The sequence below is a fragment of the Triticum aestivum genome, chromosome 5B (genome assembly GCF_018294505.1).
Source record: "Triticum aestivum cultivar Chinese Spring chromosome 5B, IWGSC CS RefSeq v2.1, whole genome shotgun sequence".
NCBI lineage: Eukaryota > Viridiplantae > Streptophyta > Magnoliopsida > Poales > Poaceae > Triticum > Triticum aestivum.
Genome location: NC_057807.1, coordinates 354,933,628 through 355,005,716, shown reverse-complemented (window position 1 = coordinate 355,005,716; position 72,089 = coordinate 354,933,628).

The following is a 72,089-nucleotide window of genomic DNA, read 5'->3' as shown; positions in this document are numbered from 1 at the left end:
ACGGCCTGGGAGGAGGGTGTCGCGACCGGTTTTCCGGGTATTAATTCCCAGAAAATGGCCCTTGTGCTCATCAGCCCCAGGATTACTGTTAGCTGACAAGGCACCAACTTGATACAGACATTCCAAGCAAAACACAAAATATGTAGTACAAGACCATTCTGGTCTGTGAGTACAACAAATGGTTTCTAGTGGTTGATGGCGGAAGCAGGTTGTGAATCATCAGTGTCTATGGGACTCCATTTCCCACGGGAACAGCTGACCAGGTTAACTCCTATCTTCGCGAAGCTGCTATCACCATTGCGTGGGTTCCGGGGCTGTCATCAAGGTTGCTCCTCTCCGTGCAAGAAATCTGGCCAAGACAATAGCCAGGGACAAGCCAGTGAGTACTTTGAATGTACTCGCAAACATTGTGAACACAGGTATAATGTAACAATGATGTGCCAAAAATATTTTATGCTCATGACGTCAGTCACGAAAGGTAATAAAAAACTCCGATGCAGGCGAGCATGTTATTTATAAATGTGCAATAACATAGTAGTATTAAAATTATGAAATAAATAACAAGCAAGCCACAGTCGGGCGTCTTAGTGACACCACATAAAGGGCTTTAAAAGAAATGCCACAGTCGGGCATCTTAGCGACACCACATAAAGGGCTTTAAAATAAATGCCACAGTCGGGCATCTTAGCGACACCACATAAAGGGCTTTAAACTAAAAGCCACAGTCAGGCGTCTTAGCGACACCACATAAAGGGCTTATAAAAGAAATGCCACAGTCGGGCGTCTCAGCGACACCATATAAAGGGCTTATGAAAGAAATAACAAGCATACCACAGTCGGGCGTCTGAGCGACACCACATAAAGGGCTTATAAATAATCACAGTGAATAACCAGGAGGTAAAACCATCCCAGGGATACTCGGTATTTCAATTAATATAAAGGTGTTAGTCCATAATAAAAATAATAATCATCATAAGTCTCAAGTCACGATCCATGTTCTGGTTTAACAGTTTTTCTCCTCCGAAGACCGACACTAAGACCGACACTTGACCCATCCCAGACTGTAATCCTTAACCATGGACACGGCTATTTGAATAGGTTTAATCTCTGTAGAGGGTGTACTCTTTACCCACGAGTAATGGATTCCTTTAGTCCATCAGGACTAATTCCGTCTACGGCCTTTTTGTTGAAAACACACCTAACTTGCACACACCAGCTTAACTCACACGTGTTTGGAATCACCCACGACACCTATCAAGCAAATTCTAAGTGGGGAGGCTACAACCTCGCGTAGCATGGGATCAAATTTATATTGCACGCTCTAAGGGGTGGCCTCCCCTCTCGATCTCAACCAGAAACACCCATGCCCCCGGACCAGGTGGCCTGCCTACCAGCTACAACCGGTATCTTCCACCATGGCCTCTCTGTATGGTGTTTGCTAGAAAGAGATTGACAACTTACTGAACCATACTCTACTTGTTGTAGAGACGAGTGGTAGTACGAAACAAGTATGGGGGTTACTGGATCAAGACTCGATCTAGGGTCGACTCAGGAGGTTTAAATATTCCCTGCATGATTAGCATAACGAATATATTTCATCCAACAGACAGAGTCACCACTCATCATACCCCTCATGCCATGCCGGACACACACGTCTCGACGAGGAACTAGGGACAAGCTCGGGTCTACCCAAGACAGAGACTTTCCCGTTTTCCTTCCGGTAGGCACGAAAGGCATACGAGGATGATCACTATCACAAGCATGTCCATTTCCAACAACAAGGAAATTTTCAATAAGCATTCATGCAAATGATCACATCACCACATAAAATAACGAGTCCTATGTATTGAGGTGGTGTCATGATCGTGTCAAACAATGCATGCAAAATATTATGCCAGGGTTCAGAATGCTTGCCTTCAATGTGTGGAAAGGCAGGGTGCACTCCAAAACATTTGAAAGCTTTCTCCTCTCTCCAAAATCCTATTTAAAAATATTTTTGAATCAATATATAGTTTTCCAAAACAGTACCAAAAAGTTGTCTGTAATTTTTTGAAATAAATCTTAAAATAAACTAGACAATATTTGAGAGAGGTAGGAAAAAGAATCAACTCATTTGGAGTTGTAATTAAAAAGTTATAGCCAGTCAAAGTCCTGGTCAAAATCTGTTTATTAAATAAAACAGAAAAAGAAAAGAAAACGTTTCAAAAAAATGTACACGTCGAAGGCGCATTCTGGAAATGCGCTTCCACTTACTCCTGTGTGGACCGGCGCTGGGTCACTGACGGTGGGCCCGCCTGGCCTACTGGTCAGGTTTGACTAGTCCACGCGCGCGCCGTCCCCCTCCGACCGAACAGAGGCGGAGCTCCAGCGAGGATTGCCGGCAAAAGGAGGCGTCCCTTGGTGATCTGAAAACATGGGGGTGCTTAGGAGGTCGAGACGAACCCGTGGGTACCCGCCATGGTCGCTGATGTGGACGGAGTCGCCGGCGACGAGCTTCGCGGCAGAGAAGGCATTCGGGTGGATTTGGGGTCCTGGGCAATGGTGGCTCTCGGTCGGGGCTAAGGCGATGGGTGGCTCCGCACGATCACGTGGAGTTGGGTGGTGGCGCTAGATTGCCGGGAGGTGCCTTGGTTGCGATGGAATCGGCCGGGACTTGGCGGCGACCGAACCGACCGGACTCGGGGAAGATGGCCTTCCCCTCCTCGACTGCTAGCCATGGTAGCTCTAGGGGGATCATTTGAGGTTGCTTGAGTACTCGATTGAGCTCCGGGGCCCTTATATAGGCGGTGGAGGTCGGTCCCGAGGCGGCCGGCGATAAGGACGACGGTGAACCGCCATTCTGTGCGGTAGGGCGACGTGGAGGTGACGAGAGCTAGCCGACGAGCGAGGGGATAAGCTTGCGTGGCTCCCAGGGGCAGGTGGCGAGCCGGGGTGGCTCGGGCGGCGCCGACCATGGCAGAGGCGCACCGCGGACGTCGGCGTGCCGCCAACAGTGCCCTGACGGTGGCGCTGTAGGGTGCTAGGGCTGCTTGGAGGTTTCTGGTGAGAAGGGGAGTGCGTGGCGCAGCTTTGCAGTGTGGGGCCAAACCAGGGGCGCGACGCGGCGGCTCGGGTGCGCGGCTGCAGTTGGCGCGCTCTGGGCGCGCCCAGTGCACGCCCACCATCTGCTCGACGAAATGCCATGCCCTGCTAGGTGGCTTGGTTGGAGCTGGGGATTAGCAGGTCTAGTCTAGGGGTAGCTGGGATGCTAGTGGACATGCCTGTTGGGTCTGAGGATCAGGTCCACAATGCAAAACAAAACTCATGCCAAAACTGTCCATGCACTCCAGGTGTTTGACAAAATGCCACATGCACCTAGGCTTTTCTTGGAGTCGCCAAATCCTCCAGATCCTAGTCTCTTTAGATGCACAAGAGGGTGGTGAGGTTAGTTTGTACAAAGCACAAACTTGTTAGTGCAAGTTTTGCAGAACTTCAAATCTGGACAGGAGGTAAATGGCATCATCTCATGAACCAAAAGTATTCCAATGGTTGCATGCTCCTGGACTTAGGGGTTTTGTAGGTTGGTCTACAAGCTGGGGAAAGAATCAAGGGCCAAAAAGCAAGCAAGAATTTGGATGTTGTTCAAACCGTCATGTTGGACCAGAATGAAGATGAGGTTGATTCACTCAAAATTTTCAAAGAACATCACTAGGTTTTTGCATAAAGTGGAATCATATGCTGCTACTAACATCCCATAATTTTGGTGGAAGCTAGAAAGAAATATTTAAATGAGTTGTAGTGCAAAATTGCCCACTGGACCAGAGAAGAGAATTGGGTGTAGATCTCAAAATATTTCATGAATAAAAGTTATTTTTGCAAAAAAGTGATTTAAAAACATCACCTGACATCTCCGAATTTTGGTTGGAATTTTAAGTGAATTTATCAAATGGTTGTAGTTCAAATATGGCCATATAACCTTGGAAAACCATTTTTCAAGAAAATAAAGATCAAGCAAATTAATTATGTAATTAGTTCTACTAATAAAAGAAAAGTTTTTCTTGAGAGGTTAAACAAGTCCAATAACATATTTGAAAGGTTTTCTTATGGGGAAAACTCCATAATAACAAGAGAGAAAAATGGTCCAGAAAAACAAAAGGGAGCCCAGAAAATAAATTTTGTAATTTCTTGGCAAAATTTTAATTAACAAAACAAGGTCGAAATTTTGGGGTGTCACAACACTACCCCCCTTAAGAAAAATCTCTTCCTCGTGATTTGCTAAGAGCAGTTTTGACAAACAAATACCCCACGGTTACGTGTCTTTGCAAGCATGGTACGTGTTCGAGCGGAGGTGAGTCTGCTGCCATGGTGCTGTGTGAAATGAAATAATCCATGTCGTGAGAGAATATACGATGTAGCGACTCAGGGAAAAGAAATCTCACTCCATGATTCTTCGCGAGAGAAACAATAATTGTCAAATCGCAACAGAACTACTCATATTAATAGAAACTAAATAATTTACTCGCCGCACAAACTCGGGGTACCACGCATAAGTTACAACACATAAGTAAAAGTTTCAAGAATAAACATAGCAGCGACGTCTATAATGCAAATGGTAACTGGACGGGGTCCCGAGAAAATATCTCTGGAACTAGAACGCACTCCTCTTCTATCGGGGAAAGCGGATTGATCAGACGATGAATGTGTCTCTCTTGGTCTGGCCTCAGTGGTCTGCCGATGGCGATCTAAGGATTTAAGTCCGCGAGACTCTGGAGGTAACCCATTACTCGTTGGGTCAAACGTTCTTGAGCGATGACGTATTGGACCAGCTTGGCCAGTACTGGGTCTCTCTCAATCCGTCTACTGGGAAAAGATGTTACTTCTCCGGGTGCTGCACGGCTCGGAAAGTAACAATACCCTTGTTCACTGGCATAAGGTACCGTGAATCGAAGGCGAGCGAGTGCTTCGCAAGCAGCAGCTTCAATGGCCATATGTGGGGTTGGCATTGATTTCCCCATGAAGGAGACTTCCATTGGGTCTTGGTTGGAGTCTACGGGAGGGATGTGTACTGCTGCCCAATATTTTGAGGTGGAAGGTGTGATTCTCGATTTGAACAGCTCGTACTGGGGTGGCTGGTCACTAGCGCATGATTGACAGGCTAGGTTGATAGGTTGGGTACCGACTGCCAAAAGTGTCAGGGTCACTGTGTGGCTATCTTGCACGAGAAGCTTGGCTGGGGTTTGGTTAAGGTCTGGTGGGTTGGTTTGCCTAAGTTTTTCGACCTGGCTAAGATAGGATTAGCCAATGGTCAGCCTAGCTCCGATACCAAGTTTGTCGCGACCGGTTTTCCGGGTATTAATTCCCAGAAAATGGCCCTTGTGCTCATCATCCCCAGGATTACTGTTAGCTGATGAGGCACCAACTTGATACAAAAATTCCAAGCAAAACACAAAATATGTAGTACAAGACCATTCTGGTCTTTGAGTACAACAAATGGTTTCTAGTGGTTGATGGCGGAAGCGGGTTGTGAATCATCAGTGTCTATGGGACTCCATTTCCCACGGGAACAGCTGACCAGGTTAACTCCTATCTTCTTGAGGCTGCTATCACCATTGCGTGGGTTCTGGGGTTGTCATCAAGGTCGCTCCTCTCCGTGCAAGAAATCTGGCCAAGACAATAGCCAGGGACAAGCCAGTGAGTACTCTGAATGTACTCGCAAACATTGTGAACCCAGGTATAATGTAACAATGATGTGCCAAAAATATTTTATGCTCATGACGTCAGTCACGAAAGGTAATAAAAAACTTCGATGCATGCGAGCATGTTATTTATAAATGTGCAATAACATAGTAGTATTAAAATTATGAAATAAATAACAAGCATGCCACAGTCGGGCGTCTTAGCGACACCACATAAAGGGCTTAAAAAGAAATGCCACAGTCGGGCGTCTTAGCAACACCACATACAGGGCTTTAAAATAAATGCCACAGTCGAGCATCTTAGCGACACCACATAAAGGTCTTTAAAATAAAAGCCACAGTCGGGCATCTTAGCGACACCACATAAAGGGCTTATAAAAGAAATGCCACAGTCGGGCGTCTCAGCGACACCACATAAAGGGCTTATGAAAGAAATAACAAGCATACCACAGTCGAGCGTCTGAGAGACACCACATAAAGGGCTTATAAATAATCACAGTGAATACCCAGGAGGTAAAACCATCCCAGGGATACTCGGTACTTCAATTAATATAAAGGTGTTAGTCCATAATAAAAATAATAATCATCATAAGTCTCAAGTCACGATCCATGTTCTGGTTTAATAGTTTTTCTCCTCCGAAGACCGACACTAAGACCGACACTTGACCCATCCCAGACTGTAATCCTTAACCATGGACACGGCTATTCGAATAGGTTTAATCTCTGTAGAGGGTGTACTCTTTACCCACGAGTAACGGATTCCTTTAGTCCATCAGGACTAATTCCGTCTACGGCCTTTTTGTTGAAAACACACCTAACTTGCACACACCAGCTTAACTCACACGTGTCTGGAATCACCCACGACACCTGTCAAGCAAACTCTAAGTGAGGAGGCTACAAGCTCGCGTAGCATGGGATCAAATTTATATTGCGCGCTCTAAGGGGTGGCCTCCCCTCTCGGTCTCAACCGGAAACACCCATGCCACCGGACCAGGTGGCCTGCCTACCAGCTACAACCGGTATCTTCCACCATGGCCTCTCTGTACGGTGTGTGCTAGAAAGAGGTTGACAACTTACTGAACCGTACTCTACTTGTTGTAGAGACGAGTGGTAGTACGAAACAAGTATGGGGGTTACTGGAACAAGACTCGATCTAGGGTCAACTCAGGAGGTTTAAGTATTCCCTGCATGATTAGCATAACGAATATATTTCATCCAACAGACAGAGTCACCACTCATCATACCCCTCATGCCATGCCGGACACACTTGTCTCGACGAGGAACTAGGGACAAGCTCGGGTCTACCCAAGACAGAGACTTTCTGTCACATCCCTAGCTTCTGGTAATGCACTAGGCTAGACCTCTTGCTGCATCATGTTTAAATTCAAATGAAATTTGAATTGAGGAATTTTCAAAGCCTCAGAAACCTCTAAAAATAACCAACATTTAAATTCTCTCAAATGAGTCCAAGAAAATGTTCCTGTTATTCTATAGAAATATTGGTAAGAGGTAAAAATTCAACCAATATTTCTTGGAGTCACAGAAATATTTATTTTGCCCATTTGAATTAATTTAATAACTATTTGCATTGGATATATATATTATATATAATTAATATATATCCAATAATTCTGGAACATTTTATGTGGCTTGGTATATCTTAGTTCTAGCCACATAATTATTTTCAGGATTTTATAAAATGGTTTAGTATTTTACTAAACCAAAACAAAACAGAACAAAATAGAAAACAGAAATAATTAGAAAAGACAGAGAGAGAAGGGAATTACCTGGCGCCACTTACCTAGCCCAGCTGGCCAGCCCATCTGGCCGGCCCAGCCCACCTCCTCCTCCCCCTTGTCCTCTTCCTCCTCTGCCAGGAGGACGGACACCGCACGCACGCGCGCACGCGGAGGCCTCCACCTCCTGCTTCGCCGTGGCAGCCTCCCCGACTCCCTCGCGACGCCACGGAGACGCCCTCGCCCCCTGCACCTCCCCTCTCTCCCCCTGGACCCCATTCCCTCCTCTGTTTCCCTCTCGCGCACACCACCGAGCGGAGCTCGCCGCCATCGTCGCCGTACCCATGGCCACCGGCCACCCCTAGCCTCACCGACGCCCCAGGAAGCTCCGCCGGTCCTCCCTCGACCTCCTCGTCGTGTCACGCGACCAGAAGAGCCCCGGAACGCCACCCCCGACGTTTTCCCCTCGCCGGCCGCCGAGGATCTTCTCCGTCGATTCGGCCACTCCGGCGCGCCCCCGAGCCGGCTAACCATCCCTACGGCACCGCTGTGAGCTCCTACGCCTCCCCTCCCTCTTTCCCCCTTCGATTGCGCCCTGTAGCCGCCGCCCCACGAGCACCCGAAGCCGCCGTCCGCCATGGCCGGTGAGCTCCGTGCTCCCGAGCTTCTCCGCCTGCGCTCATTGCCTCCGGGTGTTCCTGGTGACCCCAGCATCCCGTAGAGCCCATCGGCCGCGCCCGCCGTGCCGTGTAACACCGAAACCGAGCACGCCCGAGCTCCGGCCGCCGCTGCCGAGCTCGAGGCCATCGTCTCCGGCCGCCCTAGCTGCTGCTGCTTGCTGAAATGGGCGCGGGTGAGCTCCAGCTCCCCGTAGCCGCTCTCCTCCGTCCATTTGGACGCCGGAGGAGCGAGCCCGCGCCCTCCGCCACGCCTGTTGCCACCGGCGACGAGCCGCCGGCGGGTTAGGCCCTGCTGACCAGGGGTTTGACCCCCCTGGGTCGATGATAGGTGGGGCCAGCCCCCCTGTTAATTAGTTAGTTTATTTTAATTTAATTACCCCCCCTGCTGACACTGACATGTGGGCCCTAGTGCCCTAATCCTTAATTAAACTAAAATAAACCCCCCCTGTTTAACCTGTGACGCTGACATATGGGTCCCACAGGTCAGTTTGACCTGGACGGCGCCCGTTGACCTGCTGACGTCACTATGAGGTCATGCTGACGCATTAATTCAATTACTGGATTTATTAATAATCAGGAAATTTCAGAAAATAGCTAAAACTTCTAAAATTCATAGAAATTCAACCGTAGCTCCAAATTAAATAATTATATATGAAAAATTATCAGAAAAATTCAAGGAATCCATCTGTACCATTTTCATGCATGTTAGAACAACTTATAGCTGCTGTTTAGCACAAATCAATTAAAGGGCATTTGAATAATCACATATGGAGTTTGAATTTGAATCTTGTATTCAAACCAACTTCATTTAATCTGTTGCTAGTTGCATTAGCCCAAAACACATTCATTTTGCCATGTCATGATCATGCATCATATTGTGCATTGCATTGATTGTGTTCCCTTCTGTGTTGCCGGTATTTGTCCCCTCTCGATAGACGTGATACCGATGATGTGATCGTTGACACTGATGAAGACTCAATGTTATCTTCAGAAGTGCCAGGCAAGCAAAACCCCCTTGTTCATTCCGATAAAATCCCACTCTCTCGCTCCTGCTCTCTTTTACTGCATTAGGACAACAACGACATATTTGATACTTGCTGCGGTAGCTGAACCCTTTATCCTTTGCATGACCTGTCATTGCCACAGTAAATAGATGAAACCCACTAGCATGAGTAGGAGTTGTTTGAGCCCTGTTGTGCCTACTCATTCATGCTTGTTTGTCATGCCTGCTACTGCTTAGAGTTGAGTCAGGTCTGATTCATCGGGGATGAATCAGAGGCGTGTGAACATGTCCTACTGTGTGTGAGCTAAGTGTGTGAACACGATTTGGTAAAGGTAGCGGTGAGAGGCCATGTAGGAGTACATGGTGGGTTGTCTCATTGCAGCCGTCCTCAGGAACTGAGTTCTGTGTTTGTGATCCATGACCAGTTACTACCACACATTGGGTCCGGTGCTCAAGCCCCTCTCGACTTATTAATCAACATGATCTCTGTCCAGGAGTTGCAACTAGTTTCTGGTGTTTGTAGGTAGTGTTAGTAGTCTACCAAGTGGCACCCGGTACAGGTGGGCTTGGGACAGACTAGGCACAGTGGCCCGGTGTACCAAGTGGCACCCGGTTGGTGGGCTTGGGAACCCTGCACACATCGTTTGGGGCCGTAAGCGACACCCCGGCCGGATCTCCTTGCGGATGGAACCCGAATAGGCGATAAACCTGGACTAGAGACTTGTTCGGTTAGTCAGGTCGTGGCCGACTCCCTCGCCCGGCTTCCGCTTGAAGGTTGCCGAGGTACATGACGTGTACAGGGCGATAAGTGGCGAGAGCGTGTGTGAAGAAGTACACCCCTGCAGGGTTAACATCATCTATTCGAATAGCCGGATTCCTCGGATATGGAAACGTGGACCCCTTGTATCAGTTCATAGACAAGTGAAAGTGGATACTCTAAAATACGCAAGATAAGCGTGAGTGCTATGGATGGCGTTCTCGTAGGGAGACGGGAGCGGATCCATAGTGGTGTATTGATATGGTGAATATGTGGACTCGTGTGCGCCACCTCAAAAGAGTTACTTGCAGTCGTAGTTCAGGATAGCCACCGAGTCAAAGCTGGCTTGCTGCAGTTAAACCCCACCACCCCTTTGTTGATAATGATGCATATGTAGTTAGTTCTGATGTAAGTCTTGCTGGGTACATTTGTACTCACGTTTGCCTATTTTATGTTTTTGCAGAGAGACTTCAGTCTCACTAGTAGTTCCGCTTGGACTTCGACGTTTAGCTTGATACCTCAGCTACGATCTTGTGCCCTCGGCAGGATCTGATAGATAGTCAGGCTTCTCAGCCTTTTTCATTTATAGATGTCTGTACTCAGACATGATAGCTTCCGCTTGTGCTTTGACTTGTATGCTCTGATTGTTGGGTCATGAGACCCATGTTTGTAATGTCTCGCTCCTCGGAGCCTATTGAATAAACTACTTGAGTCGTAGAGTCATGTTGTGATGCCATGTTGTATTGCACATATCGAGCATATTGTGTGTATGTTATTGAAATGCTTGGTATGTGTGGGATCTGACTATCTAGTTGTTTATCTTTAGTAGCCTCTCTTACCGGGAAATGTCTCCTAGTGTTACCGCTGAGCCATGGTAGCTTGCTACTGCTCTGGAACACTTAGGCTGGCCGGCATGTGTCCTTCTTCGTTCCTGTGTCTGTCCCTTCGGGGAAATGTCACGCTTGAGTACCGGAGTCCTGTTAGCCCGCTACAGCCCGGTTTACCGGAGTCCTGCTAGCCCAGTGCTACAGCCCGGACCCACTTGCTGATGACCGACACGTTCGAAGCTGGGTCATGGATGCCTGTCCCTGTAAGTCTGTGCCACTTTGGGTTTACGACTAGTCATGTCAGCCCGGGCTCCTTATCATATGGATGCTAGCGACACTATCATATACGTGAGCCAAAAGGCACAAACGGTCCCGGGCAAAGGTAAGGCGACACCCGTGGGGATACCGTGCGTGAGGCCGCAAAGTGATATGAGGTGTTACCGGCTAGATCGATGTGACATCGAGTCGGGGTCCTGACAGCGTTGGTATCAGAGCTTGACTGCCTGTAGGATTACCAAGCCAAACTGGTCGAAGTTGAGTCTAGAAATTCTTTAGTTATATAAGGGAATTGATTGTGGGATGGAACGTAAGGCTCTTTTTACTCCTTATACCTCATAGCCTTCTGATCTGAGTCATCATCTTCTCTTCTACGGGGATTAAGGACTAGGCTTTCTCTTCTTTCTATCAGGATCACGTGTTACTAATCCGTAGACTTATAGATTGTTGGATTAAGCCTTAGTTCAGTTTCTACCTCTGTATGTTAATTGTTGATCTCCAAACCTTGATATTGTGCTTCTGAGTGGTTATGCCACCATTTTTGTGAATGTCTCAAATCTTTTTGAGCATTTACAGCCGTTACGCTATCCGAGTCATCTCAGGTCTCTAAACAGTCTGATGCACTTGCAAATTCCTTCCCCCCGTTTCAATGTTCCTTTGGGCCAGATTAACCACACTAATCAGTAAGTTGAGGTACTCTGTTACCTTGACATATATGTTGGAGATATTATTATGACCCTAGGTGTCTTAGGGGATCACCTAGTAATTTAGCCATGATTGGTGTCCCAGTGTGATGATTCTGGCCATCATTCTCGAAAGCATCCCGTGATGTTATTAGTTAGTAGGTATTCCATTCCTGGGTTCTTGAACCCGAGATTCACTCTACTTACTTCATGTTGATAGTGTTTGCTAGTCCCTTTAGGATAGTAGTAACCTTTGCGATAGTCCTCGAGGTTCGTGGTACATCCTTCTTCCAATTACCATGAACCATTCTTGGCAGGAGTTCTTCTGAACCAAAAGATGACACCAAGAGTGCTGTCGATGAGTTCTCCATGCTATATTGTGACTCTGCCAGTTCTACTTTTCTGCATGGGTTATCCGGAAGAAATATGTTGAACTTGGTTCGACATACTAATTTATGCATCCACAACTCAGAAAATTATATGTTCCTTTGAGTTGTTCTCTTTAGTTGCATTCTGACCCTCGTCTATCAATCGATAGTCAAGAGTATGCGTGCGTTCGTTTATCGATGCCTATTACTCTTGTGGTCCGTCAAGCCATTCTATCGCAGAATGACTAGGAGAAACAAACTCCAGTACCTCTTCCATATCCAGGATTGGGTCAAAGAAGTTGTGCTCCGCAGATCAAATTGCTAATCCAGCTTTTGTTCTGTTCTACCTTGGAGTATTACCATCTTTATATCGGGATTGTTATAGGAATTGCACACCATCCTATGAACTCTTGGTACAGTGATACTTCTTGCCATCATTAGTCATTCCTCGGTCTTCGTGTTGATGCAACCAGAATACCGACAAATGAATTGTGATGTGTGAAATCAATACGCCTAGCAACCTCGTTGCTGGGTAGTTAAAGGACAATAATTTCATTCTGAGTGTGTTGGTTACTGAATCATCATTCTAAGATTGATCGTGCTACTTAGTCCATTCTCCTGGTTCACTCCTCGATCGATGAGTTAGGATTATTTCAAATCCTTGCTCTATTGATCATATCGTCTTGCCCTGAAAAGCAAGATTGTTCTCGAGCTTAGTAACATACCGGTGGTTCGTGATTTTCTGAATATCTTCTCAGAAGTATTACCAGGTTGTCACCTGACCGCTATGTTGAGTTCGTGATCAAGTTGGTTTATTCCTGTAAACCACCCCTTCTCCAAGAATCCGTGTTGGATACCCTGAGCTAGTTGGATAAGCTAAACAACAACTTGGAGAGTTGGAAGATAAAAGCTTGTCTGACTTGGTTCATGTTAAGGGATATCTTTTTGTGTGTGTGTGTGTGTTGAAGAAAGATGATATCTTCATCAATTGGTCCTCGTGAACAATTGTTGGATCTATTATCTTACCCAAACCTTTGATTGAGTATGGGCTATCATCCAATCAGACCAGAACCAACGATATTCATAATGTTGTCTTACTCGTGGTTGATCCCTCGAGCATACACCATTATATCTTTTGGGTCTGACCAATGCTATCACTTGTTCACTTAACTATGGAATTCCTTTTAAAAGGAAACCCAGATGAATTGTTGTTGTGCCCATTGACAACATCCTTGTCTTCTCCATAATTTTGCTGAACATTAAGCTAGTGTTGGATACTTTTGAAAGCATTTGTTCATGCTAGCTCATGAAGCATATGTTCGGATGTAAGAAGTGACTTCCTCTAGTTCGTGTGCATTTGATGCAGGGTGCCGCCGTGAACTCGAGAAAGTCAATGTTGCTTCCTTTGGAATCATCGCAAGTCAGTCATGCACACGTGCGAAGTATTCTGTGGTCTGGAGACTTGCAACCTTCATTCCATATGTGTATCCTAGCACACCAAGCCACTAACTGATTTGTTCTAGGAGAAGGAGTTCTTTTAAGAGCTAACCCGAGCTTAATCAAGAACTGTGATATCCTCGATGATGGTTCCCAACCAGAACTCGGTAGTGTTTTATTATAAGACTACCTTGTGGTCATGCTTGTCTGGGACAACATGTTCACATGTTTGTAGCAGAACCAGCTCGTGTTTTGGAGCTTGCTATCGTAGTTCATTTCCTGAGAATATCGCAACGTCATCTCATCGATTTGTGTTGCAAACTTTCATTTTTCTCCCTAGACTCGATGAGTCTGGAATGTCCTGACACCAACCAAATCTGAGTCTCAGGCAGATATGATGGTTGGAATATTTCCCAAGAACTATAATATTGGTCCCTCGATAACCGGTAAAGTGGATGTCGTGGCCAACACACCCAGCTGGAAGACCTATTATTGTAGTATCTTGTTTGAAGAAGTTGGCCACCTCCCCATAAGGATTTCGTAGGATTTACCTCCGTAACTGTTCCTTGTGGATTCTATTGCTCCTGAAGTCCGACTTTTACTTGATGTTCTAGATATCAAACCATATCTATGAATGGGTTACACTAGCACATCAAGGAGAACATTAGAAGCGGAGTGCGAAATGTCTCTCGGTCGATCATCCAGATTTTGTTCCTTGGCTTCGCTAAAGTGTAATCTGAGAAGGTGTTATCTTCCTTTGCATCTGCATCATCCATCATCATTCATCATGGTAGCAAGTTGTGTTGCCAGGATCCTTGACACGGATGTTGGTAAAACCTTGATGAATATGGAAATGCTCAAGTTCTTGAGAGCACGCACAAGCGCTACGTGTTATCATCGGCTCTAACTGGGATTGCTCTCAGTTTCCTCGGAAATGCTATGACCTTTTCAAACAGTGAATTCACTCTCTATTGTTGGGTTCTTCCCCAGTTACCAGAATCATTCCCAGCATTTGCATTTTGTTCCAGCTTGCACCGCCAATGTGCCATTCTACCATGGGTCTCTTCCATCTCCGGTGATAAGCAAATTCATCCATTACGTTGTCTTCAACAAGGTAATCCACATCATCCAAGTCCGAGTATGCCATTCTACCGACCCCCTCCAAATGATCGCTTGTGATTGCCTTAGGCTGGTATAAAGAGTTTCAATGATCTTTGAATCAAAGGTAATTCTTTTTGCCACTTAAGGGATAATCTACGAATCACCCTCCTCCAGGATGTTTCGTCGTGGTATCATGGCAACTCAACTCCTCGCTACGTGACAATCGATTACCACCTTCTTAAGTGTGGAATTGTTGTCCACCTAGTGAACCTTCGTCATCCGTTTCTTTCCACCCCTCTTGATGTGTATCTCGTGTCTCAACCCGAGAGATGGTCCTATGTCTCATTCCGTGAGTTGTTCGATCTTCGAGAAGATCGACCCTTCTAGAGTCTCCTTTTCCTCCATGTCATGTTGACAGGATTTCTCAGAGCAAGACTTCAAGACAATGATGGTGATCGAATCAACGTTCCTATGAAGTGCACCCTGGATCGTGAAGATTGTACTAGTTGCGTTCCCCTTCACCTTACCTTACGCTTGAATCTCGAGACGAGATTCTTGTTTAGTGGGGGTGAGTTGTCACATCCCTAGCTTCTGGTAATGCTCTAGGCTAGACCTCATTGCTGCATCATGGTTAAATTCAAATGAAATTTGAATTGAGGAATTTTTAAAGCCTCAGAAACCTCTAAAAATAACCAACATTTAAATTCTCTCAAATGAGTCCAAGAAAATGTTCCTGTTATTCTATAGAAATATTGGTAAGAGGTAAAAATTCAACCAATATTTCTTGGAGTCACAGAAATATTTATTTTGCCCATTTGAATTAATTTAATAACTATTTGCATTGGATATATATATTATATATAATTAATATATATCCAATAATTCTGGAACATTTTATGTGGCTTGGTATATCTTAGTTCTAGCCACATAATTATTTTCAGGATTTTATAAAATGGTTTAGTATTTTACTAAACCAAAACAAAACAGAACAAAATAGAAAACAGAAATAATTAGAAAAGACAGAGAGAGAAGGGAATTACCTGGCGCCACTTACCTGGCCCAGCTGGCCAGCCCATCTGGCCGGCCCAGCCCACCTCCTCCTCCCCCTTGTCCTCTTCCTCCTTTGCCAGGAGGACGGACACCGCACGCACGCGCGCACGCGGAGCGCCGGCCACCTCCTGCTTCGCCGTGGCAGCCTCCCCGACTCCCTCGCGACGCCACGGAGACGCCCTCGCCCCCTGCACCTCCCCTCTCTCCCCCTGGACCCCATTCCCTCCTCTGTTTCCCTCTCGCGCACACCACCGAGCGGAGCTCGCCGCCATCGTCGCCGTACCCATGGCCACCGGCCACCCCTAGCCTCACCGACGCCCCAGGAAGCTCCGCCGGTCCTCCCTCGACCTCCTCGTCGTGTCACGCGACCAGAAGAGCCCCGGAACGCCACCCCCGACGTTTTCCCCTCGCCGGCCGCCGAGGATCTTCTCCGTCGATTCGGCCACTCCGGCGCGCCCCCGAGCCGGCTAACCATCCCTACGGCACCGTTGTGAGCTCCTACGCCTCCCCTCCCTCTTTCCCCCTTCGATTGCGCCCTGTAGCCGCCGCCCCACGAGCACCCGAAGCCGCCGTCCGCCATGGCCGGTGAGCTCCGTGCTCCCGAGCTTCTCCGCCTGCGCTCGTTGCCTCCGGGTGTTCCTGGTGACCCCAGCATCCCGTAGAGCCCATCGGCCGCGCCCGCCGTGCCGTGTAACGCCGAAACCGAGCACGCCCGAGCTCCGGCCGCCGCTGCCGAGCTCGAGGCCATCGTCTCCGGCCGCCCTAGCTGCTGCTGCTTGCTGAAATGGGCGCGGGTGAGCTCCAGCTCCCCGTAGCCGCTCTCCTCCGTCCATTTGGACGCCGGAGGAGCGAGCCCGCGCCCTCCGCCGCGCCTGTTGCCACCGGCGACGAGCCGCCGGCGGGTTAGGCCCTGCTGACCAGGGGTTTGACCCCCCTGGGTCGATGACAGCCCCCCTGTTAATTAGTTAGTTTATTTTAATTTAATTACCCCCCCCTGCTGACACTGACATGTGGGCCCTACTGCCCTAATCCTTAATTAAACTAAAATAAACCCCCCCTGTTTAACCTGTGACGCTGACATATGGGTCCCACAGGTCAGTTTGACCTGGACGGCGCCCGTTGACCTGCTGACGTCACTATGACGTCAGGCTGGCGCATTAATTCATTTACTGGATTTATTAAATAATCAGGAAATTCCAGAAAATGCCTAAAACTTCTAAAATTCATAGAAATTCAACCGTAGCTCCAAATTAAATAAATTATATATGAAAAATTATCAGAAAAATTCAAGGAATCCATCTGTACCATTTTCATGCATGTTAGAACAACTTATAGCTGCTGTTTAGCACAAATCAATTAAATGGCATTTGAATAATCACATATGGAGTTTGAATTTGAATCTTGTATTCAAACCAACTTCATTTAATCTGTTGCTAGTTGCATTAGCCCAAAACACATTCATTTGCCATGTCATGATCATGCATCATATTGTGCATTGCATTGATTGTGTTCCCTTCTGTGTTGCCGGTATTTGTCCCCTCTCGATAGACGTGATACCGATGATGTGATCGTTGACACTGATGAAGACTCAATGTTATCTTCAGAAGTGCCAGGCAAGCAAAAACCCCCTTGTTCATTCCGATAAAATCCCACTCTCTCGCTCCTGCTCTCTTTTACTGCATTAGGACAACAACGACATATTTGATACTTGTTGCGGTAGCTGAACCCTTTATCCTTTGCATGACCTGTCATTGCCATAGTAAATAGATGAAACCCACTAGCATGAGTAGGAGTTGTTTGAGCCCTGTTGTGCCTACTCATTCATGCTTGTTTGTCATGCCTGCTACTGCTTAGAGTTGAGTCAGGTCTGATTCATCGGGGATGAATCAGAGGCGTGTGAACATGTCCTACTGTGTGTGAGCTAAGTGTGTGAACACGATTTGGTAAAGGTAGCGGTGAGAGGCCATGTAGGAGTACATGGTGGGTTGTCTCATTGTAGCCGTCCTCAGGAACTGAGTTCTGTGTTTGTGATCCATGATCAGTTACTACCACACATTGCGCTCCGGGCGCTCCAAGCCCTCTCGACTTATTAATCAACTTGATCTCTGTCCAGGAGTTGCAACTAGTTTCTGGTGTTTGTAGGCAGTGTTAGTAGTCTACCAAGTGGCACCCGGTACAGGTGGGCTTGGGACAGACTAGGCACAGTGGCCCGGTGTACCAAGTGGCACCGGTTGGTGGGCTTGGGAACCCTGCACACATCGTTTGGGGCCGTAAGTGACACCCCGGCCGGATCTCCTTGCGGATGGAACCTGAATAGGCGATAAACCTGGACTAGAGACTTGTTCGGTTAGTCAGGTCGTGGCCAACTCCCTCGCCCGGCTTCCGCTTGAAGGTTGCCGAGGTACATGACGTGTACAGGGCGATAAGTGGCGAGAGCGTGTGTGAAGAAGTACACCCCTACAGGGTTAACATCATCTATTCGAATAGCCGGATTCCTCGGATATGGAAACGTGGACCCCTTATATCAGTTCATAGACAAGTGAAAGTGGATACTCTATAATACGCAAGATAAGCGTGAGTGCTATGGATGGCGTTCTCGTAGGGAGACGGGGGCGGATCCATAGTGGTGTATTGATATGGTGAATATGTGGACTCGTGTGTGCCACCTCAAAAGAGTTGCTTGCAGTCGTAGTTAGGATAGCCACCGAGTCAAAGCTGGCTTGCTGCAGTTAAACCCCACCACCCCTTTGTTGATAATGATGCATATGTAGTTAGTTCTGATGTAAGTCTTGCTGGGTACATTTGTACTCACATTTGCCTATTTTATGTTTTGCAGAGAGACTTCAGTCTCACTAGTAGTTCCGCTTGGACTTCGACGTTTAGCTTGATACCTCAGCTACGATCTTGTGCCCTCGGCAGGACCTGATAGATAGTCAGGCTTCTCAGCCTTTTTCATTTATAGATGTCTGTGCTCAGACATGATAGCTTCCGCTTGTGCTTTGACTTGTATGCTCTGATTGTTGGGTCATGAGACCCATGTTTGTAATGTCTCGCTCCTCGGAGCCTATTGAATAAACTACTTGAGTCGTAGAGTCATTTTGTGATGCCATGTTGTATTGCACATATCGAGCATATTGTGTGTATGTTATTGAAATGCTTGGTATGTGTGGGATCTGACTATCTAGTTGTTTATCTTTAGTAGCCTCTCTTACCGGGAAATGTTTCCTAGTGTTACCGCTGAGCCATGGTAGCTTGCTACTGCTCTGGAACACTTAGGCTGGCCGGCATGTGTCCTTCTTCGTTCCTGTGTCTGTCCCTTCGGGGAAATGTCATGCTTTGAGTACCGGAGTCCTGTTAGCCCGCTACAGCCCGGTTTACCGGAGTCCTGCTAGCCCAGTGCTACAGCCCGGACCCACTTGCTGATGACCGACACGTTCGAAGCTGGGTCATGAATGCCTGTCCCTGTAAGTCTGTGCCGCTTTGGGTTTACGACTAGTCATGTCAGCCCGGGCTCCTTATCATATGGATGCTAGCGACACTATCATATACGTGAGCCAAAAGGCGCAAACGGTCCCGGGCAAAGGTAAGGCGACACCCGTGGGGATACCGTGCGTGAGGCCGCAAAGTGATATGAGGTGTTACCGGCTAGATCGATGTGACATTGAGTCGGGTCCTGACACTTTCCCATTTTCCTTCCGGTAGGCACGAAAGGCATACGAGGATGATCACTATCACAAGCATGTCCATTTCCAACAGCAAGGAAATTTTCAATAAGCATTCATGTAAATGATCACATCACCACATAAAATAACGAGTCCTATGTATTGAGGTGGTGTCATGATCGTGTCAAACAATGCTTGCAAAATATTATGCCAAGGTTCAGAATGCTTGCCTTCAATGTGTGGAAAGGCAGGGTGCACTCCAAAACATTTGAAAGCTTTCTCCTCTCTCCAAAATCCTATTTAAAAATATTTTTGAATCAATATATAGTTTTCAAAAACAGTACCAAAAAGTTGTCTGAATTTTTTTTTAAATAAATCTTAAAATAAACTAGATAATATTTGAGAGAGGTAGGAAAAAGAATCAACTCATTTGGAGTTGTAATTAAAAACTTATAGCCAGTCAAAGTCCTGGTCAAAATCTGTTTTTTTAATAAAACAGAAAAAGAAAAGAAAACGTTTCAAAAAAATGTACACGTCGAAGGCACATTCTGGAAATGCGCTTCCACTTACTCCTGCGTGGACTGGCACTGACGGTGGGCCCGCCGTGCCGTGCCGTGGAATCATCGCAAGTCAGTCATGCACACGTGCGAAGTATTCTGTGGTCTGGAGACTTGCAACCTTCATTCCATATGTGTATCCTAGCACACCAAGCCACTAACTGATTTGTTCTAGGAGAAGGAGTTCTTTTAAGAGCTAACCCGGGCTTAATCAAGAACTGTGATATCCTCGATGATGGTTCCCAACCAGAACTCGGTAGTGTTTTATTATAAGACTACCTTGTGGTCATGCTTGTCTGGGACAACATGTTCACATGTTTGTAGCAGAACCAGCTCGTGTTTTGGAGCTTGCTATCGTAGTTCATTTCCTGAGAATATCGCAACGTCATCTCATCGATTTGTGTTGCAAACTTTCATTTTTCTCCCTAGACTCGATGAGTCTGGAATGTCCTGACACCAACCAAATCTGAGTCTCAGGCAGATATGATGGTTGGAATATTTCCCAAGAACTATAATATTGGTCCCTCGATAACCGGTAAAGTGGATGTCGTGGCCAACACACCCAGCCGGAAGACCTATTATTGTAGTATCTTGTTTGAAGAAGTTGGCCACCTCCCCATAAGGATTTCGTAGGATTTACCTCCGTAACTGTTCCTTGTGGATTCTATTGCTCCTGAAGTCCGACTTTTACTTGATGTTCTAGATATCAAACCATATCTATGAATGGGTTACACTAGCACATCAAGGAGAACATTAGAAGCGGAGTGCGAAATGTCTCTCGGTCGATCATCCAGATTTTGTTCCTTGGCTTCGCTAAAGTGTAATCTGAGAAGGTGTTATCTTCCTTTGCATCTGCATCATCCATCATCATTCATCATGGTAGCAAGTTGTGTTGCCAGGATCCTTGACACGGATATTGGTAAAACCTTGATGAATGTGGAAATGCTCAAGTTCTTGAGAGCACGTACAAGCGCTACGTGTTATCGTCGGCTCTAACTGGGATTCCTCTCAGTTTCCTCGGCAATGCTATGATCTTTTAAAACAGTGAACTCACTCTCTATTGTTGGGTTCTTCCCCAGTTACCAGAATCATTCCCAGCATTTGCATTTTGTTCCTAGCTTGCACCGCCAATGTGCCATTCTACCATGGGTCTCTTCCACCTCCGGTGATAAGCAAATTCATCCATTACGTTGTCTTCAACAAGGTAATCCACATCATCCAAGTCCGAGTATGCCATTCTACCGACCCCCTCCAAATGATCGCTTGTGATTGCCTTAGGCTGGTATAAAGAGTTTCAATGATCTTTGAATCAAAGGTAATTCTTTTTGCCACTTAAGGGGATAATCTACGAATCACCCTCCTTCAGGATGTTTCGTCGTGGTATCATGGCAACTCAACTCCTCGCTACGTGGACAATCGTTTACCACCTTCTTAGGTGTGGAATCGTTGTCTACCTAGTGAACCTTCGTCATCCGTTCCTTTCCACCCCTCTTGATGTGTATCTCGTGTCTCAACCCGAGAGATGGTCCTATGCCTCATTCCGTGAGTTGTTCGATCTTCAAGAAGATCGACCCTTCTAGAGTCTCCTTCCCTCCATGTCATGTTGGCAGGATTTCTCAGAGCAAGACATCAAGACAATGATGGTGAATGAATCAACGTTCAACTGAAGTGCACCCTGGATCGTGAAGATTATACTAGTTGCGTTTCCCCTTCACCTCACCTTACGCTTGAATCTCGAGACGAGATTCTTGTTTAGTGGGGGTGAGTTGTCACATCCCTAGCTTCTGGTAATGCACTAGGCTAGACCTCTTGCTGCATCATGTTTAAATTCAAATGAAATTTGAATTGAGGAATTTTTAAAGCCTCAGAAACCTCTAAAAATAACCAACATTTAAATTCTCTCAAATGAGTCCAAGAAAATGTTCCTGTTATTCTATAGAAATATTGGTAAGAGGTAAAAATTCAACCAATATTTCTTGGAGTCACAGAAATATTTATTTTGCCCATTTGAATTAATTTAATAACTATTTGCATTGGATATATATATTATATATAATTAATATATATCCAATAATTCTGGGACATTTTATGTGGCTTGGTATATCTTAGTTCTAGCCACATAATTATTTTCAGGATTTTATAAAATGGTTTAGTATTTTACTAAACCAAAACAAAACAGAACAAAATAGAAAACAGAAATAATTAGAAAAAGACAGAGAGAGAAGGGAATTACCTGGCGCCACTTACCTGGCCCAGCTGGCCAGCCCATCTGGCCGGCCCAGCCCACCTCCTCCTCCCCCTTGTCCTCTTCCTCCTCTGCCAGGAGGACGGACACCGCACGCACGCGCGCACGCGGAGGCCTCCACCTCCTGCTTCGTCGTGGCAGCCTCCCCGACTCCCTCGCGACGCCACGGAGACGCCCTCGCCCCCTGCACCTCCCCTCTCTCCCCCTGGACCCCATTCCCTCCTCTGTTTCCCTCTCGCGCACACCACCGAGCGGAGCTCGCCGCCATCGTCGCCGTACCCATGGCCACCGGCCACCCCTAGCCTCACCGACGCCCCAGGAAGCTCCGCCGGTCCTCCCTCGACCTCCTCGTCGTGTCACGCGACCAGAAGAGCCCCGGAACGCCACCCCCGACGTTTTCCCCTCGCCGGCCGCCGAGGATCTTCTCCGTCGATTCGGCCACTCCGGCGCGCCCCCGAGCCGGCTAACCATCCCTACGGCACCGCTGTGAGCTCCTACGCCTCCCCTCCCTCTTTCCCCCTTCGATTGCGCCCTGTAGCCGCCGCCCCACGAGCACCCGAAGCCGCCGTCCGCCATGGCCGGTGAGCTCCGTGCTCCCGAGCTTCTCCGCCTGCGCTCGTTGCCTCCGGGTGTTCCTGGTGACCCCAGCATCCCGTAGAGCCCATCGGCCGCGCGCCCGCCGTGCCGTGTAACGCCGAAACCGAGCACGCCCGAGCTCCGGCCGCCGCTGCCGAGCTCGAGGCCATCGTCTCCGGCCGTCCTAGCTGCTGCTGCTTGCTGAAATGGGCGCGGGTGAGCTCCAGCTCCCCGTAGCCGCTCTCCTCCGTCCATTTGGACGCCGGAGGAGCGAGCCCGCGCCCTCCGCCGCGCCTGTTGCCACCGGCGACGAGCCGCCGGCGGGTTAGGCCCTGCTGACCAGGGGTTTGACCCCCCTGGGTCGATGACAGGTGGGGCCAGCCCCCCTGTTAATTAGTTAGTTTATTTTAATTTAATTACCCCCCCCCCTGCTGACACTGACATGTGGGCCCTACTGCCCTAATCCTTAATTAAACTAAAATAAACCCCCCCTGTTTAACCTGTGACGCTGACATATGGGTCCCACAGGTCAGTTTGACCTGGACGGCGCCCGTTGACCTGCTGACGTCACTATGACGTCAGGCTGGCGCATTAATTCAATTACTGGATTTATTAATAATCAGGAAATTTTAGAAAATGCCTAAAACTTCTAAAATTCATAGAAATTCAACCGTAGCTCCAAATTAAATAAATTATATATGAAAAATTATCAGAAAAATTCAAGGAATCCATCTGTACCATTTTCATGCATGTTAGAACAACTTATAGCTGCTGTTTAGCACAAATCAATTAAATGGCATTTGAATAATCACATATGGAGTTTGAATTTGAATCTTGTATTCAAACCAACTTCATTTAATCTGTTGCTAGTTGCATTAGCCCAAAACACATTCATTTGCCATGTCATGATCATGCATCATATTGTGCATTGCATTGATTGTGTTCCCTTCTGTGTTGCCGGTATTTGTCCCCTCTCGATAGACGTGATACCGATGATGTGATCGTTGACACTGATGAAGACTCAATGTTATCTTCAGAAGTGCCAGGCAAGCAAAACCCCCTTGTTCATTCCGATAAAATCCCACTCTCTCGCTCCTGCTCTCTTTTACTGCATTAGGACAACAACGACATATTTGATACTTGCTGCGGTAGCTGAACCCTTTATCCTTTGCATGACCTGTCATTGCCACAGTAAATAGATGAAACCCACTAGCATGAGTAGGAGTTGTTTGAGCCCTGTTGTGCCTACTCATTCATGCTTGTTTGTCATGCCTGCTACTGCTTAGAGTTGAGTCAGGTCTGATTCATCGGGGATGAATCAGAGGCGTGTGAACATGTCCTACTGTGTGTGAGCTAAGTGTGTGAACACGATTTGGTAAAGGTAGCGGTGAGAGGCCATGTAGGAGTACATGGTGGGTTGTCTCATTGCAGCCGTCCTCAGGAACTGAGTTCTGTGTTTGTGATCCATGATCAGTTACTACCACACATTGGGCTCCGGGTGCTCCAAGCCCTCTCGACTTATTAATCAACTTGATCTCTGTCCAGGAGTTGCAACTAGTTTCTGGTGTTTGTAGGCAGTGTTAGTAGTCTACCAAGTGGCACCCGGTACAGGTGGGCTTGGGACAGACTAGGCACAGTGGCCCGGTGTACCAAGTGGCACCCGGTTGGTGGGCTTGGGAACCCTGCACACATCGTTTGGGGCCGTAAGCGACACCCCGGCCGGATCTCCTTGCGGATGGAACCTGAATAGGCGATAAACCTGGACTAGAGACTTGTTCGGTTAGTCAGGTCGTGGCCAACTCCCTCGCCCAGCTTCCGCTTGAAGGTTGCCGAGGTACATGACGTGTACAGGGCGATAAGTGGTGAGAGCGTGTGTGAAGAAGTACACCCCTACAGGGTTAACATCATCTATTCGAATAGCCGGATTCCTCGGATATGGAAACGTGGACCCCTTATATCAGTTCATAGACAAGTGAAAGTGGATACTCTATAATACGCAAGATAAGCGTGAGTGCTATGGATGGCGTTCTCGTAGGGAGACGGGGGCGGATCCATAATGGTGTATTGATATGGTGAATATGTGGACTCGTGTGTGCCACCTCAAAAGAGTTGCTTGCAGTCGTAGTTAGGATAGCCACCGAGTCAAAGCTGGCTTGCTGCAGTTAAACCCCACCACCCCTTTGTTGATAATGATGCATATGTAGTTAGTTCTGATGTAAGTCTTGCTGGGTACATTTGTACTCACGTTTGCCTATTTTATGTTTTGCAGAGAGACTTCAGTCTCACTAGTAGTTCCGCTTGGACTTCGACGTTTAGCTTGATACCTCAGCTACGATCTTGTGCCCTCGGCAGGACCTGATAGATAGTCAGGCTTCTCAGCCTTTTTCATTTATAGATGTCTGTACTCAGACATGATAGCTTCCGCTTGTGCTTGGACTTGTATGCTCTGATTGTTGGGTCATGAGACCCATGTTTGTAATGTCTCGCTCCACGGAGCCTATTGAATAAACTACTTGAGTCGTAGAGTCATTTTGTGATGCCATGTTGTATTGCACATATCGAGCATATTGTGTGTATGTTATTGAAATGCTTGGTATGTGTGGGATCTGACTATCTAGTTGTTTATCTTTAGTAGCCTCTCTTACCGGGAAATGTTTCCTAGTGTTACCGCTGAGCCATGGTAGCTTGCTACTGCTCTGGAACACTTAGGCTGGCCGGCATGTGTCCTTCTTCGTTCCTGTGTCTGTCCCTTCGGGGAAATGTCACGCTTTGAGTACCGGAGTCCTGTTAGCCCGCTACAGCCCGGTTTACCGGAGTCCTGCTAGCCCAGTGCTACAGCCCGGACCCACTTGCTGATGACCGACACGTTTGAAGCTGGGTCATGAATGCCTGTCCCTGTAAGTCTGTGCCGCTTTGGGTTTACGACTAGTCATGTCAGCCCGGGCTCCTTATCATATGGATGCTAGCGACACTGTCATATACGTGAGCCAAAAGGCGCAAACGGTCCCGGGCAAAGGTAAGGCGACACCCGTGGGGATACCGTGCGTGAGGCCGCAAAGTGATATGAGGTGTTACCGGCTAGATCGATGTGACATCGAGTCGGGTCCTGACACTTTCCCATTTTCCTTCCGGTAGGCACGAAAGGCATACGAGGATGATCACTATCACAAGCATGTCCATTTCCAACAGCAAGGAAATTTTCAATAAGCATTCATGTAAATGATCACATCACCACATAAAATAACGAGTCCTATGTATTGAGGTGGTGTCATGATCGTGTCAAACAATGCATGCAAAATATTATGCCAAGTTTCAGAATGCTTGCCTTCAATGTGTGGAAAGGCAGGGTGCACTCCAAAACATTTGAAAGCTTTCTCCTCTCTCCAAAATCCTATTTAAAAATATTTTTGAATCAATATATAGTTTTCAAAAACAGTACCAAAAAGTTGTCTGAATTTTTTTTAAATAAATCTTAAAATAAACTAGATAATATTTGAGAGAGGTAGGAAAAAGAATCAACTCATTTGGAGTTGTAATTAAAAACTTATAGCCAGTCAAAGTCCTGGTCAAAATCTGTTTTTTTAATAAAACAGAAAAAGAAAAGAAAACGTTTCAAAAAAATGTACACGTCGAAGGCGCATTCTGGAAATGCGCTTCCACTTACTCCTGCGTGGACTGGCACTGACGGTGGGCCCGCCTGGCCCACTGGTCAGGTTTGACCAGTCCACGCACGCGCCGTCCCCCTCCGACCGAACAGAGGCGGAGCTCCGGCGAGGATTGCCAGCAAACGGAGGCGTCCCTTGGTAATCTGAGAACATGGGTGTGCTTAGGAGGTCGAGACGAACCCGTGGGTACCCACCATGATCGCCGACGTGGACGGAGTCGCCGGTGACGAGCTTCGCGGCGGAGAAGGCATTCGGGTGGATTTGGGGTCCTGGGCTATGGTGGCTCTCGGTCGGGGCTGAGGCGATGGGCGGCTCCGCACGATCACGTGGAGTTGGGTGGTGGCACTAGATTGCCGGGAGGTGCCTTGGTTGCGACGGAATCGGCCGGGACTTGGCGGCGACCGAATCGGCCGGACTCGGGGAAGATGGCCTTCCCCTCCTCGACTGCTGGCCATGGTAGCTCTAGGGGGATCATTTGAGGTTGCTTGAGTACTCGATTGAGCTCCGGGGCCCTTATATAGGCGGTGGAGGTCGGTCCCGAGGCGGCCGGCGATAAGGACGACGGTGAACCGCCATTCTGTGTGGTAGGGCGACGTGGAGGTGACGAGAGCTAGCCGACGAGCGAGGGGATAAGCTTGCGTGGCTCCCAGGGGCAGGTGGCGAGCCGGGGTGGCTCGGGCGGCGCCGACCGTGGCAGAGGCGCACTGCGGACGTTGGCGTGCCGCCAACAGTGCCCTGACGGCGGCGCTGTAGGGTGCTAGGGCTGCTTGGAGGTTTCTGGTGAGAAGGGGAGTGCGTGGCGCCGCTTTGCAGTGTGGGGCCAAACCAGGGGCGCGACGCGGCGGCTCGGGTGCGCGGCTGCAGTTGGCGCGCTCTGGGCGCGCCCAGTGCACGCCCACCATCTGCTCGACGAAATGCCATGGCCTGCTACGTGGCTTGGTTGGAGCTGGGGATTAGCAGGTCTAGTCTAGGGGTAGCTGGTATGCTAGTGGACATGCCTGTTGGGTCAGAGGATCAGGTCCACAATGCAAAACAAAACTCATGCCAAAACTGTCCATGCCCTCCAGGTGTTTGACAAAATGCCACAGGAACCTAGGCTTTTCTTGGAGTCGCCAAATCCTCCAGATCCTAGTCTCTTTAGATGCACAAGAGGGTGGTGAGGTTAGTTTGTACAAAGCACAAACTTGTTAGTGCAAGTTTTGCAGAACTTCAAATCTGGACAGGAGGTAAATGGCATCATCTCATGAACCAAAATTATTCCAATGGTTGCATGCTCCTGGACTTAGGGGTTTTGTAGGTTGGTCTACAAGCTGGGGAAAGAATCAAGGTCCAAAGAGCAAGCAAGAATATGGATGCTGTTCAAACCGTCATGTTGGACCAGAATGAAGATGAGGTTGATTCACTCAAAATTTTCAAAGAACATCACTAGGTTTTTGCATAAAGTGGAATCATATGCTGCTACTAACATCCCATAATTTTGGTGGAAGCTAGAAAGAAATATTTAAATGAGTTGTAGTGCAAAATTGCCCACTAGACCAGAGAAGAGAATTGGGTGTAGAGCTCAAAATATTTCATGAATAAAAGTTATTTTTGCAGAAAAGTGATTTAAAAACATCACCTGACATCTCCAAATTTTGGGTGGAATTTTAAGTGAATTTATCAAATGGTTGTAGTTAAAATATGGCCATATAACCTTGGAAAACCATTTTTCAAGAAAATAAAGATCAAGCAAATTAATTATGTAATTAGTTCTACTAATAAAAGAAAACTTTTTCTTGAGAGGTTTAACAAGTCCAATAACATATTTGAAATGTTTTCTTTTTGGGGAAAACTCCATAATAACAAGAGAGAAAAATGGTCCAAAAAACAAAATGGAGCCCAGAAAATAAAAAATTTAATTTCCTGGCAAAATTTTAATTAACAAAACAAGGTCAAAATTTTGGGGTGTCACAGAGGGGAGGGGGAATAATATGCCTTCTGCTGCAGTGTGGCATCAGCCATAGTTGTGCAGCGCCCGCCAGAGTAGTGCATTGGAGGGACCAAAGTGGAGCAGCTGTTGGAGACCATGAGAATGAGGGGCGGCGCCAGAGGGAGGAGCAGCCAGGGAGATTTGCCCCTACCTGCCGGCCATGTAGCCTAGCTGGAAAGAGCATCTTCGAGGACCAGGCCAGATGGGACCAGAGGCGACGGCTCGCTGGAGGAACCCTAGGGCTGCAGGCAGGGGATCGAGATAGAGGGAAAGGGGAGAGGAGATGCAAGCCGCCAGGGCAATGAACACTTGCGTGTTTGTTTTTACTTGAGGGTCAGGTGTGACACGGGCATGACTAGTTGCGTTTTGAGTGTAATATAGGCAGACAACAGAGTCATTTCACTATTCCCCTTCCCTTCAATTTTTAGTGAGATTATACCCGAAACACCCCCTCCAAAGCGAAATAAGTTAAGCTCAAGCCCATAACTCAAAAATGACTTCTGTACATCTTTTATGGCTTATTTTGACAATAAGACCTGAAAAGGCGGAATTGAACTGGTCCTTAACATGCAATTCAATTGTGCGTGCAATGATGAATCGCTCCTTCCTGCTATAGTGTAGATTTAGGCATCATCATACATGGCTAATACATGTGCATTCCATTGTAGAATTTGGAATATGTAATGTTTATGTTAGTTCATACGTTGCACATGATGTTTAAATGCCCCTTAAATCTGGTCAGTCTAGTGATGATCTTTAAGCCTCCTTCTTTTCTTCTTTTCTTGATATGTAAGATTTGCTCACACATCTGTTCAATTGTTGTTTGCATCAGCCAGCCATACTAGGACTGTTTGCTTTGATTACTTATTGTTCTTGACCTAACACTCTAACATAACTTGTCAATGATTTAAACACTAAGGACTGCTGTAGTGGGGCCTTGTCTAACTCATAGGTGACATAAAGGTTTGGTTGTACACTAAAGTAGGCTCTCCAAGAGTACCTGGAGATCCAGTTCGAAGGTATGCCTAGTTTTTACATAGTGCAGACATAGTAAATGCTCATTTCATTATGTGCAAGTGCAAGAGATGTGGCATGTTTCATTATGTGGTATTGTTTTATTATAATCTCATCCTTTTGTGTTGTTCACAGACTGGAAAGTATGCATATTTATCTTCCAAGGAGATGAGTATCTAGTTTGTGTCACCTTGTAGAGGGGGTGCAATGAAGATAAGATTGAGGATTTCCAAGTACAAGATGTTAGGAAGGAGCCTTGCAAGAGAAGTAGGAGCTGCGCTGAGCCTGTTCAACCAGTTAAGGTAAGTCACTATATCCAACTCAACAGTTGAATTCCTTGTTTCTTTCAGGCATAGTTAATTTGCTCTTTTCAATTGCTTTATTTGTCCTCAGTTAATGAGATGCCCAAACAATGATGCCTACTGTTGGGTACTTGTATAACTATTAGTTGACATAGTTAAAGGCCTTACCATTTAATTACTCTAGCGAAGTGTGCCTGAAGCTTTGAAGTCTATTAACCAACTATTATTGCATGAGGCTCACAATCTAGTTTATACTAGGCTAATGATTGCATAGTTTTGCTTGTTGTAGTAGGTTTGTATGAATCCCTCTGCTGTTCATTATGCTCCCTAAGAATTTAATTGAGCTAAAGAATGACCAACTGCTTGCTTACTTATATGCAACGTGCTGTCTAAATTTGTAACTTGTCCGTGTTTTGGATTGGGCCCCAACATCATGCTCCTCTGGTGAGCTAAGAGAGATTTCTGTATGCAGGTCGCACAGTCTACCTTTTTATAATTTTTAAAATATCACCTGCTTATGCTTCATGACGTGTAACATTATTGTTAGTCCTGTTTTCCATGTACAAAATAGTCTATCTTGCTCGCTTCACTATTGTAACTATATTTTTGCCCTAGTCATGTGTTCTTACAGAGACATTTCAGGATGAAGTGGCATCAACAAAAAGATCTGCGAGCAGTGCGGCATGGCCGTTACTGAATGATTATGGATCGGAATTGGAATGTGCTGATATTCTCGAGCATCAACTAGAGGCGGCAAGACAACGTGTACATGATTCTCAACGTACAATCAACAAGTTGAGACTAGACATGCAGGTATTATATGCAGGAGTCAAAAAATGAAACAAGACACTGAGGTAACCACGAAGGAATTGGAGATTTTGTAGACTGAAATTTGTGCTATCTGAATCCGGCCAATCCTTCTTTCTGAAGAGATTATAGTTCAAATGGTAAGTTCTGTTGATGCGTGTCCATGATGTATGAGCTTTATTTGTGCAGTGTATGTAATTTTCTATTTGTGTATGCTTTATAATCACTGGTGCCGAACTATAATGCCCAGTGGGTATATTCGGTTGTAATTTCTTTATTGTATAGTGTAGGATTATTCTACGTTTCTATGCTTTTTATTGTATAGTGTATGCTTTTTAGAGGTGATAGTATAGAGTAGGATAATTCTTGAATATGATATATCGTTGAAACGGGGGCCAACACGCCCAAACATTTCTTGGATGCCATATAAACGAACAAACATGTGCAGTCAAAGCGGGCCTTAATTGGGCTGGTCAAAATAATATTAAGTGGATCCCGAATGGGCCCACCGTAACAACGGCTCTTAGCAGACCGTCAACAGGCCTAAAGCTCGATACGGCCGTATAAACGGAAATGGCCTGCGGGCCTTTAGCAGGCCCAAATAAATGTCAAGTTTTTCGGCCCTTTTACTTTATGGGCTAGTAAGAGGCCGAAAGTGTTATGGGCCAGAGGAGGCCCAATTTGCAAACTAGGCTTTTAATAGGCCGAAAGTCGTGTTGGGCTGAAATGATGCCCTGTGGAACATGGGCCCTAATGGACCTAAAGTCAAAGGCCCAACTGTAGTGCGGGCCCTTAATAGTCCGAGAGACAGAATGGGCTAAGAGTGGCCCATTTACCGAATGGGTCGAGGACAGGCCTAAAGTCATAGCAGGCTAGAATTGGCCCAACTGCAGAATGGGCCATGAAAAGGCCGAAAGACGTTCCGGGCCGTTAAGAGGCTGGAACTAACGATGGGTTGCTAACAGGCCGAAAGAAGCTCGGACGGCAATTGGGCCCAAAAACGTAGCGGGCCGTTAACAGGCTTAAACTGACGATGGGCTAGAAATTGTCGAATCTAGAATGGGCCTTTGATGGGCCGATTCTGTGTAACTTGTATGAGACGTACTTCTAAATGGGCCTGACTCAAGTAGGCTACTAATGGGCTGGCCTGCTTATTTTAACAGGCCCGGCCTTTTCACCGGAATGGGCCTCTGTTGGGCCGTGCCACGTGTCGACGTATCATAGGCACCTCCTGTCAAATGAGTAGATGACCTCTGTCCGAACATTGAGCCAGCACGTGTTTTCTCCGGCCAATGAGAATTTTACACGTGGAAAATTCCCATTGTTCCGGGCTGTTAATGGGTTATCGGATCCAAAACCGGACCCGATAGCTTAACGGCGTCCCGTTACGATGGATGCCACGTGTCGGTCACCCTTGACAAAAGCACTTCTATGACGCGCTATTTATCGTCATGGAAGTGGACACTTCCGTGATGATAATTTTGGTAATGTCATGGAACACTTCTACGACAGCACATGCATGACTATCATGATTCTGTCATAAATTTGTCATGGATGTACATGCATGACAGAAAACGTGACCCGCTGTGACAAACACGTATCATCACAGAAGTGTCTTTTTTTGTAGTGGTTGAAGCTTTTTTCACATAAGCATCGCAGCCCCAAACTTTAATAAACGACAACTTGGGTTTCTTGCCAAACCATAGTTCATAAGGTGTTGTCTCAACGGATTTAGATGGTGCCCTATTTAACGTGAATGTAGCCGTCTCTAAAGCATAACCCCAAAACGATAGCGGTAAATCAGTAAGAGACATCATAGATCACACCATATCTAATAAAGTGCGGTTACGACTTTTGGACACAACATTACGTTGTGGTGTTCCGGGTGGCGTGAGTTGCGAAACTATTCCGCATTGTTTCAAATGAAGACCAAACTCGTAACTCAAATATTCTCCTCCACGATCAGATCATAGAAACTTTATTTTCTTGTTATGATGATTTTCCACTTCACTCTGAAATTCTTTGAACTTTTCAAATGTTTCGGACTTATGTTTCATCAAGTAGATATACCCATATATGCTCAAATCATTTGTGAAGGTGAGAAAATAATGATACCCGTCGCGAGCCTCAGTATTCATCGGACCACATTCATCAGTATGTATGATTTCCAACAAATTTGTTGCTCTCTCCATTGTTCCGGGGAACGGAGTTTTAGTCATCTTGCCCACGATGCATGGTTCGCAAGTACCAAGTGATTCATAATCAAGTGATTTCAAAAGTCCATCAGAATGGAGTTTCTTCACGCGCTTTACACCAATATGACCCAAATGGCAGTGCCACAAATAAGTTGCACTATCATTATCAACTCTGCATCTTTTGGCTTCAATATTATGAATATGTGTGTTACTACTATTGAGATTCAACAAAAATAGACCACTCTTCAAGGGTGCATGACCATAAAAGATATTAATCATATAAATAGAACAACCATTATTCTTGGATTTAAATGATTAACTGGCATGCATCAAACAAGATCCAGATATAATGTTCATGCTTAACGCTGGCACCAAATAACAATTATTTCAGGTCTAAAACTAATCCCGAAGGTAGATGTAGAGGTAGCGTGCTGACCGCAATCACATCGACTTCGGAACCATTTCCCACACGCATCATCACCTCATCCTTAGCCAATCTTCGCTTAATCCGTAGTCACTGTTTCGAGTTGCAAATATTAGCAACAAAACCAGTATCAAATACCCAGGCACTACTACGAGCGTTAGTAAGGTAGACATCAATAACATGTATATCACATATACCTTTGTTCATCCTGCCATCCTTCTTATCAGCCAAATACTTGGGGCAGTCCCGCTTCCAGTGACCAGTCCCTTTGCAGTAGAAGCACTCAGTCTCAGGCTTAGGTCTAGACTTGCGCTTCTTAACTTGAGCAACAACTTGCTTGCCGTTCGTCTTGAAGTTCCCCTTCTTCCCCCTACCCTTTTTCTTGAAACTGGTGGTCTTGTTAACCATCAACACTTGATGCTCCTTCTTGATTTCTACCTTCGCAACCTTTAGCATTGCGAAGAGCTCGAGAATTGTCTTGTTCATCCCTTGCATATATAGTTCATCACGAAGCTCTTGTAGCTTGGTGGCAGTGATTAAAGAACTCTGTCAATGACACTACCATCAGGAAGATTAACTCTGAGCTGAGTCAAGTGGTTGTGGTACCCAGACATCCTGAGTATATGTTCACTAACAGAACTATTCACCTCCATTTTACAGCTGTAGACTTTATTAGAGACTTCATATCTCTCAATCTGGGCATTTGCTTGAAATATTAACTTAAACTCCTGGAACATCTCATATGCTCCATGACGTTCAAAACGATGTTGAAGTCCCGGTTCTAAGCCATAAAGCATGGCACACTGAACTATCAAGTAGTCATCAACACGCGGCTGCCAGGCATTCACAATGTCTGCAGTTGCCGGCGCGGGTGGTACACCTAGTGGTGCTTCCAAGACGTAATTCTTCTGTGCAGCAACGAGGATAATCCTCAAGTTACGGACCCAGTCCGTGTAATTACTACCATCATATTTCAACTTAGCTTTCTCAAGGAATGCATTAAAATTCAAAGGAACAGTAGCATGGGCCATTGATCTACAACAACATAGACATGCAAAATACTATCAGGTACTAAGTTCATGATAAATTAAAGTTCAATTAATCATATTACTTAAGAACTCCCACCTAGATAGACATCCCTCTAATCACCTAAGTGATCACGTGATCCAAATCAACTAAACCATGTCCGATCATCACGTGAGATGGAGTAGTTTTCAATGGTGAACATCACTATGTTCATCATATCTACTATATGTTTCGCACTCTACCTTTCGGTCTCAGTGTTCCAAGGCCATATCTGCATATGCTAGGCTCGTCAAGTTTAACCCAAGTATTCTACGCGTGCAAAACTGGCTTGCACCTATTGTATGTGAATGTAGAGCTTATCACACCCGATCATCACGTGGTGTATCGGCACGACGAACTTTCGCAACAGTGCATACTTAGGGAGAACACTTGTACCTTGAAATTTAGTGAGACATCATCTTATAATGTTACCGTCAATCAAAGCAAAATAAGATGCATAAAGGATAAACATCACATGCAATCAATATAAGTGATATGATATGGCCATCGTCATCTTGTGCCTTTGATCTCCATCTCCAAAGCACCGTCATAATCACCATCGTCACCGGTGCGACACCTTGAGCTCCATCGTAGCATCATTGTCATCTCACCAACTATTATTTCTACAACTATCGCTACCGCTTAGTGATAAAGTAAAAACAATTACAGGGCGATTGCATTGCATACAATAAAGCGACAACCATATGGCTCCTGCCAGTTGCCGATAACTCTGTTACAAAACATGATCATCTGATACAATAAAATTTAGCATCATGTCTTGACCATATCACATCACAACATGCCCTGCAAAAACAAGTTAGACATCCTCTACTTTGTTGTTGCAAGTTTTACGTGGCTGCTACGGGCTAAGCAAGAACCATTCTTACCTACGCATCAAAACAACAATGATTTTTCATCAAGTGTGCTGTTTTAACCTTCAACAAGGACCGGGCATAGCCACACTCAATTCAACTAAAGTTGGAGAAACTATCACCCGCCAACCACCTGTGTGCAAAGCATGTTGGTAGAACCAGTCTCGCGTAAGCGTACGCGTAATGTCGGTCCGAGCTACTTCATCCAACAATACCACCGAATCAAAGTATGACATGTTGGTAAGCAGTATGACCATTATCGCCCACAACTCATTTGTGTTCTACTCGTGCATATAACATCTACGCATAAACCTGGATCGGGTGCCACTGTTGGGGAACGCTGTAATTTCAGAAAAATTCCTACGATCACGCAAGATCTTTGTGATGCATAGACACGAGCGGGAGAGTGTAGTCCACGTACCCTCATAGACTGTAAGTGGAAGCATCAAGTGATGCGGTTGATGTAGTCGAACGTCTTCGCGATCCAACCGATCCTAGTACCGAAAGTACGGCACCTTCGCGTTCTGCACACGTTCAGCTCGGTAACGTCCCACAAACTCTAGATCCAGCTGAGGCCGAGGGAGAGTTTCATCAGCATGACAGCGTGGTGACCGTGATGATGAAGTTACTGGCACAGGGCTTCACCTAAGCTCTACAATGAATGACCGAGGTGGAAATATGTGGAGGGGGGCACCGCAGACGGCTAAGACAACTGTTAGCTTGTGTGTCTATGGTGTGCCCCCCTCTCCCGTATATAAAGCAGTGGAGGAGGGGAGGGCCGACCCTCTCTATGGCACGCCCAAGGGGGAATCCTACTCCTAGTAGGAGTAGGTTCCCCCCTTCCCTAGTTGGAGTAGGAGAAGAAGGAAGAGGGGAAGAAGAGAAGGAAAGGGGGGCTGGCCCCCTCCCCAATTAGGATTGTGCTTGGGGGGGCACTTGGCCGCCTCCTCCTCTCTCCCACCATGGCCCATTAAGGCCCATTGACTCCCCGGGGGATTCCGGTAAGCCCCGGTACTCCGATATATGCCTGAACTTATCCGAAACCATTCTGATATCCAAACATAGCCTTCCAATATATCAATCTTTATGTCTCGACTATTTCGAGACTCCTCGTCATGTCCGTGATCACACCCGGGACTCCAAACTATCTTTGGTACATCAAAACACATAAACTCATAATACCGATCGTCATCGAACATTAAGCGTGCAGACCCTACGGGTTTGAGAACTATGTAGACATGACCGAGACATGTCTCCGGTCAATAACCAATAGCGGAACCTAGATGCTCATATTGGCTCCCACATATTCTACGAAGATCTTTATCGATCGAAGCGCATAACAACATATGTTGTTCCCATTGTCATCGGTATGTTACTTGCCCGAGATTTATCGTCAGTATCTCAATACCTTGTTCAATCTCATTACCGACAAGTCTCTTTACTCGTTCCATAATGCATCATCCCGTAACTAACTCATTAGTGACATTGCTTGAAAGGCTTATAGTGATGTGCATTACCGAGAGGGCCCAGAGATACCTCTCCGACAATCGGAGTGACAAATCCTAATCTCGATCTATGCCAACTCAACAAACACCATCGGAGACACCCGTAGAGCATCTTTATAATCACCCAGTTACATTGTGATATTTGATAGCACACAAAGTGTTCCTCTGGTATTTGGGAGTTTCATAATCTCATAGTCATAGGAACATGTATAAGTCTTGAAGAAAGCAATAGCAACATACTAAACGATCAAGTGCTAAGCTAACGGAATGGGCCAACTCAATCACATCATTCTCTAATGATGTGATCCCGTTCATCAAATGACAACTCATGCCTATGGCTAGGAAACTTAACCATCTTTGATTAACAAGCTAGTCAAGTAGAGGCATACTAGTGACACTCTGTTTGTCTATGTATTCACACATGTACTAAGTTTCCGGTTAATACAATTCTAGCATGAATAATAAACATTTATCATGATATATGGAAATATAAATAATAACTTTATTATTGCCTCTAGGGCATATTACCTTCAGTTATCTAGCACGGCCTGCCCGAAGTGGCCTAGATCATGCGTAACCAACAAGGGGTCCTCAGCCCAGCTCACTGGGCCGGGAGTCGACATGGTGAGAGGCCCCTTAACCGGGACACCGTCCGATAGATCTAATGGAAGTCTTGAGAGTACAGTTCAGTACTCGCCTTACTTTATCATTATTGTTTGATCTAGATTGTTCAGATGATATCGTTTTGAAAATATGTTTGTTAAAGGACAATGTTAGCTGATTATCCCAAAGACAGTGGTCTAGGTAGGGATATTAATGTCATTGTTAAGGTATATTTTTCTTCCGTTATGAGTTGTATCTTAGTTGCAAAACCCTTGTAATGAATTCATTCGTTAAATTTAACTCCTCGGATTTGTTGTAGATATGTTGTTGTTACATGTTTCGTGAATTGTGTTGTGATAGCGACCTGTCCACCCATATAGCATATATGTTGCGACATGCATGTTGTGTTTGGTGGGCGTCCCAAGATTGATATTATGTGGATGCTAGTGGATGTGATAGATCTGCATAAAGCCGGTCTTAGGGTGCTATAGCCACATGACATGGATAGACTGCGTTGATATTTCCCCAAAGAGGAAGAGATGATGCAACATAGCTACGGTAAGTATTTCCCTCAGTTGTGAAACCAAGGTATCAATCCAGTAGGAGAACCAAGAAACAATATGTAAATGGTACCTGCACACAAAGAACAAATACTTGCAACCCGACGTGTAAGAGGGGTTGTCAATCCCTCCTCGGTAAAAAGATAAATTATTTTATATGAGATTGGATAAATAGATTCTGAATAAAACACGAAATAAAATAAGTACAGAAAAAGTGCAGCAAGGTATTTTTGGGTTTTTGGAATAATAGATCTGAAAACAAATACGACAAAAGACAGATCTTAAAGCAATATGATAGAAGATAGACCCGAGGGCCAGAGGTTTCACTAGTGGCTTCTCTCGAGAAAATAGCACACGATGGGTAAACAAATTACTATTTGGCAATTGATATAAGAACAAATAATTATGACAATATCCAAGGCAATGATCATGAATATAGGCATCACGTCCAAGATTAGTAGACTGACTCATTCCTGCATCTACTACTATTACTCCACACATCGATCGTTATCCAGCATGCATCTAGTGTATTAAGTTCAGGGAGAAACGGAGTAATGCAATAAGAACGACGCCATGATGTAGACAAGATCTATTCACGGAGGAATAGACCCCATCTTTTTATCCTTAATAGCAACAATACATGCGTGCCTCACTGTCACTGGGTGAGGACACCACAAGATCGAACCCATCACAAAGCACCTCTTCCCATTGCAAGAAAAATCAATCTAGCTGGCCTAACTAAACCAAAGATTCGGAGAAGAAATACAAGTCTATAAATAATCATCCATATAAGAGATCAAAGAAGACTCAAATAATATTCATGGATATAGATCTGATCATAAATTCGAACTTCATCGGATCCCAACAAACACACCACAAAAAAGTAATTATATCAAATAGATCTCCAAGAGACCATTGTATCGAGAATCAAAAAGAGAGAAGAAGCCATCTAGTACTGCCTACGGACCCGTAGGTCTATGGTGAACTACTCACGCATCATCGAAGGAGCACCAATGAGGATGATGAACCCCTCTGTGATCGTGTTCCCCTCCGGCAATGTGCCGGAATAGGGCTCTAGATTGGATCTCGTGGTTCTAGAACTTGCGCGGCTGGAATTGTGTTTCGTCGACTCCCCTAGGGTTTCTAGAATATTTGGGTATTTATAGAGTTGAGAGGTGTTGGAGGAGACCCCCTTGGCCTGGCAACCCATCAGGGCGCGTCAGGGGCCTCTGGCGCGCCTTGGTGTCTTGTGGGCCCCACGTGCCTCCCCTCTGGTGCTTCCTTGGCTCCCAAGTTGTCTTCTGGTAAAAAAAAACCTCCAAAAAGTTTCGCTACGTTTGGACTCCGTTTGATAGGGATATTCCGCGAAGTAAAAAACAAGCAAAAAATAGCAACTGGCACTGGCACTATGTCAATAGGTTAGTCCCAAAAAATAATATAAAGTTGCTATAAAATGATTGTAAAACATTCAAAAATGATAATATAACGCATGGAACAATAAGAAATTATAGATCCGTTGGAGATGTATCACCACATTAACCCAGTCTTCTTAAGTTTGACGTCTAAGTTATTCCAAATTTGAGTTGAGGGTGAAATGAATCCACTAGAGTGGATTTGTGGGTGATTTCTATACTTCTTTCCTTAACTGGTGAACGATTTCACCAGGATGGCGCATTCATGCAAGGAATAGTGAGTGAGGGCGAGCATACTATGCGGCGCGGGCCAATTCACTATAGTTTGTTTGGATTTTTTATCAATATATTTCAAATAATGAGACATGGTAAAACAACCTTAAATATGGAAAAATACTGTAAAAATGGCTACCTTGGTGTGTATACATGTTCATCCCATATTTGAAATTATTCATCTCGTATTTAAAAAATGTATGTTTGCCTATTTAAAAAATGATTGCCACATACTTGAAAAATGTTTGCCACATATTTCAAAAATGTGTGTGTATTGTAAAAGTGTTCTTCGTGTGTTGAAAAAAAAATCACCATGTGTTTAAAAATGTTTATTGCGTACAAGAAAATGTGTGCGTACTGTAAAAGTGTTCTTTGTGTATTGAAAAAAATCACCATGTGTTTAAAAATTATTCATCTTGTATTTGAAAAATGTATGTCGCATATTTGAAAAATATTTGCCACATACTTGAAAAATGTTTGCCGCATATTTGAAAAATGTGCGCGTAGTGTAAAAGTGTTCTTTGTGTATTAAAAAACTCACCATGTGTATAAAAATGTTTATTGCGTATTAAAAAATGTCGTTGCATTTTTAGAAAGGACCCTGATAAGTGCCACAAGTGTAGCACAAACACATGGCAACTTCGAACGTCTTTTATGGAAAATTTAGTGACGCAAGGATGGCAACTTTAGTTGTCAAGCATGATAAGTTTCTTTCAGATGGCAAGTTTTAGTTTTTTTGGGTTTTATTTTTTTCTTTTCGGATGGCAACTTTAGTTGTAAAAAAATTAGGGTCGGGGTGCTTCGTGCCATACGGTTGTCACTTTCCATGATTTACAAATAGACATTGGGGAGTCCCCGCACTCACCAGCACATATAATAACCTGACATTGTTGTACTTCTTTAAAATATAATTCTTCTAGCATTATTGTTGGAAATGAAAAGTGCTTACCAATTATTGCTACCAGTTCCCTTGATTTTTTTGTTGCTACCAGTTCTACCACACTACATCCATATAACTTGCAACTTCACAATGTTCTCACTTCTCCTTCTATTGTTAGGAACTTGGATTCTATACACCAAGTCACTTATTAAGAATTGCTCTCTAGTCCTTTCTACTAGTGGGATCTTGATACGCCTCCAACGTATCTATAATTTTTTATTGTTCCATGCTGTTATATTATCATTCTTGGATGTTCTACAATCATTTTATATCATTTTTGGTACTGACCTATTGACATAGTGCCAAGTGCCTGTTGCTGTTTTCTGCTTGTTTTTTACATCGCAGGAAATCAATACCAAACGGAGTCCAAATGCAGCGAAACTTTTTGTGGAATTTTGATGGGCCAGAAGACACCAATGGGCCGAAGAAGCACCTGGGGGTGCCCCGAGGGGGCACAACCCACCTGGGTGTGCCTGGGGGCGCCTGCCCCCAGGCACACCAAGGTGGGTTGTGCCCACCTTGGTGGCCTCCCGCACCGCCTCTTTGCTCTATAAATACCCCAATATTCTAGAAACCCTAGGGGAGTCAACGAAAATCAATTCCAGCCGCCGCAAGTTTCAGAACCACTAGATCCAATCTACACACCATCACGGAGGGGTTCATCATCCTCATTGGCGCCACTCCGATGATGCGTGAGTAGTTCATTGTAGACCTATAGGTCTGCAGTTAGTAGCTAAATGGCTTCCTCTCTCTCTCTCTCTCTCTCTCTTGATTTTCAATACAATGATCTCTTGGAGATCTATTTGATGTAACTCTTTTTGCAGTGTGTTTGTTGGGATCCAATGAACTTTGACTTTCTGATGAGATCTATCTTTTTATCCATGAAAGTTATTTGAGTATTCTTTGATCTCTTATATATATGCATGATTATTTATAGCCTCGTATTTCTTCTTCGAATCTTTGGTTTAGTTAGGCCAACTAGATCAATTTTTCTTGCCATGGGAAGAGGTGATTTGTGATGGGTTCGATCTTATGGTGCTTGATCCCAGTGACAGAAGGGGAACCGACACGTATGTATCGTTGCTATTAAGGATAACAAGATGGGGTCTATTTCTACATAAATAGATCTTGTGTACATCATGTCATCTTTGTTATTGCATTACTCCGTTTCTCCATGAACTTAATACACTAGATGCATGCTGGATAGCGGTCGATGTGTGGAGTAATAGTAGTAGATGCAGGCAGGAGTCGGTCTACTAATCTTGGGCGTGATGCCTATATAATGATCATTGCCTGGATATCGTCATGATTATTTGAAGTTCTATCAATTGATCAACAATAATTTGTTTACCCACCATATGGTATTTTTCTCGAGAGAAGCCACTATGAAACCTACGGCCCCCAGGTCTCTTCTTTATTATATTTGCCTTCGCAATCTACTTTTATTTGCTTTTATTTTCAGATCTATATTATCCAAAAATACAAAAATACTTTGCTGCACTTTATTTTATTCGAGATCTATTTATCCAATCTACCATATTTTTATCCCGTCTACTTGCAAATTTCTGGCGCCGTTACCCGAAAGGGATTGAAAACCCCTTTAATACGCTGGGTTGCGACTATTTGTTATTTGTGTGCAGGTGTCGTTCACATAGTGTTGGGTGGTTCTCCTACTGGTTTGATAACCTTGGTCTCATCATTGAGGGAAATACCTACTGTAGCTGTGTTGCATCATCCCTTCCTCTTTGGGGAAATGCCGACGTAGTTCAAGCCGCATCAGATCTCTTAGCGTTTTCTTGCCCCAAAATGATAAAGTTGAGCTTCTAATTCACAAAAAATTACATTCTTTGCACCTTGCTTTTTCAGGAAAACTAGCCTCCTCAATTTTGGGTTGAGTCACTCCACTGACGCCTCATCTCCTTAGCCTATGATATCTACCAATTACATTACATCTTACTATCTTCCCATCCGCATCTATCCAAACCACAACCACTTGCATGTGTTTGGTTACCTTTGGTTTTTCAAATTCGCATGACACCCCACCTCATAAACGGGCCCCACATTCTACCCATTGTGTCTTTATTGGTTATCTCTTGGAGCAAAGGGCTATAGGTGCTTTGATCTCTCATCAGGCAAAGTCATCATTTTCACACATGTTATATTCGATAAAAAATGATTTCCATATATGGACATTGATGGTGTCCTGCATAGGAGGGTTTTAACCATGTCGGCCCCCAAGCATGGGCTCAACCGAGGATCACCAAATTATCAACCAGTGGGCCATGCTTGTCGGGCCCCACGACATACTCAAGATGGAATCTTCCAAAGATTTGTCACCTACTCCAAGACAATATGCGATCCTCCGCATGTATATCCCCTGATATAACTGACCTAGCTAGGGTAACCCTAGGTTCCCTGTTTGCATGCATCTCCTATTGGTTTGATAAACCTTGGTTCTTTACTGAGGAAAATATTTTCTGCTACTATATTACTTCACCCTTCCTCTTCAGGGAAATCCCAACGCCTATCACAAGTAGTAGTTCTTTCTCAAACAATCATGCAACCAAATACAAGTAGTCTCTTGTGTCCCCAACACTCCCAATACAATTGTCAGTTGTGTAGGTGCACTAGTTTGGCGAAGAGATGATGGTAGATGTGTAATATGGATGGTAGAAATAGCTTTTTATAATATGAACAAATAAAAACAGCAAGGTAACAAGTAACAAAAAGTGAGAAAATGGGTTTCTCAATGCTTAGAAGCAAGGCCTAGGGTTCATACTTTCGCTAGTGCAATCTCTCAAAATCATTAACATTACAATCTCTCAAAGTGTGATAAAGAATCACTCCAAAGTCTCTATTCCAATCGAAGAAAGTAGAATGAAATTGTGTAGGTAGTAAACCACCTCAAAATTGTGTTTCAGATCAATCTTATGAACCACCTCAAAGTCTCACAAATAGTTCTAGAGATTGTACCACAACAACACCATATGATACACATCAATCAACTCTAATGGCACCTAGATACCCCAATGTCACCACGAGTATCCACAAGTGAGACATGCATCAAATGATCCCAAATCCAAAATATTCAATCCAACATAAAGAAACCTCAAAGAGCAAGACTCAACTCACCACGAAAATAAGAGAGGGAGGTGAACATCATGTGATCCAACTTTATTAACAAAGCTCATGATACATCAAGATCGTGCCAAATCAAGAGCATGAGTGAGAGAGATCAAACACATAGCTACTGGTACAAACCCTCAGCCTTAAAGATGAACTACTCACACATCACCATGAGAATGGAGGAGAAGTTGGTGGTGATGGTGATGGAGGAGATGTCCCCGACGGTGTCTCGGCGCCACCGTAGGAGAGGGAAGGGCCTCGTCCTTCTTATTCTTCCTTGGCCCATCTGGGGAGAGAGGGACCTCTCCCCTGGATTGGATCTCTCTCCAGTCTTCAGTTTTTTGCGTCGGTTTTCTCACCCTTCACCCTTTCTTTATAGCCTGAGAACCATAACTCCGATTGGGCTGGAATTTTTACACATTTTTCTCCATAAATTAGCTTTCTTGGGTGAAAGAAGGGCTCCAACCGACCTATGGGCTGCACACAAGGCCCCCTAATGTGCCCTGGGGTAGGTCCCACCGGCCTGCTGATATGTCTCCGATGTATCTATAATTTATGATTGTTCCATGCTGTTATATTATCATTCTTGGATGTTTTACCATCATTTCATAGCAACTTTATATCATTTTTGGGACTAACCTATTGACATAGTGCCCAGTGGCACTTGCTGTTTTTGCTTGTTTTTTACTTTACAGAATATCAGTACCAAAAGAGTCCAAACACAATGAAGCTTTTTGGAGATTTTTTGGGACCAGAGGACACCTTGGGGATCAACAAAGCACCTGGGGGAGGCCCATGGGGAGCACAAACCACCAGGGCGTGCCTAGTGGGGTTGTGGGCCCCACAGAGCCCTCCCGCATCGTCTCGAGGTGGAACTTGGGCAAGAGCACTTTTGCCCTCCGGCGGAGCGATTCTGCCGGGGGACCTTCTCTTCTGGAGGGGGAAATGATCGTCATTATCAACACCAACAACTCTCCCATCTTGGGGAGGGAAATCTCCATCAACATCTTCAACAACACCATCTCATCTCAAACCCTAGTTCATCTCTTGTGTTCAACCTTGTTACCGGTACTATAGATTGGTGCTTGTGGGTGACTAGTAGTGTTGATTACATCTTGTAGTTGATTACGAGATTGACGGAAGCTTAAACCCCAGTTTATGCACTATTCCGTAAGGGACCGATTGGATCCAAAAGTTTAATGCTATGGTTAGAATTTATTCTTAATACTTTTCTCATAGTTGCCGATGTGAAAGCACAAGTGCTCCCTGGGTGATTTTGGTAATTAATGTCAACATATCTCTTGTTGGACTAATGTTTTCATCTAGTATATCTCAGATAAGTTAAACAGTGGAGTGGCGTGGACAAGAGGATGTGGAACCCCTGCAAAAAGCTAAGGTCAAGGATATGCTCAAGCTCAAGACTCTACATTTTCATTTTAGTGATCCAAGATCACATTGAGTCCATAGGAAAGTGAATACTATTAAAAGGGGATGAGGTGTTTCTTAATGCCTTGCTTGCTCAAAGTGCTTAGTGATATGCTCAAAATCCCTCAACCACTTCCCCTTATCCACATATGTCCTAAAGCAAAAGTCAAACTCGGCCCCACCGATTTGATCTATCCGGTGCCATCGAGGTCACTTGACATAGCCACTGCCAGAAACCCTAGCCACTTCAGTCTCATCGATAGGGATCTCGGTCTCACCGAGATGGGATTGCAAACTCTCTATTTCCCTTCGTAACGTTTCGGTCAAACCGAGATGAGCGATCGATCCCATCGAGTTCACGATGCAAACTCTCTGTTTCCCTTTCATAACATTTCGGTCTCACCGAAATGAGCGATTCGGTCCCATCGAGTTTGCCTGACCAACTCTCTGTTTGCCTATTACAGAAATCAGTCCTACCGAGTTTATGTGATCGGTCTCACTGAGATTACATTATGCCCTAACCCTAATGAAATCGGTCCCACTGAGTTGACATGTTGGTACCATCGCAAATCCTAATGTTCACATTTTGAACTAAATCGGCCTGACCGAGTTTCTCGATTCGGTCCCGCCGAGTTCGGTGATTTATGTGTAGCGACTAGATTTTGTGTGGAGGCTATATATAACCCTCCACCCATCCTCCATTCGTGAGGAAAGCCATCAGAACGTGCCTACACTTCCTGCATTTTCTGAGAGAGAACCACCTACTCATGTGTTGAGACCAAGATATTCCATTCCAACCACAAGAATCTTTATCTCTAGCCTTCCCCAAGTTGCTTTCCACTCAAATCATCTTTCCACCAAATCCAAATCTGTGAGAGAGAGTTGAGTGTTGGGGAGACTATCATTTGAAGCACAAGAGCAAGGAGTTCATCATCAACACACCATCTATTACCTTTTGGAGAGTGGTGTCTCCTAAATTGGTTAGGTTTCACTTGGGAGCCTCCGTCAAGATTGTGGAGTAGAACCAAGGAGTTTGTAAGGGCAAGGAGATCGCCTACTTCGTGAAGATCTATCCTAGTGAGGCAAGTCCTTCGTGGGCGACGGCCATGGTGGGATAGACAAGGTTGCTTCTTCGTGGACCCTTCGTGGGTGGTGCCCTCCATGGACTCGCGCAACCGTTACCCTTCATGGGTTGAAGTCTCTATCAGCTTGGATGTACGATAGAACCACCTATCGGAACCACACCAAAAATCTCTGTGTCTCCAGTTGCGTTTGCATACTCCAATCCCATCCCTTTACTTTCTTGTAACTTGCATGCTTTACTTTCCGCTGCTCATATACTCTTGCAATGCTTGCTTGAAATGTATTGTGAATGTCTAAACGTGTGCTAAAACTCCACCTTAACTTGAAGAAATTAAACACTGCTACTTTCCTTTGTTGAGGGTCTAATCACCCCCCCCTCTAGACACGTCTTCTCGATCCTTTCAATTGGTATCAGAGCATTGGTCTCCATTGCTTTGGTTTAATCACCATTGGAGGAAGATGGATGAGTCTACGTTGGGGAGTCTTAGATATAGAGTGCCCATACTTGATGGAGAGTTCTTTCATGAATGGAAAATTGAGATGCTTGAGATTTTCAATGAATATCATTTGAACAAGTACATTACTAGCCCTTGTGCACCTCATGTTGATCCTTTGCATCCTACCCTTTATGAGTCTATTGACATGATCCGAAACCTTAGAACTGTTAATCTTATCACTAGAGGTTTGCCTGGGAACTTGATTGGTTGCTTGCCTACTCTTGATTGTGCCTACACCATATGGAGATTTCTTGAGGAATGATTTCCAAACTATTCCTTGCAAAACTTAGATGAAATTCTTCATAAGTCTATTGCTTTGAGTAAGATGAGTTCCAATGATCCTAAGTTTGGTGATTGTCTATTTGAGCTTACTAACCTCATGAGTGCCAAAGGAGATGTTGGAATCATTAGCAATATCATCTCCGAAGCCATTAGAATTCATAAAGATGAATATTGTGATGATCATTTATCTAATGAATCACTCTCTCTAGGAATTGATCCATCAGAAGATGATGTTGAACATGGATACTATGATGAGGATGATGATAGTGACTTTGATCTCGATGAGTCTATGAGACACTTTAATCTTATGCCTAACCTTCACGGCTAAATGGATGGAGGAAAGGAATGGGTTCTTGATAGTGGATGTACCAATCACATGACCGGAGACAAGGATATGTTTCGTGAGCTTGCTGAAAACAATGACCCTCGAAAGTATGTCACCTTTGGTGATAACTCAAAGGGTAAGGTGGTTGGCCTTGGTAAGGTGGCCATCTCACATGATAGCTCCATACAAAATGTTATGCTCGTTGAATCTCTTGGCTACAATTTACTTTCCCTATCTAGACTTGCTGATTTTGGTTTCAATGTCCTATTTACTGAAGTAGATTGCCAAGTGTTTTGTAGAGATAATCATAATATGGTCTTTACCGGTATACATAGAGGTGATCTATACATTGTTGATTTCACTAAAAAGGCTCAACATAGTACATGCTTAATTTCTAAACCTTCTAAAGGTTGGTTGTGGCATAGAAGATTAGGTCATGTGGGCATGCGAAATCTTGATAAGCTAATTAAAGGTGATCATATCCTTGGAGTGAAAGATGTTATATTTGACAAGGATAGATTGTGCAGTGCTTGTCAAGCAGGAAAACAGGTTGGAGAAATTTACCCCGTGAAGAACATCATGGCCACGAGAAGACCGCTCGAGCTACTTCATATGGATCTCTTTGGTCCCAATGCCTATAAAAGTCTCGGTGGTAACTCATTTGGTCTAGTCATAGTCGATGATTTTTCAAGATTTACGTGGGTTGTTCTTTCTTGATGATAAATGCAGGTCGAAAAGATCTTCAAGAACTTCGCTAGGAAGGCCCAAAATCAATTTGAAGTGAAGATCAAGAAGGTTCGCAGCGACAACGGAAGAAGTTCAAGAACGCAAATGTGGATACCTTTATTGACAAAGAAGGGATTTCACATGAGTTCTCGGCTACGTACACGCCTCAACAAAATGGAGTTGTTGAGAGGAAGAACTGGACTCTTATTGAGATGGCGGGAATGATGCTTCATGAGTACAAGACGCCAAAACACTTTTGGGCGGAAGCGGTCGAGACAGCTTGTCATGCAACAAATCGCTTGTATCTTCACAAGCTACTCGGCAAGAAGGCATACGAGCTTCTCACCGGTAACAAATCCCAAGTTGGATACTTTCGGGTATTTGGTTCAAAGTGCTACATTCTTGATAAGCATCATCGATCTAAATTTGCTCCTAAATCTCATGAGGGTTTCCTACTTGGTTATGGCTCAAACTCTCACACTTACCGTGTCTACAACAATTTCACCCAAAAGGTTGAAGACACGGTAGATGTGAAGTTTGATGAATCTAACGGCTCGTAAGTAGAGCAATTTCCAATTGATCTAAGAGACAAAGACCCTTCGGAAGCAATCCAGGACTTGTCTATTGGCAAGATTCATCCAACGGAGGTGAAGGAGAGTACCTCGTCCGTCCGAGTGGAAGCTTCTACCTCACGACAAGGTGAACCAAGAATTGACATGGAAGCATCAACAAGTGGGACACGTCAAGATGAAGAACACGAGGAAGTACACCAAGATGAACCTCGTCAACCTCCTTATCCACCTAGACAAGAGAACGACAACGTCAACAATGAAGAAGGCCAAGAAGAAGAACAAGATGATGAAGATGTTCCACCCCGACCCAAGCAAAATCTCTCACGAGTTTGAGCAAGAGTTTCACGAGACCATCCCGTCGAACAAACCTTCAGTGATATCCAAACCGAGAGAATCACTCGCTCTAAAACTCGTTTGGCTAATTTTTGTGAACATTATTCATTCATCTATAGCATTGAACCTATGAAGGTTGAAGAAGCATTGGAAGATCTGGGTTGGATAAATGCCATGCATGAAGAGCTACACAACTTTGAGATAAACCAAGTGTGGACATTGGCCGAGATATTCCTTTTCTGTGAAACACTAAAATAGGCAAAAAAAACAGAAACTGGCACTGGGCCTCCGGTTAATAGGTTAGTCCCAAAAATAATATAAAAGAGCATATTAAATCCCATTAAACATCCAAAATAGATAATATAATAGCATGGAACAATCAAAAATTATAGATACGTTGGAGACGTATCAAGCATCCCCAAGCTTATTTCCTGCTCATCCTCGAGTAGGTAAATGATAAAAACAGAATTTTTGATGTGGAATGCTACCTAACATATTTATCAATGTAATTTCTTTATTGTGGCATGAATGTTCAGATCGGAAAGATTCAAGACAAAAGTTTAATATTGACATAAAAATAATAATACTTCAAGCATACTAACAAAGTAATTATGTCTTCTCGAAATAACATGGCCAAAGAAAGTTCATCCCTAAAAAATCATATAGTTTGGATATGCTCCATCTTTGTCACACAAAATGCTCAAATCATGCACAACCCCGATGACAAGCCAAGCAATTGTTTCATACTTTAGTATTCTCAAACTTTTTCAACTTTCACACAATACATGAGCGTGAGCCATGGACATAGCACTATAGGTGGAACAGAGTGGTGGCTGTGGAGAAGACAAAAAATGAGGAAGATGGTCTCACATCAACTAGGCCTATCAACGGGCTATGGTATGCCCATCAATAGATATTAATGTGAGAGAGTAGGGATTCCCATGCAACAGATGCACTAGAGCTATCAATATATGAAAGCTCAACAATAGAAACTAAGTGGGTGTGCATCCAACTTGCTTGCTCATGAAGACCTAGGGCATTTGAGGAAGCCCATTGTTGGAATATACAAGCCAAGTTCTATAATTAAAATTTCCCACTAGTATATGAGAGTGACAAAATATGAGACTCTCTATCATGAAGATCATGGTGCTACTTTGAAGCACAAGTGTGGAAAAAAGATAGTAGCAACAAAGCACGTCTCGTCGCCCAAGGCTACACTCAAGTCAAAGACTATGGTGAGACATATGCCCCCGTTGCTAGACTTGAGTCCATCCGCATTTTACTTTCCTATGCTAATCACCATGATATCACCTTATACCAAATGGACATTAAAAGTGTTTTTCTAAATGGTGGAATTGAGGAGGAAGTTTATTTTAAACAACCTCCCGGCCTTGTTAATCCTAAGAAACCCGGCCATGTTTACAAACTTCACAAAGCTCTTTATGATCTTAAACAAGCTCCTAGAGCGTGGTATAAATGCTTCACCAAGTTCCTTATTGAAAAAGGCTTTGAGATTGGAAAGATTGATTCTACTCCTTTTACTAAAAGGGTTAATGGAGAATTATTTGTGTGCCAAATTTATGTTGATGATATCATATTTAGTTCAACTAACCCTCATTTTAGTGAAATGTTTGGAAAGCTAATGTCGGAGAAGTTTGAGATGTCTATGATGAGTGAGCTCAGGTTCTTTCTTGGTTTGCAAATCAAGAAAACTAAGGAAGGCACCTTTGTTTCTCAAACAAAGTACACCAAGGACTTATTCAAGAAGTTCAACATGCAAGAAAGCAAAGGTATGAAAACACCCATGCCTACTGGTGGACATCTTGACTTGACTAAGGATGGCAAATCGGTTGACCAAAAGGTTTACCGCTCTATGATTTGTTCATTGTTATATCTATGTGCCTCCCATCCTGATATTATGCTAAGTGTGTGCATCTGTGCACGATATCAAGCGCCCCCCCCAAAGAATGTCATCTTAAGGCTGTGAAAAGGATAGTGAGATACTTAATTCATACACTAAATTTTGGAATTTGGTATCCTAAGAGGTCCTCTTTTGATCTTGTTGGCTACTCCAATTAGAACTATGCCGGTGACAAGGTTGATAGAAAGTCCACTTCGGGTACTTGTCAATTTCTTGGTAGACCTCTTGTGTCTTGGTCCTCCAAGAAACAAAACTCGGTATCCTTATCCACCGCCGAAGCGGAATACATTGTCGCTGGTTCATGTTGTGCTCAATTACTTTGGATGACCCAAACTCTTAAAAATTATGGCATATATGTGAAACATGTTCCATTGCTTTGTGACAATGAAAGTGCTATTAAGATTGCTCACAATCCCGTGCAACATTCTCGAACTAAGCATATTTAAGTTCATCGTCATTTCATTCGAGATCATGTTGCTAAAGGGGATATTGATCTTAAAGATGTTCATGCCGATAAGAAATTAGCGGATATATTCACCAAACCGCTTCATGAGAAAGTATTTTGATGTTTGAGAGGTGAATTGAACATCACTGATGCTTCAAACTTGGAGTAGAAACTCCATTTGGATACATGCAAGGCATGAGCCTTTGACTAATCCTTGATATTTCTCTTATGATGATGATCATATGTCTTGGATATATTTGCACCCTTGCATGCTATCTAACCCTTGTAGGTACTTGGATGAATCAAAATCTATGAGATTGCAAATCACTCACATCTTGAGCAATCTCTACATCACCAAGTCTCTACAACATGGTGGTTGAAGACAAGGAAGCATGAAACCTTTCAACATATCCTTTTACAAAATCTTTATATCAAATTTCATTTGGTATCAAATTCATGATTGTCATTTTGGATACACAAGTGCTCTTCCTTGCAAGACTAACCCATGTAGGTAGATGAACTCAAACTACTAGTGGTGCTCCCAATCATTGATGAGCTACGTCAACCTTGAGCATCCCACACAAGTTCAACTACATGATCAAGTTCAACACCACCACCCAAGGTATGTTATTCCACCTTAGAGAAGCTTTACCCCAAGTCATGGGTTAAAGCAGTTCAACAAGATGTGAATACATCAAATGCTTAAACGAAAAATGGTAACCCTATTTTGAGCTTAAACGACGAGTATGACCTATGATCAAGTGTTGTCACTTGACTCCTATGTCAATATACTCTAAAATAGGTGACTTTGTCGCTGACCAATTCTAGATGAAGTTCTCTAGTGTTTTTCTGAGTGTTTGCATTTGTCTCTTGCATATTTGTTCCCCTTATTTAATAAAAAAACTTCATCTAGATTTCTTTTCTTTTCTCTGTTATGTTCTGCATTCCCTGCATCCAATTCATTGCAAATTCTTCAGCAAATTCCTTGCAAATCTTTGTGAGATCTTATTTGCCTAGTGAGCTGAGGTGACAAAATGTTCTCTTTGTGTTGAACTCGGACACACCGGTTTGTCTCTTTTGGTCATACCAAACCATCTCGGTGCCACCCAAGCAAACAAATCGGTGTTACTGACTTCAATGCTAAGAAAACAATTTGCCATTTGCATCCTGCATACTTGTTCCAGCTCCACTCGATGATTCTTGTCCTCTACCTGCATCACAATCTACATGCTGCTTTGCTTTGTGACTCAAGGACCAAACCTATTTTGACTCACACTCCAGAAGATCCCTTCTTGGAAATTGATGTCAAAGGGAGAGAGAGAGAGATCAAATCAAAGCTTAATCACATCATAGGGGGAGAGTACTTAATCACATCAAAGAGAGAGAGCACCAGATGCTTAGTATTCAAGAGAAGAGAAGTCACATGTCTTAAAAGGGGAAAGACATGTTAGTTTGTGTTATGATTATTGTGCTCTGATTTGTTTTGCCCTGATTTTATTTTCCCTATATTCTCCCATTATCCAATATAAGATTCAGGGGGAGAAATACATCTAAGGAAAGGAAATCTTCGAATTCATTGCTTATCTTTACCTTTGGGGACATGTCTATATCCAATAGAGTACCTAGTACTCACTCACTACATGTCATCCCAATCTTGGTTCTCTTGTGGTTTCCTGTTTGCTCTGTTTAGTAGATGTTTCTCTGTTATCTAACCTTGTTTACTTAGGTTCATCTCTTCCAAAGCTAGCTCAAGAAAGGTAAGTATATGCATCACACTCATGTGCATGAAGATGTCTTGCTGATGTACATATTGTTCGCAAGAAGAACTCATGAACATGAAGGTACATTTCCTATATTCACATCATTTTCTCTGATGCATATAGCCAAGATACATGTAACTCATTGTTTGCTCTGTCGTGCTTATGCATTCACATGCTCTTATATTCCATATTTACATGATTGCATACATGTAGGGGGAGCCTATGTTTACATTTCTTCCAAAGCTTTACTTGCTGTTCTTTATATCTCTATCTAGAGCTTTGATGTATGTTGTCATCAATTACCAAAAAGGGGGAGATTCAAAGCACAAGTGCTCCCTGGGTGATTTCGGTAACTAATGTCAACATATCTCTCGCTGGACTAATGTTTTCATCTAGTATATCTCATATAAGTTCAACAATGGAGTGGAGTGGACAAGAGGATGTGGAACCCCTGCAAAAAGCTAAGGACAGGATTGGCTCAAGCTCAAGACTCTACATTTTCATTTTAGTGATTCAAGATCATATTGAGTCCATAGGAAAGCCAATACTATTAAAAGGGGATGAGGTGTTGCTTAATGACTTGCTTGCTCAAAGTGCTTAGTGATATGCTCCAAATCCCTCAACCACTTTCTCACATCCACATATGTCCTAATCCAAAAGTCAAACTCGGCCCCACCGATTTGATCTATCCGGCGCCACTGAGTTCACTTGACATAGCCACTGCCAGAAACCCTAGTCACTTCGATCTCACTGATAGGGATCTCGGTCTCACCGAGATGGGATTGCAAACTCTCTGTTTCCCTTCATAACGTTTCGGTCTAACTGAGATGAGTGATCAGTCCCACCGAGTTCGCAGTACAAACTCTATGTTTCCCTTTCGTAATGTTTCGGTCTCACCGAAATGAGCGATTCGGTCCCACCGAGTTTGCCTGACCAACTCTCTGTTTGCCTATTACAGAAATCGGTCCTACCGAGTTTATGTGATCGGTCTCACCGAGATTACGTTATGCCCTAACCCTAATGAAATCAGTCCCACCGAGTTGACATGTCGGTCCCACCGCAAATCCTAACGTTCACATTTTGAAATGAATTGGTATGGCTGAGTTTCTTGATTGATCCCACCGAATTTTCTGATTTGTGTGTAACGGCTAGATTTTGTGTGGAGGCTATATATACCCCTCCACCCATCCTCCATTCGTGAGGAAAGCCATCAGAACGTGCCTACACTTCCAGCATTTTCTGAGAGAGAACCACCTACTCATGTGTTGAGACCAAGATATTCCATTCCAACCACAACAATCTTGATCTCTAGCCTTCCCCAAGTTGCTTTCCACTCAAATCATCTTTCTACCAAATCCAAATCTGTGAGAGAGAGTTGAGTGTTGGGGAGACTATCATTTGAAGCACAAGAGCAAGGAGTTCATCATCAACACACCATCTATTACCTTTTGGAGAGTGGTGTCTCCTAGATTGGTTAGTTGTCACTTGGGAGCCTCCGTCAAGATTGTGGAGTTGAACCAAGGAGTTTGTAAGGGCAAGGAGATCGCCTACTTTGTGAAGATCTACCCTAGTGAGGCAAGTCCTTTGTGGGCGACGACCATGGTGGGATAGACAAGGTTGCTTCTTCGTGGACCCTTCGTGGGTGGAGCCCTCCGTGGACTCGCGCAACCATTAACCTTCGCGGGTTTAAGTCCCTATCAACGTGTATGTACGATAGCACCACCTATCGGAACCACGCCAAAATCTCTGTTTCTCTAATTGCGTTTGCATACTCCAATCTCATCCCTTTACTTTCTTGCAACTTGCATGGTTTACTTTCTGCTGCTCATATACTCTTGCCATGCTTGCTTGAAATGTATTGTGAATGTTTAAACTTGTGCTAAAACTCCACCTTAACTTGAAGAAATTAAAAACTGCTATTTTTCTTTGTTGAGGGTCTAATCACCCCCCCCCCCCTCTAGACACCTCTTCTTGATCCTTTCAGGATGCTTGCTTTAGGGTTAATCATAAGTAGGAGGTTTGTTCAAGTAAGAACAACACCTAAGCACCAGTCCACCCACATATCAAATTATCAAAGTATCGAACACAAATTAAACCAACATGATGAAAGTGACTAGATGAAATTCCCATGTACCCTCAAGAATGCTTTTCTTATCATAAGAGACCATTTTGGCCTGTGCTTTGTCTCAAAAGGATTGGGCTACCTTGCTACAAGTTTGTTATTGCTACCGTTACTTGCTCATTATAAATTATCTTGCTATCAAACTACTCCGCTACTTACAATTTCAGCACTCGCAGACATAACCTTGCTGAAAACCACTTGTCATTTCCTTCTGCTCCTCGTTGGGTTTGACACTCCTACTTATCGAAAAGAGCTACAATTGATCCACTATACTTTTGGGTCATCAAGGCTGTTTTCTGGCGCTGTTGCATAGGAGTGAAGCGCCTTTGGTAAGTGGAATTTGGTAAGGAAACATTTATTGTCACTTGCTACTATGGAAAAAAAATCCTTTGAGGGGTTTGTTCGGGGTATCTTCACCTCGTCCGGAACCACAATTAGCTACCCCTCAACCTACTGCACCTACTGAAAATAATGAATATGAAATTCCTTCGGGTATGATAGAACAACCGCTAGCTAATCCTTATGCAGGAGATGGAACCGAACATCCTGATATGCACTTGATATATGTAGAACAAATTTGTGGATTGTTTAAGCTTGCATGTTTACCCGGAGATGAAGTGATGAAAAAGGTTTTCCCTTTATGTTTGAAGGGAAAAGCATTGGCATGGTATAGGCTATGCGATGATATTGGATCATGGAATTGGAATCGTTTGAAATTGGAGTTCCACCAAAAAATTTATCCTATGCATCTAGTTCATCATGATCGGAATTATATATATAATTTTTGGCCTCGTGATGGAGAAAGTATCGCTCTAGCTTGTGGGAGGCTTAAGTCAATGTTATATTCATGCCCCAATCATGAGCTCTCAAGAGAAATTATTATCCAGAATTTTTATGCTCGGCTTTCTCGTAATAATCAAACCATGCTTGATACTTCTTGTGCTGGTTCTTTTATGAAGAAGACTATTGAATTCTGGTGGGATCTTTTGGAAAGAATTAAACGCAACTCTGGAGATTGGGAACTCAAGAAGGTAAAGAGTCAGGTATTAAACTTAAGTATGATTGTCTTAAATCTTTAATGGATACCGATGCTTTTCAAAAGTTTAGCACTAAATATGGACTTGACTCTGAGATAGTAGCCTCCTTTTGTGAATCATTTGCTACTCAGGTTGAAGTCGCTAAAGAGAAGTGGTTTAAATATCACCCACATATTAAAGAAGAAACTAAAGAACTGATACCAGTTAAAGAAGAAACTACACTTTACAATGTTGATCCAGTTGTCCCTTCTGCTTATATTGAGAAATCACCTTTTCTGTTAGGATAAAGGAACACGCTAAAGTTTCAACCATGGTTAACAAATGCTATATTAGAACACATAAACCGGATGAACAAATCAAAGTAGAACCTAGCATTGCTATGGTTAAAGATCTCTTGGAAGAAGATATAGATGGGCATGTTATTTACTTCTGTGAAGAAGCTGCTAGAATTGCCAAACCTGATAAAAAGGACAAACATAGACCTGTTTTTGGCATGCCTGTCATCCTAGTTAAAATAGGAGATCACTTTTATCATGGTTTATGTGACATAGGTGCTAGTGTGAGTGCTATTCCTTACACCTTATATCAAGAAGTTATGAATGACATAGCACCCATAGAAATAGAAGACATAGATGTTACTATTAAACTTGCTAATAGAGACACTATATCACCAATTGGGATTGTTAGAGATGTTGAAGTCTTGTATGGGAAAATAAAATACCCTACTCATTTTCTAGTTCTTGGTTCCCCACAAGATGACTTTTGTCCCATTATCTTTGGTAGACCTTTCTTGAACACCGTTAATGCTAAGATAGACTATGAGAAACAAACTGTCGGTGTTAGTTTTGGTGATGAGTCTCATGAGTTTAATTTTTCCAAGTTTAGCAGAAAGCTTCATGAAAAAGAATTGCCTAGTAAGGATGAATTAATTGGTCTTGCTTCTATTGTTGTTCCACCTACTGATCCTTTAGAACAATATTTGCTAGACATGAAAACAATTTACATAGGCATGAAAGACATGAAATAGATAAATTTTTCTTTGAACAACGTCCTCTACTTAAACACAATTTGCCCATCGAAACTCTAGGTATGCAGCAAAGTAGCATAAGTAAAGTAGTGCAAGTATTTCCCTCAGTTTTTGAGAACCAAGGTATCAATCCAGTAGGTGACAACGCACAAGTCACCTAGTACCTTCACAAGCAGTCAAGAACCTTGCAACCAATGTGATAAAGGGGTTGTCAATCCCTTCACGGACACTCACAAAAGTGAGATCTAATAGAGATAGTAAAGTAAATATTTTTGGTATTTATGTTGCATAGATTGGAAAGTAAAGATTGCAAAATAGTAAACAAGATGCGATGTAAATAAAAGAGATGCAATATAATAAGAAAGAGACCCGGGGGCCATAGGTTGCACTAGTGGCTTCTCTCAACATAGCATGTAGTGGGTGAACAAATTATTGCCGAGAAATTGATAGAAAAGCGCATAATTGTGAAGACATCTAAGGCAATGATCATGAATATAGGCATCACGTCCGCATCAAGTAGACCGAAATGATTCTGCATCTACTACTATTACTCCACACATCGACCGCTATCCAGCATGCATCTAGAGTATCAAGTTCATAAGAAAAGAGTAACACATTAAGCAAGATGACATGATGTAGAGGGATAAACTCAAGCAATATGATATAAACCCCATTTTTTTATCCTCGATGGCAACAATATAATACGTGCCTTGCTGCCCCTACTTTCACTGGGAAAGGACGCCGCAAGATTGAACCCAAAGCTAAGCACTTCTCCCATTGCAAGAAAGATCAATCTAGTAGGCCAAACTAAACCGATAATTCAAAGAGACTTGCAAAGATATCAAATCATGCATATAAGAATTCATAGAAGAACCAAATAATATTCATAGATAATCAAGTTCATAAATCCACAATTCATCGAATCTCGACAAACACACCGCAAAAGAGTATTACATCGAATAGATCTCCAAGAACATCGAGGAGAACTTTGTATTGAGGATCAAAGAGAGAGAAGAAGCCATCTAGCTAATAACTATGTACCCGAAGGTCTGTGGTAAACTACTCACGCTTCATCGGAGAGGCTATGGTGTTGATGTAGAAGCCCTCCATGATCGATTCCCCCTCCGGCAGATCACTGGAAAAGGCCCCAAGATGGGATCTCACGGGTACAGAAGGTTGCGGTGGTGGAAAAGTGGTTTTTTGGCTCCCCCTGATGTTTTTAGGGTATAAGAGTATATATAGGCGAAGGAAGTACGACGGTGGAGGTACGAGGGGCCCACGAGGGTGGGGGCATGACTACCCCCCTAGACGCGCCCTCCTGCTTTGTGGCTGCCTCGTTGCGTCTCCGACTTCATCTCCAAGTCTTGTAGTTTGCTTTCGGTCCAAGAAAGATCATCGCGAAGGTTTCATTTTGTTTGGACTCCTTTTGATATTCCTTTTCTGTGAAACACTAAAATAGGCAAAAAAACAGAAACTGGCACTGGGCCTCCGGTTAATAGGTTAGTCCCAAAAATAATATAAAAGAGCATATTAAATCCCATTAAACATCCAAAATAGATAATATAATAGCATGGAACAATCAAAAATTATAGATACGTTGGAGACGTATCAAGCATACCCAAGCTTATTTCCTGCTCGTCCTCGAGTAGGTAAATGATAAAAACAGAATTTTTGATGTGGAATGCTACCTAACATATTTATCAATGTAATTTCTTTATTGTGGCATGAATGTTCAGATCCGAAAGATTCAAGACAAAAGTTTAATATTGACATAAAAATAATAATACTTCAAGCATACTAACAAAGTAATTATGTCTTCTCAAAATAACATGGCCAAAGAAAGTTCATCCCTAAAAAATCATATAGTTTGGATATGCTCCATCTTTGTCACACAAAATGCTCAAATCATGCACAACCCCGATGACAAGCCAAGCAATTGTTTCATACTTTAGTATTCTCAAACTTTTTCAACTTTCACACAATACATGAGCGTGAGCCATGGACATAGCACTATAGGTGGAATAGAGTGGTGGCTGTGGAGAAGACAAAAAAGGAGGAAGATGGTCTCACATCAACTAGGCCTATCAACGGGCTATGGAGATGCCCATCAATAGATATTAATGTGAGAGAGTAGGGATTCCCATGCAACAGATGCACTAGAGCTATAAATATATGAAAGCTCAACAATAGAAACTAAGTGGGTGTGCATCCAACTTTCTTGCTCATGAAGACCTAGGGCATTTGAGGAAGCCCATTGTTGGAATATACAAGCCAAGTTCTATAATTAAAATTTCCCACTAGTATATGAGAGTGACAAAGTAAGAGACTCTCTATCATGAAGATCATGGTGCTACTTTGAAGCACAAGTGTGGAAAAAAGATAGTAGCATTGTCCCTTCTCTCTTTTTCTCTCATTTTTTATTTGGGCCTTTGGCCTCTTTTTTTAATTGGGCCTTTGGCCTCTTATTTATTTATTTATTTCCTCACACGGTACAATGCTCTAATAATGATGATCATCACACTTATATTTATTTACAACTCAAAGATTACAACTCAATACTTAGAACAAAATATGACTCTATATGCGTGCCTCCGGTGGTGTACCGGGATGTGCAATGAACATGTATGAAAGAATTATGAAGGTGGCTTTGCCACAAATACGATGTCAACTACATGATCATGCAAGGCAATATGGCAATGATGGAACGTGTCATAATAAACGGAACGGCGGAAAGTTGCATGGCAATATATCTCGGAATGGCTATGAAATTCCATAATAGGTAGGTATGGTGGCTGTTTTGAGGAAGTTAAATGGTGGTTTTCTCGTACCGGCGAAAGTTGCGCGGTACTAGAGAGGCTAGCAATGGTGGAAGGGTGAGAGTGCGTACAATCCATGGACTCTACATTAGTCATAAAGAACTCACATACTTATTGCAAAAAATCTACAAGTCATCAAAAACCAAGAACCACACGCATGCTCCTAGGGGGATGGATTGGTAGGAAAAGACCATCGCTCGTCCCCGACCGCCACTCATCAGGAAGACAATCAATGAAACACCTCATGCTTCAAATTTGTTACACAACGGTTACCATACGTGCATGCTACAGGACTTGCAAACCTCAACACAAGTATTTCTCAAATTCACAATTAATTCACTAGCATGACTCTAATATCACCATCCTCATGTCTCAAAACAATCATCAAGTATCAAACTTCTCATAGCATCCAATGCACTTTATATGAAGGTTTTTATTATACCCATCTTGGATGCCCATCATATTAGGACTAGTTTTATAACCAAAGAAAATTACCATGTTGTTCTAAAAGGCTCTCAAAAAAATATAAGTGACTTATGAGAGATCAATAATTTCTATAAAATAAAACCACCACCATGCTCTAAAAAGATATAAGTGAAGCACTAGAGCAAAATTATCTAGCTCAAAAGATATAAGTGAAGCACATAGAGTATTCTAATAAATTCCGATTCATGCGTGTATCTCTGAAAAGGTGTGTAAAGCAAGTATTATTGTGGTAGACTAAAAATCAAAGACTCAAATCATACAAGACGCTCCAAGCAAAACACATATCATGTGGTGAATAAAAATATAGCCTCATGAAAGTTACCGATAGACGAAGACGAAAGAGGGGATGCCTTCCGGGGCATCCCCAAGCTTAGGCTTTTGGTTGTCCTTGAATTTTACCTTGGGGTTCCTTGGGCATCCCCAAGCTTAGGCTCTTGCCACTCCTTATTCCATAATCCATCAAATCTTTACCCAAAAACTTGAAAACTTCACAACACAAAACTCAACAGAAAATCTCATGAGCTCCGTTAGTATAAGAAAATAAAGCACCACTTTAATGTACTGTAATGAACTCGTTCTTTATTTATATTGGTGTTAAACGTACTATATTCCAGCTTCTCTATGGTTCAAACCCCCCGATACTACTCATAGATTCATTAAAATAAGCAAACAACACACGAAAAACAGAATCTGTCAAAACAGAACAGTCTATAGCAATCTGATATGTTAGAATACTTCTGGAACTCAAACTATTCTACAAAATTAGGAAGACCAGGAAAATTTGAATATTAATCCACTGCAAAAAGAATCAGGGCAAAATCCGTTTTCTGTGATTTATTAAAAGTATTTTCATGAGCATAAAGTTTCTGTCTTTTTCAGCAAGATCAAACAACTATCATCCAAGAAGATCCTAAAGGCTTTACTTGGCACAAACACTAACTAAAACATAAAAACACAATCATAACATTGGCCTTATAAATTATTTATTATTAAACAAGAACAAAAAGTAAAGAACAAAAATAAAATTGGGTTGACTCCCTAGAAGCGCTATCGTTTAACGCCCCTAGCTAGGCATAAAAGAAAGAATAGATCTAGGTATTGCCATCTTCGTATGCAATCCATAAGTGGATATCATAATAGATTCATAAGGAAATTTAATTTTATTCCTAGGAAAGTGTTCCATGCCTTTCCTTAACGGAAATTGGAATCTAATATTTCCTTCTTTCATGTCAATAATTGCACCAATCGTTCTAAGGAAAGGTGTACCAAGAATAATAGGACATGTAGGATTGCAATCTATATCAAGAACAATGAAATCTACGGGCACATAATTCCTATTTGCAACAATAATGACATCATTAATCCTTCCCATAGGTTTCTTAATGGTGGAATCCGCAAGATACAAATTCAAAGAACAATCATCAAATTCACTTAAACCTAGCACATCACACAAAGTTTTTGGAATCGTGGAAACACTAGCACCCAAATCACATAAAGCATAGCATTCATAATCTTTAATCTTAATTTTAATAGTAGGTTCCCACTCATCATAAAGTTTTCTAGGGATAGAAACTTCTAGTTCAAGCTTTTCTTCATGGGATTGCATTAAAGCATCAACGATATGTTTAGTAAAAGCTTTATTTTGATTATAAGCAAGAGGGGAATTTAACACGGATTGCAACAAGGAAATACAATCTATCAAAGAGCAATTCTCATAATTAATGTGGCACCCCGACTCAGAGCAACCGGTTTACCCTGCATTGCCAGCCCAGAGATCGAGTCTTCTGGCAATACACAACAACATGGTACAGAAATAACCGCTTTATTGATACTAGCATGGTACAAAGGTTTGGTATCACATCGAGATTCGAGGCCAAGCGGCACACACGGTGCTGCTAGATAGTATGTACATTATTTAATGAACATGGCCGGGGCCTCGATCACACGAAACTATGCGGCAACGGAAGAATGACGTAGCGGAACTCCATGGCACAGGGACACCGACGTGGACACGGCATAGACACGAGATGCACTCCGATGCGCAACTTGCCTGAAAACTGGCATGACACGCCAGGTTAGTACATTGAATGTACTTGCAAGCTCACAACAAACATAAGCACGATGACAGACAATATCATGATAATTAATCAAGTTAAATTAATGCAAGAAATTACTACAAATGCAAAGCTATGCAGAGCAACCAAACAGCGCACCGAGTCACACGAACTCGCTTACCAGACGGTTACCTTGTAACCAATCGGTGACCACACCGGGGTCACACCTGAAACCAATCACTCATGAACACCTCGAGTGTTCATGGTTCACCATGAAACAATGCATCACAACAATTGCTAGGTTGCAAGATTAATTATAAAATTTGATCCATGGTGTGACTTACTCCCGAGTCTTGCCCATAACCGAGGGCGCGGCTATCGATAGATTAAATACACTCTGCAAAGGTAGTGCACTTTACCCACACTACGGAATACCTAGCCTCGCACTCCCATTCGGGTGGACCAAAGTACTCCAATGAAATCCTGGCCACTCCGACCATCTCCCTCTCAGGGCTAGGTCTTGGGTGGCCTCATGTCTACCAAAGACACCAACAGCCACCATTGTGGCAAAACAGTCCCAAACAGGGACAAGGTACCATAACAACAAAACAAGCACACAAGGTTATGTCTGCCTACCGGGCCAGGATATGCATGCCCATAACCTTCCCTCGCGGGAGGCACCGGTGAGAGCCACGACAAGGGACCGAATCAAGACCTTCCCATTAGGTAAATGTGGTCGCACTGAATTAAAAAACCAATTCAGTGGCACCATGATGTGATCAACATCATATTCAAGTTGAAGTTAATCAAGTATTAACTTTTGGAAAAAACTTGTTATTACTAACATGGCATCATACCGGAAATCATGCAACTACTCGTCACACAAAGCAAGCAACTCTTAAGCATGGATCAAAACAAGCAACATAACTAGGTTGCACTACTAAGATCAGAAACTTCTCTGGTTATAAGTCATTTTTATCTACAAACAACATTTTTATTAGTTCATCATTTAGTTGAAAACTATTACTAGCAAAAATAACTACCATAACTTTCCATAACAAAGTATCTAGTGCAAAATCTTACTCTACTTAGCCACACAATTCTATGCACTCAACCAGAAGCTAAAACAAGCATATCAAGCATCATAAAACAACTAGCAATTAACCATATTAATTTATCAAATTTTAAATGCAAATAATGACTCATGTTCAAGTAGAAAATCATAGATATTGAAATAACACCATCAAAATGATGTTGTGGCTTGCCTTAGTGCAGTGGAGGGTCACACTCCTCCTGGTTAGCTTCAAGGAAAGATCCTTCTTCTGAAAATATTTTAAAACCACAAAAATAAATGTCAAAACTCATTCTGAAAATAACCAGAAATTCTAGACAGCAAGGAAAAATCCACCTTTTGGTGTGCTGCTAGAGCTTTCTATAACAAAGACAATGCAAAAAGAATCAATTCATTTGGACTTGTGGTTTAGAAGTTATGGCTGGTCAAAGTTTGGTCAAATTTTTGACTAAATTTGAATTAACAGAAAATCCTGGGAGGGGGGGGGTGACGTCGAAGGCATAAAGAGGGAGTGCACCTCCACTCGTACCACTTCGGGCGCGAGTGGTGAGGCTGACACTAGGCCCCACCAGTCAGGAGAGAGAGAGGGGGATCGAGATTAGAGGAGGGGCGGCGCTTTGCTGGAGCTCACACCGGTGACGAGGGGGTTTGGGGCTAGGCTAGAGGGATAGATTGGAAGCAGGGCTCGCGGCGCACCTGCCCGTACCCGTGGCTTGGCGAGACGTGGATGGAGCTGGTCGTAGTCGAGCTCGCAAGCTTCGGTGGCAGACGAGGTTCGCCGGAGAGGTGGAAGACGGAGGCTAGAGGCAGCTCCGAGGGCTTGGAGGGGTCCAGGAAGCTCCAGCAGACCACCAAGGCCCTGCCCAAGCAGTTGCTTGAGCTCGAGAGGCCCTGGAGAGCAGCAGCTGGACTGCGGGGTCGCCGGAGTCCTCGGGTCGGGGCGATGGCCAAAGGCCTGCGCGACCAAACTGCGGTCGTTCTACGTGTTCGTGGAGGTTGTGTGGAGTGGTGCGTGGCCAGGATTCGAGTCGGGGTGGCTTTATATAGCTGGAGAAAGAGGGGGGGGGGACGTGTCACCGTCGGAGCGCTCTGGACACGCGGCGAACATCGACGAGAGGCTCCAACGCAAGGGGACAGGGTGCAGTGTCAACGCCGGTGCTTGCCCACGCTCACGGACGAGCACAGGAGGCGGTTTGAGATGGGGACAAGCACACGCGCACACTGTGCCATTTTGGCCGCGACTGGACTGGCATGCTGTGGCAGCTCCGGCATCGGCGAGCGCCAGGGAGGGGTCATGGGTGATGGGTCAAGGGTTGTGGTGCGGTGCGGTAGTCGGCAGCAAGCGCTGGAACATGCACACGCGAAACATAGCGCAAGGCGTCAACCAGAGCGCGTCGAGACGCATGCCAGGCACCGTGTCCACGCGCGGTCACAAGCTGGCATGGTCAAAACAACGCCCACGAGTGGCCAAACCTTGTCTACGCTCTCGACCGTGCAGTGATTAGTCTAGGGGAGGTGATGGATCATACCAGGCCGACCAGACGCGACTCTACCAAGCTGGCAAGTTTCTGGTCAGAAACTTGGTTGCCAAGTTTGGCCACCTTCTAGAAGTCGATTAGGGCTGATCTCCTGGGGTTTATGGTTTCTTAGGAGGGTGTTTAAGATCAAGAAAGATCAAGGCTAAAAGCTTAGGCAAAAATGCACTTGTTGTACAAAGTGCATTGCTGGTCCAGAAGTGAAAAGATTTTCTATAGCAAAAATATTACAAAAAGTGATGCAATATTTTTTCATGGGAAGATGTGCCATGGTCCTAAGAATATTTAGGAATTATCTCAGATTTTTCTGAGCAAGAAAAACTGAGGTTGCTTTGGAGCACAAAGTTCTGAAATGAACTTAAGAGAGAAAAATGAATATTTTCCTTTTAGGAAAAATATTCATTTTATTATTTTGGGGATTTGTGGGAGGAGTAAGGTAGATAGGTCACTTAGGTGAAAGCCAAGGATATGCCCAAGTGACAAGTCCATTAGAATTGATCCAAATCAAATCAAATCAGGGCAAAAACCACGATGAAAACCAAGTCCGGAAAGAGAGAGAAGGCAAGTCCGGTAAAAAGAGAGAAGACAAAATCCAGGCTGTCACAAACCTCCCCCACTTAGGATGAATCTCATCCTCGAGATTCGGTTGCTTGGGAAAACCATTCTGGGTAAGCAGTCCTCAAAAATTCCTCTCTTTCCCAGGTTGCTTCTTGTTCGGTGTGATACTCCTACTGAACCTTGTAAAATATTATCTCTTTGCTGCAAGTGACCCTTTCTGTCTGATCCGATATTCTGATTGGCTTTTCCTCATAAGTCAAATCCTTAGCCAATTCTATCTTTAACACATCAGTCCTTTTCTTCGGTGGCGAGATGCATCTTCTTAGCTGTGAGATGTGAAACACGTTGTGTACTTCTGCCAATTATGGTGGCAACTCCAACTAGTAGGCAACTATTCCGACTCTAGCCATGACGGGGAATGGACCGATGTATCTGGGTGCCAATTTTCCTCGGGTCTGAAACCTCTTGACTCCTTTCATAGGGGTGACTCGGAGATACACGTGTTCTCCGGGTTCGAAGCTGATCTGACGATGTTTGGCATCATAGTAGCTCTTCTATCGGGATTTGGCCAGTTGCAGTCTGTCTCGGATTTCCTTGAAGTGCTTCTCGGCGTCGAGCATTAAATCAGTCCCGAAAATATGGCTATCTCCGGTTTGAGACCAATTTAATGGGGTGCGGCATTTCCGGCCATACAGGGCTTCATAGGGTGACATCTTTAAGCTGGCTTGGAAACTGTTGTTGTAGGAAAACTCGGCGTAGGGAAGACAGTCTTCCCACTTGGTTCCTTGGACCAATGTACATGCCCAGAGCATATCTTCGAATATTTGATTTACTCGCTCAGTCTGTCCATCTGTATGAGGATGGTAAGCCATGCTGTACTTCAGAGTGGTCCCCAAGGCTTGATGAAGTCGGGACCAAAATGCGGATGTGAATAGAGGTCCCCTGTCGGAGGTGATAGTCTTGGGTACTCCATGCAGACTGACGATTCTTGATACATATAGCTGTGCAAGTTGATTTGCACGATATATGGTCCGGATAGGTAGGAAGTGTGCCACCTTGGTTAGAGTGTCCACTATGACCCATATCACATTGTTTCCTTGATGAGACCTTGGTAATATAGTGATGAAATCCATACAAATATCGTCCCATTTCCATTGGGATACCGGCAGAGGCTGGAGGAGTCCGGCGGGTTTTTGGTGTTCCGCCTTTACCTTATTGCAGATATCGCAGCAGGCCACAAAATACGCGATGTCCTTCTTCATTCCATCCCACCAAAATATCTGACGAAGATCCTCATACATCTTGGTACTACCGGGATGAATTGAGTATGGTGCTTCATGTGCTTCCGCCAATATTTTCTTCTTCAGACTGTCTTGGTTGGGTACGCAAAGTCTTCCTTGGAACCTTAGCAAACCTTGCTGATCCATGGTGAAATTAGGTGCTTGCCCTTGGTGCAGCTTCTGAACATATATCCGTAACACCTTATCATACGCTTGAGCTCTGCGGATTTCTTCTTCGAGAGTAGGAGCAACTTCCAATATATTGGTAAGACGGGCGTTGGTGAATACCAGATTCAACTGCATGATTTCTTCATAGAGCTCTGGAGGCAAGGAATCCATTAGGGCATTGAGGTTGGCTGGTTTGCGGCTCAGGACGTCAGCCACCACATTAGCTTTGCACGGGTGATAATTTATTCCGAGGTCATAGTCCTTAACCAACTCAAGCCATCTTTGTTGTCGAAGGTTCAAGTCGGGCTGAGTGAATATATACTTGAGACTTTTATGGTCAGTGAATATCTGGCACTTCTTTCCAATCAGATAATGTCTCCAGATCTTTAAAGCGTGCACCACTGCGGCCAATTCCAAATCATGAGTCGGATAATTTCCTTCATGTTGTCACAGTTGGCGAGATGCATAGGCCACCACTTTGCCATCTTGCATGAGTACAGAGCCCAGTACTTTCCTGGAGGCGTCGCAGTAAACATCAAAACTGCGGTAGATATCTGGAAGAGTTAATACGGGTGCCGATGTCAGTATGGTTTTTAACTCATTGAAGCTCCATTCGCAGTCTTCAGTCCATACAAACTTCTTGTCCTTCTTGAGGAGCTCAGTCATTGGCTTGGCAATCTTGGAAAATCCTTCGATAAAACAGCGATAATATCCGGCCAGTCCAAGGAAACTCTGGATTTCTGAGATGGTGGTGGGCGCGGACCAATCAAGTACATCTTTTACCTTGCTTGGGTCCACCAGATTCCTTCTGCTGAGAGGATATGTCCGAGGAATCCCATTTACTGGAGCCAAAACTCACATTTGCTAAATTTGGCATACAATTGATGATCGTGAAGCCGTTGCAGAACTGCGTGAAGATGCTCCTTATGTACGTCCTTGCTTTTGGAATAAATGAGGATGTGATCAATGAACACCACCACAAACTTGTCCAAGAAGTCCATAAACACCTTGTTCATCACATGCATAAAGAATGCAGGAGCGTTGGTGAGGCCGAAGGACATAATAGTGTATTCGTAAAGACCATACCGAGTGGTGAACACGGTCTTAGGAATATCTTCCTTCTTAATCTTGAGTTGATGATATCCCGTCCTCAAATCAATCTTTGAGAATACTTTGGCCCCACTGAGTTGATCAAATAGATCATCAATCCTTGGCAGTGGATACTTGTTTTTAATGGTGACGTCATTCAGCTGTCGGTAGTCTACACACATTCGTAGACTGCCATCCTTTTTGTCCATGAAGATTGCTGGTGATCCCCATGGTGAAGAGCTTGGACGAATGTATCCTTTTTGCAGCATCTCATCCAGTTGCTTCTTCAATTCCACCAATTCTGAGGAGGGCATCCGATAATATTTCTTATGTATCGGGGTGGTTCCAGGCACTAGGTCAATAGTGAACTCCAATTCTCGGTCTGGTGGCGTGCCGGGTAATTCTTTAGGAAATACATCTGGATACTCGCTGACCACTAGGATTAATTCCACCTCTTCTGCCATGGCTGCGAAAACCATATCCTTCACAGGGATGTGATTGCGAGCATAAAAACTTGTGGTGCAACCTTCCATATTTTCAGGGTCACTTCTCTGGTCGCACAGCTGCTGCAGACTTGGTATTGGGTTAACCAATTCATGCCCAGAATGACATCCAATTTGTTGGAATCGATGATTATCAATGATGTTGGAAACTTGACGCCCTTGATGTCAATCTCCAAATTTTGGCAGACGAGATTGCTTCTGAGTAGGGATCCCGGGGATTGCACCAACATGTGCTTTCCCAAAATCGAGAAAGAAAAATTGTTTTGGGAAGCAAAACTCCGCGAAATAAATGAGTGGGAAGCCCCAGAGTCAAATAAAATTACGGCGGGTATGTTGTTTACGAGAACCATACCAATGACGACTTCTGGGTCCTCTTGGGCTTCGTCTGTGAAAATGTGATGAACTTGCCCTTGAATTATATCGGGGGCGGAATACTGCTCCATGTAGTTAACTTGCGGCTGAAATGGAGCGATGTGCTTGGTGTTCTTGGGACATTGCTGGGCGTAGTGTCCGGTTTGACCATAGCTGAATCACGAATTGTTGTGCTGGCAATCGTCGTGCACCGGGCTGGTCACGACATTCTTGACTTGTGTAGTAGTCTTGTTGACGTTCTGCTGCCAATTGGGTTTGTACTCCACCTAAGTCTGTTGCCATGTACGAGCCTTTTGCACTGGTTACATATCCTTCTTGGGCTCGAATTTGTGCTTGTGGTCATTAGCAGCGGGCTTGTTGCCATGCAGGAGCTTGTGTTCCCTCTCGGCGATTAGGGCCTTGTTCACTAGAGTCAGGAAGTCCGGGAAATCAAACATACTGAGAGTGCACCGGAGATGTTGATGTAGGCCTCCAAGAAATCGGTCGATCTTCCGCTCTTCGGTGGCCACATCATGGAGAGAGTAGCGGTCCAGATGGTTGAATTTATTCAGATACTCAGCGACGGTCATGCTGCCTTGAGTGAGGGCGAGAAATTCGCATTGCTTGATCTTCATGACTCTGGTGGGAATATGATATTTGTGGAAGTGATCCTTGAATTTTGTCCAAGTAATTTCCTCGTCGGCAGGCCATATTGCTTTGGCATTATCCTACCATATAGCGGCAGCTCCTTCGAGATAATGCGTTGTGAAGGGAACCTTGTCTCCGTGTCTGTGCGAGCAATTTCCAGTTTTCTTTCAATAGTCCTTAGCCAGTCATCGACGTCCAAAGGATCAGTAGCATGGCTGAAACTGGGAGGCTTCGTTCGCTGAAAATCTGATAGCTTGGAATGATGGCCATTCTGGTTTCCATTCTGCCCAACCATAACTTCTACACTTTTCAGTATTTCCAGCAGATCGTTGCTCCTTCTTTCTTCAAACATTCGCAGGATTTTCTCGGTGGAAGGCGGTTGTGGCGGTGGAGGCGGAGGTGGCTGGTGTCGGCGTTCTGGGAACGGGGGTCCCCAGACTTGCCTACCTGCGGCCTGGCTCGAGTGGTAGCCCAGTATGGCCCATCTTCATCAGCGCAAGACTCAAGACCCTCGCGAGGGGACAAGCCTCATGGTGCGGACAACACAAGACTTCCTCAGGGGCGGCCTCGCCAGGCAGGCTCGCGAGGAGGCAGAGAGATCAAGGCAGGGTACCTCGTGAGGTGCTCGTGACGCAAGCCATGACGATCAAGGCCAGGCGGGCGCTAGGTGGGCGTCGGCCCACGCAGTGTCCTTGTCTCCTCTTGGGTGCAAAGGGGGCAAGCACATGCGTGGAGTACTGAGGCATCAGGCAAAGGTTGCCATTTCAGTGCAACGAGACCAAGACCAGCAGAGCGGCAGGATGGAGGTCACCGTGGAGCCCAAGACAGCGTCATTGCTAGTGCCTTTGGCAGCCGAAGACCAACTTTAGTCAGGATAACTTGTACTAGATGTTCCCCTTCAAAATGGCCGCTGTTGGCGCCCTTCCCGCTCAATATTTGGGAGGAGGACCAGGGCCTCTATAAATAGGGATAGCCACCACAGTAGAGGGGGGGGTCCCATCTCATCAAGTACTCATTAGACCGAGAGGCGATCGAACTCATCCAAGCAGCTCATTGCACCAGCCCAAGAACACCTCTTGCGAGGTAATTCTTCCATGTACCGTTCATCATCAGCCCTTGAGGCAATCCACCACACCACACACTGGAGTAGGGTATTTCACCACAACGGTGGCCCGAACCAGTATAAATCTTGTGTCCCTCATGTTGCTCATTGTTTATATTAGATTCTCGTGAGGCAATTGGGCGTGCAGTGGTAGGGGAAAGATCTTCGCGCGCACCCCAGAGTTCGAACCTTAAGGGTCTGCCGGAACACAACATCCGACATTTGGCGCACCAGGTAGGGGTGCGCCAGAATCTTCCTTCTTCCGTCCTGTGTTCCGCCGCTTCACCACCTCCATGTTCGGCGACCCAACGGCCAACGCTGACCGCTGGGCGGCATGGCCTGCCCATGCCGTGTCGCCTGCCCAAGCTGACCTCAAGCCCGCACCTCAGGCAGCCCGCACCCCGCAGAGCGCTACGGGGTGCGGGCGACGCGGTCAGGCGCCACCTGCCCTCACTCCACGGCAAGTGTGATCGGCAGCGAGGGTCTCAAGCCATGCTGTGTCCATGGCACCGCACACCCAACGGGAGCAAGCGAACATGAAGGCCGTGCTCATAGTCGCGCGAGAGCTGCTGCGGTGCAGACTGCAAGAAAGCGGTCACGATGTGCTGCTGGAACGCGTCGCCGAGCTCCTGGATGTCGCTGCTTCAGGGGCCCCCACGTTCCGCGTCTAGCTTTCGCCCCAGGCCCCGGCCGGATCACGAGGCGGCCAATCCGTGCCCACGTGCCCCCGAGCACACCTCGAGGCTTCATCAGCACCGGCCTGGCCATCAGCGTCGGGCAGCAAGCTATGCCGGCACCGCCCTTGGTAAGCGAGGGCATGCGCATCGCTGCCTATGGTCCTAGTGGGTCGCCGCCCTACCGTCCCCAAGATGGAGCTTCAAGTCGAACTGCATGGCGCGCGGAGCACTACGGCGAGGCCTTTGGGGTTGTGACCCCGGAGGCCTATGTGCCCCACATGGTGGATCGAGGGTACGCACTGGAAGAAGACCACGGCTCGTTCCTCGGGCCAGGCTGGGAGGAAGAGGCGCCAGAAGCCGAGCTCTTTCAGGAGCCTCACGGAAGCCTTGACAACCGTGCCAGCGGCAGCAACTACCGGGTACTGCTAATTCCTCAGGAGCAAGCTTATGCTAACCATGGGTCGCAGGAGGTTCAGGTCGCTGCGGCTGATGGTTGCCCCAGTGCAGCAACCTTCCCCCCCTCAGGAGGAGGGCACTGGGGGCAGCAGGAGAGGGCCGGGAGCCAGGCTCCTCCCCACGGCATTCAGAGCAAGGCGTTCTTCGTAGGTAGGCCCTCTGCCGGGGAGGTGCCCCAGGGCCTGCCCCGGTAGAGGACCCGTGGTCATCGGGGGAACCACTAGCATCCCCTTTTCCCCATTGGTGTCGTCCTGGTTTCCGGTCGCCGTCGATGGTGGTCAAGGGTGGCGCAAGGCGGGGCCCTCATCTGGCGATATGAAGGAAGGCCAGTACCTATGAAGAAGGCCCAGTGCCTATGAAGCTCGCCGCCCGTG